This window comes from Sesamum indicum, linkage group LG4 (genome assembly GCF_026168435.1).
Source record: "Sesamum indicum cultivar Baizhima isolate 11 linkage group LG4, ASM2616843v1, whole genome shotgun sequence".
In the NCBI taxonomy this organism is placed as follows: Eukaryota; Viridiplantae; Streptophyta; class Magnoliopsida; order Lamiales; family Pedaliaceae; genus Sesamum; species Sesamum indicum.
Window position 1 is genome coordinate 2135622 of NC_142660.1, and position 72089 is coordinate 2207710.

The 72089-nt window shown below is 33.4% G+C and overlaps 2 protein-coding genes and 1 long non-coding RNA gene across 5 annotated transcripts in view; 1 reads left to right on the forward strand and 2 right to left on the reverse strand.

Moving 5' to 3' along the window:
* Nucleotides 1-1539, reverse strand: part of LOC105159945 (uncharacterized) — a 2441-nt gene extending 902 nt beyond the window's left edge. For 2 of the 3 annotated variants that reach the window (XR_016065116.1, XR_847648.3), the window contains exon 1: nucleotides 1336-1539. This is a non-coding gene — a long non-coding RNA (uncharacterized LOC105159945). The remainder of the gene's footprint in view (nucleotides 1-1335) is intronic. The other variant, XR_847647.3, reaches the window with a different exon arrangement.
* Nucleotides 1540-13090: 11551 nt separating this feature from the next.
* Nucleotides 13091-16131, reverse strand: LOC148788240 (uncharacterized). The gene is made up of 2 exons (XM_088879919.1): nucleotides 15652-16131; nucleotides 13091-15497 (listed from the first exon to the last, which is right to left on the reverse strand). Exon 2 carries the CDS (start codon nucleotides 14238-14240, stop codon nucleotides 13245-13247), a length of 996 nt encoding a protein of 331 aa, XP_088736045.1. The 5' UTR covers nucleotides 14241-15497; nucleotides 15652-16131; the 3' UTR covers nucleotides 13091-13244.
* Nucleotides 16132-33240: 17109 nt separating this feature from the next.
* LOC105159946 (F-box/kelch-repeat protein SKIP11) lies at nucleotides 33241-36323 on the forward strand. The gene is made up of 2 exons (XM_020693269.2): nucleotides 33241-33599; nucleotides 34363-36323. Exon 2 carries the CDS (start codon nucleotides 34450-34452, stop codon nucleotides 35779-35781), a length of 1332 nt encoding a protein of 443 aa, XP_020548928.2. The 5' UTR covers nucleotides 33241-33599; nucleotides 34363-34449; the 3' UTR covers nucleotides 35782-36323.
* The last annotated feature ends 35766 nt before the right edge of the window (nucleotides 36324-72089 follow it).

Consider the following 72089-nt stretch of genomic DNA (forward strand, 5'->3'; position numbering starts at 1 on the left):
CTTTAGGTGACAGCCATCCACTCCTATTAGTGGTCTAAAGCTAGCTAAAAACCCATCTTTCAAAACTTTAAAGCAAATGTACATTTTTTTCGAATTTTCTACCACCAGCCCCATCATCAACTGTGCCTACTAATATAGTTGATCCAGGATTTGACCTTCTTAATTCCTCAGCATAGTCCAATAATTTTGAATATTATTCATTTGCAGAACCATCAATCTTTTTCAATGCTTTCTTTTTTGCTCTATAGGCTTGTGTTTTAGACACTTGACATCTGATATCTCTCACATCATTTTTGAAACCTTTCACATTCCTTTTAGGATTACATCTAAAGTGTTCTTCATGTTTCTTTGGAAGTTGGGTGGTGTTAATATTTTTATTTTTCACATGATACTCTCTTATAACAAAAGAACACTCATTTCCCTTCTTTAAAGCATGTATTCTCCAGCCACAATCTTCAGCAACACATTTGGCAATGAAAACAGAGTTATGTTCTTTATCAGAGCTTTCTTGTTCATAATCAGAGCCTAAAACTGATTCCGAGTCATCCTCACTACCCAATAAGTCAATCTTCCCCCATATCACTCCCTCTCAATATCAACTCTTGTATCATTCTCAATTAAGTTAATATCCTCATCCTCAATCCCTGATACATGATTGTCAGACTCACAGCCTATGAATTCATCAAAATTTTCAAGTTATTGTCACCTATTCCTCAGAAACTACAACTGCCCCTTTCCCTTTCCCATCCACAGGTTCAACTTTACTACCACTCCCAGTCACCTGTACATATATATTGATTTCCTTGCTCAGTTCATCTTGAATACACATGCTAACCAACTCATCTACAGATTCTATTAATTTGAAACCATTATCATCCAACCTAAAATACTCTTTGTTTCGCAACAACTCTACTTCATGAATCAACTCATCTAAGCAACTGAGGCAAATGTAATTTATATTAATATAATCAAATATGGTCACATCTCCTCCAATATATTTTGGAGAAGGCACATTGCAGAATTCACCCTCATGGTGAAACTTAACAGTGACAATAAGGCACATTATATTTTGTTCATGAAAGGAAAAAAAAACTTAGCACTAATCTACAGTAAACAATTACCATATTCTAATTTGCTTACCATTGGGATTATTAAACATAAATAAAATAACAACAAGATGACAAAAAATCATTAACTAATCATGCACTCCATTCATAAAATAATGCAAAAAAGTACATAAACACACATTAATCAACATCTTTTATTCAAAAATTCAGAGGCTTTGCATTTTTTATCAAGGCTTTGCAAAAGAGATTTTTATTAAAAAATACTCACCGTATTCAGGTCTGGACCATGCGTTTTTATCTCTACTTCGCAATCTCAAGCTTTCTAATTTACTAAGTCTGGAATCTTTTTTGTGTTTTTGTTCGTAATGTTTGGGGGATTTGGGAAATTAGAGCGCGGTTTAGGGACAATGTAAGGGAGAAATTAGGGCAGGCTTTAATTGGGGGTTTGGGGGAAATGAATATCTGATTGTGTTTTCATTTTTTATTAAGTAACATGTGAAAACACGCGCAGTTCCTCCCGTTACATATCTCACTCGCCGACACAATAGGACTCAAAGTGTTACACTTCTTAAACATAATGACTAAATATGTTTTAGTAAAATACATACATGACTAAATTTATTTAATCAATATTTACAGGACTAAATGTATCAAAAATATCTAAATTACAGGATTAAATGTGAGTTTATTCAAAAGATAAAGGACGAATAGTGTAACACACCTATAGTCACTGGACTAAAAGTGAAATTTTGCTTAATTTAAACATCTTATTTTATTCAAACACTTTAAAAAATTATTTTTAAAATAAGATCCAACATCATATAAACTCCTCAAACCACAAATTAAACCAAAAATTGAATAAATAGGATGAAAACTTATGATTATTTGCAGTTATAGAATAATTAATGTTACATATATAAAGCCATAAACAATAAGGTAAAAACCCTACATCATCTCCAATAATTCTTACATCTATAGTAAAGAGCTGCCTAATCATCCATATTGCACGACACTGTGTTATAGTCCACTATTGCCCTAACATTTCAATTAAACTACCTTATTGTACTTGTATTAATTACGCATTAATTTGAAAAAAATATAAATAAATCATTTTCATCCATGACAAAATAGTAAGAAATTAAAATTTTCAAAATAACAGTGAATGCTCGCCTGACCGATAATTATTCGAACAGACACAAATAGCGAAGTGCATGCGCAAATAATTAATAAATTAATTAATTAATTTGTTCCATTATAATTAATGCTCCACTCTACTTTAAACTTCCCTTTTAGAGAAGGAGGACCATCATAAATTCAAGTACATAACTATCTAATACAAAAATTATGGAAAAATGATTTTAGTTAGTCCTTTAAGTTTTGCGTGCTATTAATTTTAATCTTTTACATTTATTCGTTTTAATTTTAGTTCGGTAACTTTTATAATTGCTTAATTTTAGTCTTTTAACCTAATTTAGAATAATTTTATCCCTATACAGCTTTTCAAGGGTAATTTTAGTCGGTATATCTATTCATTTTACATTTTGTAGCTAATGCTCGCCTAAAATAGTATACGAGTCTAGATTTATTTAAAAAATATTTGTTTATATTAAACCTATTATTTATTGCATGTCAAAGACATCTTTTAATGATCAAATTATCTTCATACGTCTTCACACGTTAATATATGTGAGGAGGTATATCTTCATCGTTATAAGGATAGTTGAGTTCGAAAAAAATTGTTTCACTTGCAATAAGTCAATCGAGGGTAAATATTAATTTTCATTTAATTGTTTTTTGTTAAATGTCAGCAAATTCAATGAATTTTGATCAATGAGGGGACTTATTTGTTAGACAAAAGCAAACCTTAGAGGTACGAGATATAATTTTCCAAACCATAAGGGATCTACGTGTAATTAAACCAAATATCAGGGGTGGGGAGTGTAATTATCCCTAATAATAATAATAATAATAATAATTATTATTATATTATTATTATTATTTTTATGATATTGATGTAGTCAGGCATCCCTCATTAGTTGCAGACGAGGAACATGAGTGGCTTATAAGTTCCAAGACCTTCCTCTGTTAGCGAGGCGCCTTTTCAAAACAAATTCGTGAGGCTCATATAAAACGAGAGCGGAGAATTCCTTAAACAATGGGACACCAATCGAATTACAAACCGTATAAGAAATTATTACTTCATTAATAATCCACCTCGAATTTTGGGTTCCTATAGATATTTATGTTTTTTTAGATTGGATTTATTACCGCTACATCATTTAATATATTTAAATTCAAATATTAATTCAATACATCGATATGTTTAAATTAAGTAATATATTCAAACTAAAGAAAAAAATAAAACACTCTTAGAAAAAAATTACGATTGCCTACATTTTAAATGCTATGGATTAAAACCTATAGTAAATAATTATTATCAGTCATGATTAAATAAAATCAATACAAAAATTTAGGTTATCCACAATCACAAAATGATTTAGCATGGCTTGCAAAAAATATGACCAACAATTATTATATGGCCATGATTAATTATTATTTTACTGTGATTATTTATTTTTAATTATGATAATTAATTATAATTAGATATTATATTTATTAAAATAATTATTAATAAAAGTAAGTTATATACTGACATTTATAGGTTTTCGAACCCACAATTTCAGTAATGCAAATTGCAATAAGAAGGGATGATTGGACTCTGATCTGTCATAGATCAAAAGTTGTATAGCATCTAGTTATAATGTGCCTACATGATATTTTAGTTCCATCATTTTCATTTTTACATCATAGTACTACTCTACCTAGGTTTTTATTGTTATCTCCTTTTTCTGTCTGCCCATATGGAATGCAAATAATTTGAACTCCAAAGAGTATAAGTGAGGTGTATTGACAATACAAATTCAAAAATTATTATTATTATTTTGGTCAAGTTGGGAACAGTTTGATTGATGAGATGTAAGAAGTGGATCGGTCTCCGGCGATTTACAGAATAACAAAATTACAAAAACTTTAAAATATTACAGGCCTTCCTATAACAAATTACAAGAATTCTAAGGAATAGAAAGATTCATACAAGGAATAATCCTGGAAATAATAATATAACAGAAACAGAAAACATAAACAACTGTGAAGGCTCAAGAGCCAAAAACCCAAGGCCTACTCAAGGCCAAAGGTCATGAACCTTTACTGGTTGCACAAATCAAATGCCACAAAGGCTTTAGAGGAAACCACAAAGGTTACGCCACAAAGGCTGTGACAGAGTTTCAGAGAGAAAGGTAGAAGAGAGAGAGTTCAGAGTCAGTTTATCCCCATGAGCCACAATGGACCAGCCATATAAAGAGGTTTTCCATTAATAGGAGAGGAAAGACTCAAAGAATCCCAAGGGTTATGGGGAGAACCCAAAGGGTCAGGGAGGAGAAGAGCAGTCGGGGAAGAGGAAGAGAGGGAAAAATGGATTAGGGTTAAACTGAAGTAGGGTATAAATATTTAGGGTAGACGGGTCAAATCTTAGTGGGTCGGGTCAAGTGGATAAGTGGCCCAGTGGGCCAAGTGTGATTTAGCTGTCCAAGTTAAAAGGCCCAACCTTTGGTTTGAGCCAAAAAATTCTAACAATTTCCACCTTGGTCCAAACCAAGATGGTGGGTTTTTAGGCCATCATCATTGCCTTAGAGGTGATACCTACAAAACAAAAATAGGTTAAAGAATAACAGTTCATAAGTTAAGAATATCAAGACAAGTTTTGAATTTTTCTAAAGATAAGCATTTTGTGCCCATATCTGCAGGGTTATCTGCAGATTTAATCTTTTCAAGATTTACTAAACCTTTGTTTATTACATCATGGATAAAATGATACCTCACATCTATATGCTTAGTTCTATAATGAAAAACTGGATTTTTGCATAGTTGAATGCTTTACTGACTATCAGAGAAAACAATAAGTTTTTCCTTTAAAAAACCAATTTCAGATAGTAAACCTTTTAACCAGATATCTTCTTTTATTGCCTCAGTGGTGGCAATATATTCTGCTTCAGTTGTTGAAAGTGCTACAATGCTTTGAATTTGAGACTTCCAACTTATGCATGCATCACATAGTGTAAAAATATAAGAAGTGGTAGATTTTCTACTATCCCTATCATTGGCATAGTTAGAATCCACATATCCAACAAGTTTTGCACCGTTAGGGCTTTTTGAAAAGGTTATGCCAAGTTTCTTAGTACCGTTTAAATATCTTAAAAGCCATTTCAGAGCTTCCCTATGGGAAGAACCAGGATTTGACATATATCTACTTAAGCAACTAACAGAATATGCTATATCAGGCCTAGTACTAACTATCAAATACATGACAGAACCAATAGCATTAGAATAAGGCACATTTTCCATTTTATCCTATTCTGTATCAGTTTTTGGACACTGATCTTTACACAGTTGAAAATGAGCAGCAAGGGGCACAGAAGATGGTTTTGAATTTGCCACTGAAAATTTTTCAAGGATACTTTGAATATAAGATGTTTGATTTAAGAAAATGGTTGAACTGGTCCTATTTCTTTCAATGTTCATTCTAAGTATCTTTTCAGCATTTCCAAGATCTTTCATTTCAAAAGTTTTGTACAGATTTTTTTGTAAACTTTCAATCATGCTAAGACTAGGACTAACAATTAACATGTCATCAACATATAAGACAAGGAATAAAGGCACATTATTTTCATACTTGAAATACAAACAAGGATCATATGCACTATTTTTGAATTCTAAAGAATGCATAAATTGATCAAATTTTTTGTTCCATTGTCTAGGAGATTGCTTAAGACCGTATAAAGATTTTTTAAGCAAACAAACAAGGTTAGGATTTTTCTTATCAACAAATCCATAAGGTTGAGACATATAAATTTGCTCATCAAGATTTCCATGCAGAAAAGCAGTTTTTACATCCATCTATTTAAGTTCCCAGTGAAACTGAGCAACTAAAGCAAGTAAAATTCTTAGAGTAGTAAACTTTACTACAGGAGAAAAGATTTCAGTATAGTCAATTCCTTCTTTTTGTGTAAAGCCTTTAGCTACTAATCTTGCTTAAATCTTTTGTTATTATTTTCTTCTTTAACTTTAAAAACCCATGTGCAGTCAATGACAGAAGCATTTTTAGGTTTAGGGACTAAGACCCAAGTTTTATTTTCTTTTAAGGCTTTGAGTTCATCATGCATTGCAGACAGCCATTCTTTTGAGTTTGAGCAATCTATAGCTTCTTCATAGGAATTTGGTTCAAAGCTTTCAATATTCAGAGCTAAATGATAATCTCTAAGTCTAGTAGGGATTCTACGTTCCCTAGGTTCCCTATCTCTTACTAGTTGATAAGTATTTTCAGAATTTTTATTTTCTATTTCCTCATTATTATCTACTTGATTCTCTTCTCTATCTTCTACTTCCACCTCTTGTTGGTTATCCGGGTTATTAGGTTCCACCTTATTAAAGGTATTTTCAATGTTATAGTTTTCAGTAGTGTTTAGACAAGACATTTCAGATTCATTAAAAATTACATCTCTACTAACTACTACTTTAAAACCAGGTTGGTTTCTTAACCATAATCTATAACCTTTTACACCTATTGGATAACCAATAAACACACATTTTTTAGACCTAGGATCAAGTTTATCACCATTGACAAGGCAAAAAGCAGAACGTCCAAAAATGCGAAGAGAAGAGAAATCAATATCAGAATTAGACCATAACTTTTCAGGAATATTACCAAACAAAGGCACAGAAGGTGATCTATTAATCAGATAAGCAGCAGTTAAAAGTGCTTCACCCCAGAATGTTTTTGGTAAACCAGAGTTAATTAAAAGGCACCTAACTTTGTTAAGCAAAGTTCTATTCATCCTTTCTGCTACACCATTTTGTTGAGGCGGTGTAGGAAGTGGCTTTATGTCTTTTAATTCCATACTTATCACAAAGTTCAGAAAATTGTTTATTGCAGAATTCTAAACTATTGTCAGTTCTTAAAGCTTTAAGCTTATAACCAATTTGATTTTCAACTAGGTTTTTCCAGCTTTGAAACTTTTCAAAAACATCAGATTTTTGTTTCATAAGAAAAACAAACACTTTTCTGGAATAATTATCTATTATTGAAAGGAAGTACTTATTACCACCATGTGTATCAACATTTGCAAGATCCCATACATCTGCATGTACATAATCTAATATGCATTTTGAAGAAGTGGGATTTGGGTATGAGGAAAAAGGAAAACTTATTTTATGTTGTTTTCCTAAAATGCAATCATCACAGAAATTTAAAGTAGCAGGTTTTTCATGTAAGAAACCATTTTTATGCAATAATTCAAGACCTTTTAAGCTAATGTGGCCTAATCTTTTGTGCCACAAATCAGATTTATTGTCTGTAGAAACATTTTCAGAAAACAAATCATATTGCACTTTACAGAGATACAAGTTCCTTTTCTTTTCTGCTTTAAAAATGGTTAAGGATCCTTTGGTGATTCTCATGACCCCCTTATCCCAACCCATCCTCTTCAAGGGCTGAACATGATAACAAATTATGAGCAATGTCAAGGACATATCTAACACCTTTAAGGGTAATTTTAGAACCATTTTCAAAGACAAGAAAGACATCTCCATAACCAAGAACATCACATAGTTTTTGATTTGCCATAGACACATAACCTAATTTTTCAGGTTTAAAGTTCATCAAAATTTCCTTAAAAGGAGTCATATGAAATGTACATCCAGAGTCGACAAGTCATTCAAACTTATTTGAATTATCAACAAAGTTAATATCAGAAATCATGTATATTTCATCAGAAGTTTCTTTAGAAACATTAGCAGAATCATTTTGAGAAATTTTCTTTGGTTTCTTACAGTCCTTTATAAAGTGTCCCCTACCTCCACAGTTATAACACTTAAGATCTTTCTAAGTGTTTTTATCATCATTTCTTTTATTGTTGTAGTCTTAGTCCTAGAAGGACTTCTGCCCCTACTTCTACCACGGGTTTTGCTATGTTTTCTGAACTTATAGTTGTTGTTATTATTGTTTCTTGAACTAGGCCTACCTCTTACAAAATTTACTTCATTATTGTTGGTACTAGGGGTATTTGTTTTTAAAATCCATTTCTTTGCTTTTTAAACTACTAATAACTGTTTCTAAGCTTACATTATCACGACCATATTTAATAGCTGCCTTAACATCACCATAAGATTCAGGTATAGCATTTAATAAAATTATAGGTGTATAATCATCAATATTTTTATCCCCAGTAAGCTTAATATCTTGTATTAATTTTATAAAATCATCAATGTTTTCTTCAATATTTTTAGAAAGATCAAGCTTATATCTAAAGAATTTTTCTAAAAGAAACAGTTTACTTGGAAGAGATGTTTTAATATAGAGTTCTTCCAGTTTATTCCATAATTCTTTAGCAGTATTTTGTTTTCCAACTTTTCTTATCACAGAATCAGACAAGTTCAAAATGATTGAAGAATAAGCATACTCATCATTTTCAAGACGTTTTTCTTTAGAAACAGTTTCTGAGTATCTACCATCTATTTGCTTAAAAACTTTTTGATGTATTAAAATACCTTTCATTTTTTGTTGCCAAATAGAGAAATCAGATTTTCCATCAAAAAGTTGCAAGTTATATCCAGACATTTTAACAGAAAACAGCAAGTCACACAATAAAAAATATGAACAAGTGACAGTAGATCAATATAAGGAAATAACCAAAAAATTCACAGATCCAAGTAAAAAACAGCAAGTAACAGAGAATAAACGCAAAAAATTATTCAACAATTAACGATTGCTGGGGCCTTAACTGCCCCTCCACCAGATACCCGACGGCTTCTGGAGCTAGGCCAAGGGAGGTCAACAGTAAGGGTTTGGGGATCTGGGACCAGAAAATAAAAGAGGTTTTAGGGTTGGAGCAATATTACCGTAGGTGGCTTTTTAAGCCAGAGACAAAAAACCCTGGTGCTCTGATACCACTGTAAGGAGTGGATCGGTCTCCGGCGATTTACAGAATAACAAAATTACAAAAACTTTAAAATATTACAGGTCTTCCTATAACAAATTATAAGAATTCTAAGGAATTGAAAGATTGATACAAGGAATAATCTTGGAAATTGATCCGGGTCGAAAATACGCGACCTCCTTGGTTCGGTCTCCCAAGCGGTTCGAGGTCGCTCCTCTCCCAAACTAGTGATTGGGCCCTGAGAAAAGAAGCAGATCGTTAGGCTTGCTAGGGTGGCCCCCAGCTAAGGCCCTCCGATGCTTAAGTCAGTGTTTGGTTGAGGTCGAAATATGGGGTCGCTGGCAAAAATAGCGAGCTGAAGGTAAAATGCGGTCGAGACGACGTACCTCTAATACACTGACTGGGAGGTATATATAGAGAACCAGGGGGTCTATCGACCCGCTACGCGCGTGCCACGTGCTCCAAGTCGTCAGGTCGGGTCGCGACCCGACCCGGTGAAAGTGGCGCGGGTCATGCTGGCAAACTTGCGATTTTGGGCCCCATCAAGGGTAAAGTTGTCTTTTTACGAGAAAATAGGATTTTACCCCCATCATTACTCCCCTACTTTTCTTAGTGTGAGTAGCACGCTAAGGAAAGTCGAATGGTCTATCGATCTCGTCCCTCAGATCATCATCGCCATCTCGATATCCGACTGTTGCCTTTCGACATCCGACCGTTGTCTTCGACACGGATCTCCATAAATTTACCCCTATAAATACAGGGAGGTTCGACTGCAGTTCTGCTTCATTCTCAATCTCAATCGTTCCTCGCGCGATCTGCCTCCTCCAGCTGCGACCTGCCTTCTAGCCAGGTACTTCCGAGCGACCTCCTTTTAATATTATGTCTTCCAAGCCTAGTAATTCTAGTAGCTCATCTGGTAGTTCATCTAGTAGCTCTGGTAGTTCATCGAGTACCTCTGGTAGTTCATCTGCTAGTTCTTCGGGTAGTCCTGGCAGCTCCTCTGCGACCTCACAAATACCCATGGCTCGTAGAAAACAGATAGGATCCCCTAGCGTAGGTAGAAGCGACCCGGAGATAGCGATCTCACTTATGACCCCAGAACATAGCGAGGGCGAACCAACTGATAAACCTTGGCTAACCATTGAGAGCACTTTATACTTCACAGCTGATGCGATTAGAGAGAGGTATTATATTCCTCTAGATTACGAAATTATTCTTCCTTCTCCCTCGGATCGCATGAATCGACCTCCACCCGGTAGTTGTCCGATTTCTATTGTACATTTAGCTGCGGGCTTGCGTTTTCCCCTTCCTCGTACCGTTGCTAGAATTTTATCTAGGTTGGAGATAGGTCCCATGCAACTAGCTCCCAATTCCATCTGCCATATTTTATCCTTTATTATCATAATGAAATACTTCGAGCTTGAACCCGACTTCGATAGCTTCTGGTCGCTTTACAAGTTTACGACCTCGAAGAGGTCAGGCGACCAGGGTTTCTTCTATCTTACTGCCAAACCTAACTGCTCCTTTGTTACCAAGCTGAAGTCCAATGTGGGCTCTTGGAAAGACAAATTTTTCTTCCTTCGACCTCCTCCTAACCAAGTCTGGCCATTCCCTTGTGATTGGCGAACTACTAAACCCGAACCCAAAATCCACGGCGTAGGGTTAGATGACGACCTGATCATTACTATCACCCAGTACCAATATCAAGCCAAATTGCTTTTGACGGAGCATACCCTGAAGCTCGCAGGTCTCAGTCCGGCACCTATTCAAACTCGGGGCTCTTTAGGTGATCAATCTCTTACCTTCCTCTGTTCGTAATTTTTGGTACTTAGTGGTGACTGGTTTGTATCTTTGCAGATTCTGTCGTGATGGATGCTCGCATTGCAAGAATGGTTCGTGCGAAAAGGGCTAAGCGAGCAGTTCCTCCTTCAGACTCCCAGCATACTCTATCTGCTCCTTCAGAAGATGCGTCGAGGTCGCACGGAGTTCGATCTCTGAGTCCATCGGGTGCGACTCCCGTCGAGGTCGCCAGTGGGGACAACGATCCCACTCCTGAGCATTTACCGAGGGACTCCGAAGAGCCAAGTGATCCCGAACCGCTCATCCGGAGGAAGTCCAAGGGGAAACAGGTCGCTTCGGAGTCGTCCAAGAGGAAGCGTAGTTCCCCGCGACCTAATCCCTCCTCCCAAAAGAAATCCAAGGCAGATTCTTCAGCGGAGAGCGAGAATCTGAAGGTAGTGGACGAACTGACTGCCTGGTGGAGAGAGACCCAGAAGGACCTCCAATCGCCTTCTTATAGTCCGGCTGCCATGGAGGGTGAGAGGCTGATACCGAACTGGGCCATTTCGGGCCAAAGTTCCGTGTTGAAGACCCACGTTGGCAAAGACTCCTGGGAGTTGTATAAATCCACCATCCTACCTCGCGATCAAGCTCTCCTTGCACCCATGTCGTATATTCGGGTCGAGCAGAACTTCGCTCATTCCTTCTCACAGGTAGTGTTTTACCAACTTCATAAACTTCTTTTGCTTTTGCCTTGACTAATCCTCTGCTGCTATATGTAGGTCTCAGCTTTTGGACACCATTTGTCCTTGAAATGCAGTTACTGGCGACATGAGAAGATGGTCGCTGACAAGCTACTCGAGGAAAAGAGCTCGAAGTTAGCGACCTGTGAGAAAGAGAAGGTCGAGCTCGAGTCTCAGAAGTCCGAACTAGAGGCTCAATTAAGAGAGCTCAGGCAGAAGGTCGCGTCTTCGGTGGAATCGGCTAAGGCTGAAGGCTTTTCTGCGGGTCGGGTAGCTGGTCGAGAGGAATATCTATTCTCAGAAGAGCATCAACACCAGCTCGAAGTTGCCCGGAGTCAAGGTCGCGACCAGTACCTGAGTTCTGATGACTATAAGAAGACCTTGGCGGACACTCGGTTACAGGGAGCTCGAGATTTCTTGAAGTCTACCGCCTTCACAACCGCTGTGGAAGCTAAGTCTGCTGACTACCTCATAGAAGGTTTTATTCGCTGCATTTCTCAAATAAAGAAGCTGAAGGGGTTCGCTGATGGGTTCGACACGAACTGGACCGACCCGTCCTTGGATGGTAATCTCGCGGCGTTCCCTGAAGAACCCCCTTTGCAACATAATGATGAATTTGCGGTCTTGGTGGAGGACCTTGAGGGTAGTGGTGAAGATGCAGTAGATAAGTAGGCTCTTGTATTTCAATTTGTAATCGTTTACGCCGATCATTGTACTTACCTCAGAGTTGAGGTAGAATCTGTAAATTATCCTCTTCAATGAACTTCCTTCTTTATGAGAGATTCCCCTTTCATCTTCGAATTCCCCTAATTCCCTTAAGATAATCATCCATCCGACCTCAAATATAGGGAGAATTGGAGGGATTTTCAAACACTTCTCCTGATCGCATTGATCGGTTTCGGACGATTTTGCACCTTATGTTGTCCTGCCAGGTTGTACCCTTTCCAGGCCTCGTAGTTGGTCCTTTATAGACGAGGGGTCGTGTGGTTGGTGGTCTTTCACAGACACAATGAGATCGCGCCTTGCGCAGGTCGCGTAGTTGGTGGTCTTTCACAGACACAATGAGATCGCGCCTTGTTCAGGTCGCGTAGTTGATGGTCTTTCACAGACACAATGAGATCGCGCCTTGGGCAGGTCGCGTGGTTGGTGGTCTTTCGCAGACACAATGAGATCGCGCCTTGTGCAGGTCGCGTGGTTGGTGGTCTTTCACAGACACAATGAGATCGCGCCTTGCGCAGGTCGCGTAGTTGGTGGTCTTTCACAGACACAATGAGATCGCGCCTTGGACAGGTCGCGTGGTTAGTGGTCTTTCGCAGACACAATGAGATCGCGCCTTGGGCAGGTCGCGTGGTTGGTGGTCTTTCGCAGACACAATGAGATCGCGCCTTGGGCAGGTCGCGTAGTTGATGGTCTTTCACAGACACAATGAGATCGCGCCTTGTGCAGGTCGCGTAGTTGATGGTTGCGTGATATTGCGTCGTGGAGTAGGATACTATTGGAGCTGGAGCTATTTATTTCATGTGAACATTCATACGTGCTAATTTAACCAAATATTGTGATTGCGTACATGATTTGTGATGTAAATACGAACATTTCAAAAAGATAATAATCATCCGTCATGCAAATAAAGATACAAACATACCCACTGTAGTGGATTGCTACCTTCACCTATTTCGACTTCGTTCTCGATCTCCTTCCCATTCTCTATCCTTGATTGTATTCATCTCCTCCTCGTTGATATATTTGTGGGCCAAAAGCGTCAATTGTTCTACATTTCCGGGGGGATCTCTAGCTAACGCTGATGCAAGCGGCCCCTTCTTTAAACCGTGTATTAATATACTCGTCATCATATCAATCCGCAGATCCTGCACCTCCAATGTCTCGTTATTGAATCTCCCCATAAAATCTTTAAGAGATTCCTCTCTTCCCTGTCGGATTGCGAATAAGTGGATCGCTGATCTCTTCGACTTTTGCTTGCTAGCGAAGTGGTATGCGAACCTGTGTAACAATTGCTCATATGATCCAACGGTCCCGTTAGGCAAGCCGGTGAACCATTCTTGTGCCTTCCCTGTCAAAGTAGTCACAAACAGCCTTGCGTTAATAGAATCTGTTTGCCTATATAAATTCATTACCATTCCGAATGTTGTGATGTGCTCGCGCGGGTCCTTCGTCCCATCGTATCTAGGTAGATCGGGTAGTCGAAAATTTGGACCAACAACTTCGGATAGCATTTCGTTGGTGAAGGGCGAGTTCGTATTTTGCCTAGCCAGGTCGCCTTGCTTCTTCAGGTCGCTTCGCTTCTTCAGGTCTTCTAACTGCTGCTTCAGTTTCTCTATCTGCCGCCTTATGCCTCCCACTTCAACTCTGGAGGTCGCTGTTTGTCTTACCTTACTGTTGCTGGATGTGGTAGCTGATCTCTCTCTCCCCCGACTGATTCTTGGCATTATTTCCTTACTCTTCCTCATGCGAACCGTTCCTTCTACTTGTCCAGCCAAGATCATTTTTCTCCGTTCTTCCGTCCGTCCTTTCCCCGATGGTTCTCTGACAGATGGGCAGTGCTCCTCCATGGCCTTCTTACTCGCTATCCCGATCATCCGCTGCTTTTCTTCATCGGTGAGATGCCACCTTCCCTCTTGTTCACGCATTGATGATTCTGACATGGCGAATTCTTCTTCAAACCAAATCTAAAGGAGCTTTCCTCAGATTCCCACAGACGGCACCAACTGATCCGGGTCGAAAATACGCGACCTCCTTGGTTCGGTCTCCCAAGCGGTTCGAGGTCGCTCCTCTCCCAGACTAGTAATTGGGCCCTGAGAAAAGAAGCAGATCGTTAGGCTTGCTGGGGTGGCCCCCAGCTAAGGCCCTCCGATGCTTAAGTCAGTGTTTGGTTGAGGTCGAAATATGGGGTCGCTGGGAAAAATAGCGAGCTGAAGGTAAAATGCGATCGAGACGACGTACCTCTAATACACTGACTGGGAGGTATATATAGAGAACCAGGGGGTCTATCGACCCGCTACGCGCGTGCCACGTGCTCCAAGTCGTCAGGTCGGGTCGCGACCCGACCCGGTGAAAGTGGCGCAGGTCATGCTGGCAAACTTGCGATTTTGGGCACCATCAAGGGCAAAGTTGTCTTTTTACGAGAAAATAAGGTTTTACCCCCATCAGAAATAATAATATAACAGAAACAAGAAACATAAACAATTGTTAAGGCTCAGGAGCCAAAAACCCAAGGCCTACTCAAGGTCAAAGGTCACGAACCTTTACTGTTTGCACAAATCACACAGGCCACAGAGGCTATTAGAACCACAAAGGTTTTATCACAAATCCACAAAGAAAAATGCCACAAAGGCTTTAGAGGAAACCACAAAGGTTACGCCACAAAGGCTGTTACAGAGTTTCAAAGAGAAAAGTAGAAGAGAGAGAGTTCAGAGTCAGCTTATCCCCACGAGCCACAATGGACCAGCCATATAAAGAGGTTGTCTATTAATGGCCAGTTAACGGCCATTGATGGGAGAGGAAAGACTCACAGAACCCCAAGGATTATGGGGAGAACCCAAAGGGTTATGGAGGAGAAGAGGAATCGGGGAAGGGGAAGAGAGGGAAAAATGGATTAGGGTTAAACTGAAGTAGGGTATAAATATTTAGGGTAGACGGGTCAAACCTTAATGGGCCGGGTCAAGTGGATAAGTGGCCAGTGGGCCATGTGTGATTTGGCCGTCCAAGTTAAAAGGCCCAGCTTATGATTTGGGCCAAAAAATTCTAACATGTGACAAATTAAAATTGATCCAAGCGAAAATAGTAGTTGCTTATAGAAAATAATTTAAACACTGATGCTTGCAATAATCGCGCGGGTCCAACTGAATGTGGACTTACGCTTGGAAATTGTGCTGAAACGTATGCGAACTCGGAAAAGGAACCTGTAAAAAAAATATTAACATTCCGATGCTCAAGTTAATATCCAATTCTGGTAAAATGATACTAAAAAGAGAAAATATGTACGAATTGAGATAAAGTACAATGAAAAGATTATAGCAGTAGAGAGATATGATTAGAATTCTCATGAGGGCTTACAAAAATGGTTCCTTGTCTAGGGGAACTGCGCCTATTTTTATCGAGGAGGTCACCCGACTTGAGTGGGTCTAGCATCAAGTGCACTGAGGAGGTAGTTGGCAGTGACAAATCCTTCCTATCGCCGTTATCCTACTAGTCAACAAGTCTTGTGGGAGTCCTTCTTGATGAGGGGCCTTAAGCGAGATGAGGAGTCTGCTCCCCTTGGCCTTCTCACAATGACCTGGTCCAATAGTAGTCCTCCAGCTCGACAGATGCCTAGTTGTTTGCCATGTCGGATCTTAGGCTTCTTGGATATACCTGCTCTCTAGGCCACAAGTCTTGTTGGGCTGTTGACGAAAAGAGGGGTCGAAAAGGGTCCTTTTGCGCCATTGTTCACATTGGGCCTTCTAGGCTAGCTTTTTGGGCTAAGAAGTGGGCTTGAATTTGGACCACCGGTATGAGGCCACATCAAACACATTTTGAATATCTCGGGAATGAACCTCTTCGTCGTTCATGTCACGAAGTATTTGTACATATATATGAGGTAATGCATTTATGCAGATTGGGTGGTCATGTGCAGATGTCGTTTCTTGATTCTGGCTAATTCTATAATTTAATAGAATAATCAAATCGTGTGACACTCCTTCAATTTTTTGTTAATAGTAAAAACTACCTAATGTTCCTTGCTAATTATTTTTATTTCCCCATCATCAACTTATCGAACTAAACCCGAAATTCAGAATGCAATTACAACTTACTAGATAAATAAAAAAAAAGATAAATTCCTCGAAACAAGAACATTAACATACTTGAAGATACACGTCATGTATCACTCAATAGATATTAATTCGACATGAATCATCGAATCACGCAAACTTAAATGCTTTATTTATTCTTGTCAACTTTTTTGGTGAATTATTAGGATTTTGTTTGAACAAGGTGAGTAGCATAGCATCAATGCCTGATTTAAGAGAAGCAAAAAGGTAAGAAGAGATGCTTAGTTACAGGGATTATTCCTCTTTTACATCATCTCAAAAACCTTGGATCTTGTCTCCGGACCGCTCATAGTTGTGTACATGTACACATATGACAGCTATGTCGATACCTTTTAATTAATTCCATTGGAATAACTAAAAGGTAAAAAGATTAAGTTGCATGCATGCATGCTACAGATCATTGAATGTACAACCATTTTACTGCAGTGAGTGCGTAACGTACAACCAATTAAAGCTGCAGCTTCAAATATCAGGAACATGAATATTAACTAATGCTGTACAAATAAGACATTACTTATGTTGTACAAATATTCTTAAAGAACCAGATTCTAGTATTTTGATGAACAGGGTTACTCTTTCCATTACCAACTTTGCTGGCAGAATCAACCCTTATGCATGCTTATATATACATTCCATGTCAGCACAATATATACATATAGGTATTATTCTCATTGCTCAGTGTTTTCATATCCGATTAATTTGTACAGAATAAAAAAAGGGTCTTATATAGGAATAGATCAGACCTAATCAGACACGTATAATTCTGACAAAAAAATATGTCCGTTGTTAAAAACGATATTTTAACACATATGTTATTTTATGAAAACTAATCGAATAGCCCAGATAATAAGAAAAAGATGTCCATTGATAGAAACGATATTCCAACACAAATATTATTTCACGAAAACTAATCAAATAGCACGTGTGGGGATTTTTAGACACAAATAGCGTCCACTTTCTTATACGAAACTATCGACCTAAATCCACATGTACTAATTAATTTTCTTTCCTCCACTTTCACGCATGTTGTGAATGCTAAAACTAGACATATTTTTCTTCACAAAAACCCACTAAAAATCTCTAGTCTTGAATAGGAAAAAGTCATGCAAAAATGTCGGGAAACAAACGTTGTAAGAATTTTCAACTTTCAGTTGCCCTTTCTCCACATCTTCAAATGTAAACCCTAAAACAGAAATTCATGTAGCCCTATTCCGGCAGTTGATGATGACACCCCCACCCCCACCCCCCAAAATATATATATTATTTTTGGGAAAAAAGATAGACGTAGAGAATTGAAGAACCTATAACGAATAGGATCCAATTATTTTAGAAAGACGAAAAAAGGGTAGCAAAAATAATTAATAATATATTCTATATGATATCCTTTCCCTTCCAATCAATAATAATTGACATGACTTGCAACTACTCATTCCCCAAAGAGAAATTCCAAAAGATGATCCAATTAGGTTTAAGCTTTAGATTCTCAGTATTTTGTTTAATCTGAGTTGGGGAAACCCTCTCATTTCCACTTTTCTAATTTGAATAAGCAGAGATTGAGATCTTGTCATAACCAAACACACCGTACTACTATTTTGGTAGGTAACTAATAAATGTTATATCAAAGTAAAAATAATAATATATAGCAATTATGCCGTCATATTGATATTAAATATTCTTTTTTTTTTCTAGTAGCTATTAAATTTTTAGTTAAGGTGATCGTTCAGTATGGTATCAGAACCAAACTGAAGAAGAGGTTTTGGGTTCAAATCTCATTGCCCCGACTATTTATAAAAGAAGTATTTCACGTACAGGTTCGGACGTAAGGGGGACTTTTTAAAATATTTAATATTAAATGATTCTCCTCTATGACAGATTGAACTTTTACATGAGGTGGTCGTTACCAAGTTCTCTTATCTATTTTTTATTATTTAAAATTATTCATATAGGTACTTACTCAGCTATTAATATTAAATGCGTCGGACGGTGTTATATCCTATCTAAAAAAGAAACTTAGCTTATAAAATGTAACTGTATTTTAGCTAAGTTTAATACTTATATGTGTATTTCAATACAAAAAAAATAGCTCAATGGTTACGAGAAAATTGGATGTTAAAATCAGTTTTGAGCTAATTAGAAAATAAAATTCTCATTGCTAATCAATCTACATTATTTAATATACATTGTGAACCATCAATCGCTAAATTCATTAGAAAATTATTTTTTATTGCTAAATTCTTTATCAAGTAAATTTTTTGTATTAAATAATATAAATTAACAACAAAAATTTTACTTATTAATTAGTCTGACACATTTTTTTTTTCATAGCTATTTAGCCATTTCTTGTAGTATTTAGGAAAAAAGAAAATCGCCCTTTAAAATTCTTGCCCCAAATTAATTATGTCCTCTAAGTATTTTCTAGTCAATTTTCTGACATTTTTCACGAAATTTACCACGTATTTTCCGAAATTTCCATTAAATAATTAGAAATTAAGGTGAAATTACTCGTTTATGATAGTCCATATCATGGGAGATATAAAAAGCATACATAATATATGATATATATATATATATATATATATAACAATTTTTGCTTTTCACAATAGTGCAAAATATCATGAACATGTAAATATTCCCCCAAGCACTCAAGTGATGATCGATCGATCAAGAACAATTAATGCATTTCATCATCAAAAAATAAAAAATAATTAGGTCGAATCTCAACTGCTTGACACGCCTATCATATTCCCCACTTTGTGATTTATCAACATATTAATGATTAGGGAAGGTTGATAACTCTCAAATTGGAACCCATATTAATTTAAAATTAATATTCGAAAAGTTCGACAAATCGAAGATTTTTCCAGAGTATTTGATTAATAAGGTTTTTCTGTATATGGATTGGAGTCGAAAAAAAACAATAATTTGAGTGACAAAGGTGTATTATAATCTATGCTAACTCATTTGTGCAATTTTATGATCATTATGATATTATAATCTACACTAATAGAAGGGGAAAAAGAATATCACTTTTCACTCATAAATCGGCATTTTATGATATCACTATATCAATTTTTTTGTCGTGATCATAATATTTTAAATTATTATTTTTTAATGTGGTGCATAAATTTATATATTTAATTCTTACTTTTAAATATTTTAAAACATAAAAAAATTATTTATTATATACACATAAAAAAATAACATGCCACGAATAATAGTAAATCCTTTTTCATGAATGTAGTGGTCTAAAACGACTTCGTAATTGGGTTTGGTAATAAAAGTTGCATTGGTTTGGCGAAATTCACGGATTTCTTGTTCCCCCTAAGCCCCCCCCCCCCCCTATTTTTTAATAGTAATTACAATATTATATTAATAATTTAAAAAAATAATCAATATATCAATATATTTCTCAATAAAAATCAAAATATATAAATAGTAAGGTAACAAATTATAGTAAACTTGTAAAATATTTTAAATACCCATACATTTAATAGAACTTGAACCCATAATTTCATAAATTGTCCGTGGAACTTCTGCTTTAAAGACTAATAAGACCTTGTTTGTCCCGTTCCATCTCTTTTAAACAGTGATTACATATCACATCAATATTAATAAACTGACAAATGTGTCGATTTGGCCTTGAAGGCGTACTAAGACCTCGTTTATTTTTAGAAAACAGTTCCATCAATATTAATAGCCTGACAAATACATCGAATCGATCAATAAAATAACATAAATGAAACAAATAGATTACGATAAATTGACACCAAATAAACACATATACGCCCGCACATTTAATAAAACTCAAACCTCCCTCCACTTTATTAAGTTGAGAAAGGTACATAAAAGGCATCCCATGGTGTTTCAATCGAGAATCCCTTGTTCTATTTCCTAACCTCGATGTGTTGTTTCGAACAAATTAATCAACGGCTACACACGTGAAATTAAAATCAGTTACATTTTCATTTACACATGTCCGAATTCAATAAAATTTCAAGAACTTTTGTGATCATAAGACTCTGTCAGCATCATCATAAGTGCTGGAAAGATGTGTACCACACCAAGTTAGAACTAAAGGGTATTGGAGATTTTGAGGGTGACATTTGCCTAACTATGGAAACTGAAATCTCAAAGACTTATAAGCATCAATTTTTAGGTTTTAAGTCCCACCAAACGTCTGGATATTTTGAATTATTTCTTAGGTTAGTATGTGATTAGTGAATTATTAATTTGCATTTTCATTATAGTTGGTGTTATTATCGTTTTTTTTTTTCTGGGGGAAAAAATTAAAATGATGTTTAAAATTTAGTAATTGAATATTATACAAAAAAATAATGAAGGAATTTGTTATTATTATTATGGATTATATAAACTTTCAACTCCTAATTAATTCTTAAATTCAAAGACATCCAAATTTCCATTTCTAGTGTGCAATTTTGTAACATCTTGATTAATTTATATACAAATTTAGGGGCAAAAAAGGGAATTGTCTTCCTTGTGGACTTCTTTTACCCTTTCTTTAAATAATAATAATAATAATAAAGGCCTTAAACTTAGTTAATTTGTTGAAATGGGCCCTGCCACAAAACTAAAATGACAAATATGTCAAGTAAAGAACAAAATGTTGTCATAGGGCAGTGAAAAAACCATATTAGTTTCTTTTCATCTCATTTATTTTTATACCATTTATATAAATATAATGATTTCAATATTATATTTTATGATATTATTATGTACAGTACGCGCAATTAATTCAACACTAACCAAATTCGTCGTATCCAATTTTTCTTTTATTGTACGCTGTAATAAAATACTTTTAAACAACACGGCAACCCTTTTAATTAAAATAATTATATTTCGACTATATGTAATACCACTCTTTTTTTTTCGATCTGAAAGCCCATTTTCATTTAAACGAAAGTTTTAATCTTTTTTTTTAAAAAAAAAGCACCATTTTATATAAAATAAATTAACTCCACATCCACTAGCTTTCAAATAGTACTTTTAAGAATATTAACATAAATCTTTTTTAATTTAAAATAAAATAAAATTGGAAGGAGGTAGTACAACAAGAAAACATGCGATTAGTACAGCAGCAGCATAAGGTTTTTGCGCAGGAACCAATAATGATTCAGATGAGTAAGAGTGTTTTGACACGTGGCAGGAGGCGATTGGACGGTATTGCCAAGTGTGTGTGTTGTGTTTAGTTTAGTGCACGCCGGAATCTTTATAATGCAGACTTGCTTCGTTTTCAAGTCTGATTTTCTTATTCTAATCCTACACACACACACACACTATTTTCTTTTTTCTTTTTTTATTTTTTTTAAATTAAAAAATAAATAAAATAATTTTGCTAATTATTCCATGTACCCTAAAGTTGATGTGTGCACGTGCCTATGTTTACCATATTTCTCCTTTTCTATTACTACCTTTTCATCAACAAAGTATTATCCCCAATTATTTATTTTCTACAAAACCCACCTTTCTTGATTTATGGGTCTTAAATTTGTAAACTACTCTCTTTTTAAAAAAAAAATTAAAAACAAAAAATTATGGGTTATTTAAGTATGTTTTCCTATGTGTCAATACATGGTACAATGCATTTTAGGGTAAATTACTGATTATAAAAATAAGGGTGAAGTTCATCGAGTTCTATTAAAATTTATTATAGTTATAAATATTTTTTCGTTGTTTGATAAGTTATGAATACACACTGTAATTAACTGTTGTTTAATAAATACTTCTGTACGATGGACTGTCACGAGGAGATATTTGTTAGATGATCATTAAATTTATGGGGTCTTTGTAATTTTTCAAACAACGAGTGGGTAATTATAATTATGATTAAGTTCAGGGGAACCTGCTATAATTTACCTTAAGATTATTAGTTATTAAAGAGAAAATTTTACGATTTGTGCAAATTATGCCAGCCCAGTTAGTAAGAATGAGTCACTTTTTATTATAAAGTTGTATGTTCAGCTCCTTCTATCGATGTCAGACTCAGTTTTTATAGAGTTGTGTACTCGATTGATCCCTTTATTAATGTGAAGTTCAGATGATGAGTAAGTATTTTTATAAGCAATCTTGCTTGATGGAATAATAAGCTCAACCAAAGGGTGATTCAAAAAGAAAGTCCGATCTTTTTTATAAGAAGCAACGAAAAATTATAACTGTACAATTTGAATTATATTACCACTTGAAAGTAAATTGTATTCATAAATTAGTTGTTGGTGAGGGGGTAAAATTGATTTTACATCCTCTGATATTTATTGCTAGCATAGTATAAATACCTCCTAATTTCAATGTAAATAAAATTTTTGAAAAAACAATTGAAGAGACTAAATTAATTTTTAACTTATGCAAAAGCTTGACGTGTTTAGATCTCAAATTTCATAATTTTCCCATCATTGCTAGAGCTTCAGCTGCGTACCCACAATTTTTTGTCCCAAATTTTTTTTTTTGCAATTTTGATGAATTTAAAATTTTTTATGAGTTTAATTAAGAGTGTTATAATTGGGAAATTACAAGAATTTTCTTTGAGATATGTCATAATTACGAATACTTTCTTTTCGTTTAAAAAATTACAAATATCCCCCTAAAATTAAATAAAATTATGTAATCCTTGATGGGATATGAAATTGTCAATTTTGGCCTTATTGTACTTTGAAAAAAAAACCAGATAGGGTGGATAAAAAAAATTTAAAAATTATAAAAAAAAATTATTTACTTAGTCCATAAAAAATTTAAAAAAAATTAAAAAATAAATAAAATTATAATTTTTAGTACACACGAAGACTAACACTGATTAGGCTGCCATTTAAATCAGGAGCGTATTGACAAATTTTCTAAACAAGAAAGAGTTATTCGTAATAATCCCAAACCTCTTGAAGGTTCATTGTAATTTACTCTTTTATAATTTCATTAAAAAATATTATCAGAAGCATAGTTTGTATATGAAAAAATCATTGTGAGGATAATATTATACATAGATACATATATCTTTGTATTTTAATAATTTGATAATTAAGTATTGGCATCGTGTAATTAACGAAATGTTGTTATGATATAAGTATGTTGTTAATGGGCAAAATCATGGGTTTAAACAAAGATTATCATGTTAAGAGGTAATTAACAAGTGTCACTCACATAATAATGCCATTATCACATGATGGTATTAGATAAAGCTAAAGTAGGATTAATTAACAATGAACCCAATTTTTAAATTAATCCCAAATGGGAATTAAAGCCGGCACCGGCGGATATTCTCACACCTGTAATCCGAATTAAATTAAATTAAATTTCGGTTTGTTTGGTAACGGGGAAAAAGTAAAATAGGGATTAAAAGAGACGGGCGGCAATTAATTAAATTATTAATCCCTGTATTAATTAATAAAATAAACCAAAAGGGTTAATGAGAGATTTGATTCTATACGAAATGTATAGGAAAGATCAGGTGCTTTTGGATGCACCCGCTTGTGATGAGAGGCCCGCACGTGCGCCGACACGTGGCTCGGTCTGCGAGGGATGTGGTTTTTCCTCATTGGTTGGATGGAAATCCCCACTGTGCACTCGGCGGTGAGATTAGATTGGGTCCGCAGATTTGAAAAGGCCGGGGAGATAGCCAATCACATGGGCTGCACGAGTCGGCTGGTTTGGTCGCTACACGACGCCGTCAAGTCGTACACGCAACGAATAAGTATTTATATTAATACCCCCTAAAATATGGAAATTGGGAAATCACCCCCCAGATATCTTAGTATAATTTTTTAAATATTTGGGAAATAAACTTAGTTTTTATCTATCTATATATTATTTTGTATAAAACAAATCTAATACTAAGTAGAATAATTAATTTATTGAATAATTGCAAGCCGTGAATTAGATAATAATCTGTCTAGTTTGATAAAAGAATTAACTTATTAAATATAACGCAGAGTTAATATATATTTTTTAATTTAATTGCAATATCTATCTAAATGTTTTATTGATTGACGTACAATTTTAATTAAGAAAAATTACAAACACGTGCATAATTAATAACACAAAATATTAAAATTCTACAATATGATTTGATCCTAAATAGACATGTAATACGAGTTACGCGATATATCACTATATATAATTCAGATTTTTGTATTTTGTTCCCAACGGAGATATTCTACTATAAAATGATATTGTATTTAATAATTTACTTATTATGTATATGGATAAAAACGGTATTAAATAAAATATGAGATACAGCAGTATTAATTTCGTAATAAAATGCTGGACTGGTTTGTACGATCAGTTGGAGATGAAAAATAAGATCAACTGAATATCAAATCAAATTTTTTTAACTTAATTATACTTTTTTACTTTAATTAATTCTGATTATTGGTTGAATATATTATTATTTACATAATTGTTTGAAAAGAGGAAAAGGGGACCAACTGAGGGAAAAAGGAAGGGGCAGAATGTGATGTGGAATGGGTACGTAAAATCACTTCAAAAACTCAGATGTCCCATATAAAAAGTATGAATTAGAGATAACATATAATATTTCATCACCAATCTATACACTATATATACATATATATTATACATTTTGGGGGACCAACTTTTCCTTTTGCTCTTTTAGTTTTGTTTTAAAATATTTCTTTTTTGGGTTTTTAGTAAATTTGGAAAAAATTGAAATAATTAAGAATACTTCCACAAGTTCGTAATTTTGGAAGTGTAAAGTGAGATTATTAGGTTGTTATTGCTTATAACTTCGTCTCGTTCCATTTCAATGGAAAAAATGAGACAGAGTGAGTTTAAAATCGACTCATAGAAACTCTTTAAGTTTAGTTCATTACACTTTTTCTCATTTGATTGGTTTGAAAATGGTTATTTAGCCAATAAGGCATAGCTCAGTTTGCGAAGTTGAGGCCCACATGATCTTAGAAGTCATGAGTTCGAACATTGCCTTATGTACTGGGGTGGTGTTATTATAGTGAATAGTAAATTAGGTGTGCTGTTTCTACCTAATAGTAGGTGTTGATTAGATTTAGTGATTTGATATTATTGGTTAGAGTATGGTTGTTGTAATGGTTTTTGTTGATATCCAATAAGAATGGTTGTAATTAATTAACTTTTTAAAAAAAAAACTGCCGTTTCAACTCAAGTTCATAAGCAGAAAATTTCAGATAAACAAAAATATTAAATTATTCGTGTAAATCTGTTAGATCGAGTTCCTTCGAACTCGTATTGAACATGATTAAAAACTCATCAAATTATGAACTATTTAACGATTAAATAACGGATTTTTACTAATTTTTTTATTTTAAAACTCTAATAATCCAAATCTTCTCTAAGTAAAATTTCAACCATATATGTTTGAGGGATTATTATTATGCCTAAGGACACATATCAAATGGCAAGACCAAAATTAGACAACAAGGCTTGGAACTACATCCACAAACCATACGAACCCTTCCAATTGTTTTTAGGTAATCAAAAAATAATATCAGATTAAAAAAATATCTTAGGATAATTGTCACCTTCATAATCCGATTAAACACAACATACATAAACCCAATTATTATGAAATTAAAAGGGCACCTAAAAAAAAATATCAAAGATAATAAATTTAATTATATGATGATTGTGTCATTTACTATAATCACTCAACATCGCACGAGTCTTGAAATTCTTAATCACACATTTATCAATTTTTTTTAAGAAATGACGGTACCGACCATACTCTTAATATTCAACATTTGAATAATTTATATGTAAACTTTGATATTTAAATTTGTTCTTTTTTTGGGTGGGGGTAGGGGGGGGGGGGGCGCCTAATATTCCAAAATATCGTAATCACATCAAGGGTCATTAATCATAGTTATCCAATGTGACCCTTTTTTTTATTGACTGAATTATGGTCACTCGTTGCTAGCAATGTACTGAGTTGCAAATTCTAACATAACGTGTTTACATAATACAGATAAACACGGAAGATTGTATGCAGATTTGAGGCGCATGAGTTTATTTTTAATTTAAATTTGATTTTGTATATGTAAATGGAAAAATGCAAAATATTGTTTGAGATATTGAAAATGAGTAAATTATCCTTTTATAAAAACAAAAATAACAAGAGTAAATTACAGTTTACCTTATGAAGTAAAATAGTTTTTACATTGGCATCTACACTTTTTTTTTGTGTGTCAACTTACCATCGCAACTTGCGAAACTTTGCACTTTGTCATTTATAATTATTTTTCGTGCAAGCTTTTTATCGAAAAAACATCACATGCAGTGCACATGTGATATTTAAGAGTTATATGATGCGATTTGTTTTTTCATGTATGCACGGTATGTGATATTTCTCCGACAGAAAAATCAATAAAAATATTATCGTATATGGCAAAGTGCAAATTTTGTAAAGTTGAAATGGTAAGTTGATGTAGAAAAAAGTTTAGATGGCAAAGCGTAAAAAGGACCTAGTTCGGATAGTAAAATATAATTTACTCACAATTTACCTCCTTGTGATTTTAAAGACCATGGGTTTGAATCCCGTCTTATGCGTGGGATATTGTGTCTACTGAATAGTAGGTATCGATTAGAATAAGTTTATTTTATATTATTGATTATAGTATGATTTTTGTTAGATATTGATATTCGGTATGAATGATTATAATCAATTTAATTTCAATTAATACTCTTACTTAAAAAATGTAGCAACTTGCCCCTTGTGTTTTTCAAAATGAAGTAATTTATAAGGAGGTAAATTGCTTCATTTTGAAAATAGTAATTTAATCATTTAAAATATCACAAGAAAATAAATTGCATTAAACTTATATATAAATTGATATGAGTTTGACCAACATTATGTTTATTTCCGTGGTAAAATTTTGAAAGAAAATCTGTAGATATACATATATATATATATGTAAGTAAGTGTGTGTATTTGTGTGTAGTTACACACATTTGAAATGATTGTTTTGGAGTCCAATGCATGGAATGGATTTATGTGTTTAAATTTGACTAAACAACTTTCCAAATCCCCCATCTAATTTTCGGCGCCTTACTCATTTTGTAACCCTACTTTCCCTTATCCACATTCACAATGTGAAACCTAATCCCACGTAACTTTGATTTTTTTTTTTTTTCTATAACGACACGATCACATCAACGTCTTGATAAATTAAGCAATGACTCAACTCATAAATATAACAAAGAACAATAAAATAAATTACAATAAACTCACATAAAGTGAGGTGAATACCGCTCATCCGATGGGATCCGAATCTATGACATCAAACTAATTATTCATAAAACCTAAGCCGACCAGTAGATCAGGATGTTGCTGGTCGACATAATTATTTTTCAATGAGTTTAGAATAATTAATAATATCTTTAATTATGTTTTGGTATTAATGTGCTTAATTTATCAGATAATTAATTTTATTTATTTATTTAAAAAGAAAAAAAGAAAGAGAGAGAGAGAGAGAGAGAGAGAGAGAGAGAGAGAGAGAGAGAGAGAGAGAGAGAGAGAGAGAGAGAGAGAGAGTCTAAAATAATAAGGCTACATCCAATCTACAACTTATTATGTTTGGAGTTTCAATTGTCAAAGAATAAAAGTGGGTTCAACGCACATTTCATAATTGAGTGTTAGCCACTTTTGACATTGACTTAATAATCTACCAATACACAATTTGTGACCTTATAATTATAATATCAAGAATGGTCAAATTTGTATGCTTATTCTTTTCCACAATGCTTAAATTAAAGCCCCTTTTCATGCTGAATTTTTTGGTTGTTATTTATTTATTTATTTTTATATGTGTATTATTAATTAATTAAATATAGAAACAATTCGATAATCATATATACATATATATTATTACTTTTAAAATAATGATAATTTGAGATTTGTGAGTATTGTTATTAATGGTATTTTTTATTTAATATTTTGTTTATGATGTTGTCGATTTTGTTGTAGTCAATATGAACGTAATAGTGAAACATATTCGAACTTTTATATATAATAAGAGTTTAAGTAATCCGTGAAACTAAGATTTTATGGCTTTAAGGTCTTGAATTCAAATCCCACCATCGTATGAAGATATTGTTCTGCTTTAATAGTAGGTGTTGATTAGATATAGTTATCTGGTATTGATGATTAGTGTATGATTGTTATAGTTGCCGATCGTTGTTAGATATGAATATTTGATATTGATGATTGTAATCGCTTTATTCAATAAATAATAGCTCGTCACTTTCACTTAAAAAATAAATAAAAGGTGCAAGTAATTTCATCACAATAATTTATTTTGTAATATAATTATGTAAGGAGTGAATATTTGAATTTAATAAATGATAGTGATAAATATACTTTGCACCCCTGAACTATATATTTTGTCTAATTTATACCCCTAAAGTATGAAAAGTAATAAAAATACCTAATAAGACAAAAATGCCCTTCTCTCTTACCCCTATATCTTTTTACTGTACTTTCTAAAATATATTTTATTAGATTATCTCCCCATACTATTTTTAGTGATTTAAATTTTTATTCATATTTTATTTTATTATAATTTATAATTCTTTATAAATTATGAAACACAAAAAGTATTTATAAGCTCAATATATGCAAATACATTTTACAAAGTAAATAAATTATGTTAAAAAGTATATGTAAATATGTGTCAATACATAATGCATATAATATTATAGAAAAATGCTATGTAACTTATAAATTTTTATTCAATTATATGTCCACATAATAAAAATATATCATATCATTACTTAAAAAAATATAAAATATTATATATTAATTATATTAAGGTTTGCATATTTTAAAGCACATATATGTACAATGTAATATTTTAAATTTGTATTGATAATTTATTTTTTAAAAAAAGTTTAATATATATAAGAACACAGACAAAAATTATGTAAATTTTTTACCAATTATATAAAAAATATAATAATTACAAAATTTTTGGAGTTTATATAAATTCTATACTCAGTACAGAATTATAAATTTTGTGTAGTGTTTTTTTAAATAAAAAAATTTAAAATAATTCAGATTATAATAGAAATATTTTAATTGTGTAAAAAAAAAATAATGTACATCATGAGGGCTTATTTTTTGTTTCATTTTATAATTCAGAGTTTAAATGCACTTTATGCATAGTTTAGAGGTGCAAAATATATTTAAACGTAAACGATATAAATTGATGTTCTTATTACGTTGTTGACTAATTTAATGTATAAGTAGAATCATATGGATTATCTATGCCTATTTATTTAATATTTATTTTTAGTTATTAAAGAAAATTTGATTTGATCATCTTTATATCCATTTCACTATCTGGTAGATTTATTTTGAATTAATTGTCCCAAAAATCAAATATAAATTATGAAAAAGATTAATAGCTAAATAATAATTTTTTTCCTCATTCCAAATTAATTATAGATCAAAATATTATCTTATGGTAAATAATTATACCAAAATCATTTTATTTCATATTCATTACTTAATTATATATACTTTTATAATTATTATAATCCCAAAAACAAAAATCCAAAACTATATTATATCTTAACTTATTCTTGAAATGCTTCACATATACGTTTCTTATATTGGAATGTCTTGACATAATTTTTCGAATGCCTGAGAGACTGTTGGGCTAAGCTTATAAGCTCATCAAAATATTTTATAAGATGTTTGAAATCTTATAAGCTAAAAAAAAGTGTTTGATTATATTTTTTTTTAAAGAGCTTATAATATCTTAAAATAAGATGTTTTGGATCTTATAAACTCTCTCTCTCTCACACACACACACACACACTCTAGGATTTATTTTTTTTTTTGTTATTTAATTTTTCTAAAATTCGAAAAAGAGAAAATTGTTTATTATTTAATAATAAATTATTATAGTTAAATAAAATTGATATTATATTTACTAAAACTATAAAATTCAAAATATTATAAATCATACAATTAAGAATAATCATTGCATAAACAAAAATCAATTATATATTTATATTAATATTCCTCTAGCATGAATGTACATATGTATTTTATTTATTCAGAGTTTAGGTAATAATTCGTTAATTTTTTATTATAAAAAGATTATCTATTAAATTTTTGTTTGAAATTAAACTAATATGTACTATTTATAAAAGCATTTTAAAAATATTTAAAATAAAATATGTCTAGAAATAACAACTTATTTGATTTTAATACATGTCCGTTTTAGTCATTTTAGTCATCTTATAAGTTTTAATATTTTATTTTATCCAAACACTTTAGCAGCTTATTTTTAAAATAAGATCCAACGTCTTATAAGATATGTTAGTGAAGCTTAGCCAAACACACCCTCTGAATTAATATCTCAACAAATTAAATAATACGTCATTTTGATAAACACACTATTGTAATAAAGAAAAATTAAATAATTTATAATAAACTCACACAAAAAATTAAATAAATATAACTACATGTGTATTCGAACCAATAACCGCAAATTTGTTCATAAAAACCCAGATAATATTGACAACAATTTTATAAGTCAAATAGTTTTAATTTGCTTAAATATGGTCTTTATATTAAAGTAGTTAGACAAAAATTCTAAACAAATTAATGCAATTAAATATGCAATAAAACATGTGTAAGTCATAAATATGGGACAAGTAATTATATTGAGTTGATTATATATATTTTTTTAATATTTAAAATTTTAAAAAGTATGTTGCAATTTAAATAATATGATTTAGCTAACAATTTTGGACTTTTATTTTTGTTCGTTTATTTGTTATTTTTCTGAATAATTGAATTTAATATTAATAGATTTTTTTATTGATTGTACCTTTTATTTATTTCTCAAGTATTGTTATTCTTTTGAAAAAATATTCTGTGTATCAAAATGTTATAAAAATTTAAGGTAGATTTTTAATTATGCAATCAATATATAATAGCTGACACAAATGGATAATTTTTCTAGCAATTCCAATTGCCCAAAAAAAATAAAAGTCAATATAGTTAATATCTTAATATTTAAAAAGTTAATCCTCAAATAAAATTAAATAATTAATATTAAATATTATATAGTTTTAATTAAATCATTATATGACTGTGAACCGTATGGGGTCATAACTAGTTACATGATTATATTAATATTTCAATAAATTGAGCAATAAATCGATTCTATCAATATGACAAGTAACAAAAAATAATTAAATAAATTACAATAAAATCACATAAAATAGAATAAATATATATATCGAAACGTTTTATAAGACTCGAACTAATAACCTGAGTTTGTTCATGGAGCCTCGGAGAATATCATCAACCATAATATAAGTCAAATAATTTTAATTTTCTTAAATATGGTCCTTATATTAAAATAGTTAGACAATTATTCAAAATAAATTAATGCAATTAAATATACAGGAAAACAGGTGTAAGTCATAATTATGGGACAATTTATAACTAGCAACCTATGCATAGTAAAATGAAAAAAAAAATAGAGTAAATACAAAAAAACTTAATAAAATTTGGAGACACATCGTTTTAATAATAATAAAAAATAATACATAGTATTGACTTATTCAAATTTGACTTTGAATGGTGACCTTTCCATTCCATTTTTAAATTTTGGTTATTTTCGTTTTCCTCCCCGCAACTTTTCAAATTTGTAAAAGTAGTACCAATACTTTGAGCCTGAAACGTGGAGAAATGAGGAGACCACTTGTCCAAGCCACACATCGTGATTCAGACCCAAACACACGTGTCACCACCGACTGCCGCCGGTGCGCGGTGGCCCCTCCGCCACCAGAGAAGAACCGGACAGCCGAACATAAGCTGTAAATGGGTCCCACACTACCTTCTCAACTCTCACCAAAAACATTGAAAATAAAAAGACAAGACAGAAAAAGAAAAGTATAATAAATATAAACATATCTATATATGTATGTATATATATATATATATAGAGAGAGAGAAAGAAGGGTATGCATGCACATATCACACTCTTCTAATAAATATACTAAAAAAGAAAAAAAAGAATCTAAAAAAATAAATTATTATTGCACAGTAGCAAAAATGACAATGTGTTGTTACCAATCCAATGATGGAAAACAAACACTAATATAGAAATTATGATGTGCAAATTCAACAAAAGAGTAAAATATAATTATAAGCTTTAATTCTTTTATAATTTGGAAAATGCTCAAGAAAATATAGACATTTTTGTTAATTAATAATATGCCATGAATTTGAATCTTTTTCTTTTATTTTTTATTGGTGGATACTTTTCGACCACATTAATATCGTGAAAATAAAATTTTATGATTTATTATTGTCATTTTTATTGATTTTGGTAGGAAATAAAAATAGTAAATGCAGTAAAAAACATATAGTAAGCAGAGTGTTATAATATATATATATATATTTACAAAAATAACATGTAAAAATATATGAAAATGACAAACGATAAAAATTTAAATATCGATTGAAGCTATTCCTTAAAATTTATATCGATGATGATGAATAAAATAACATTAATGAATCATTTTTCTCTTCATATTTGTCATAAAAACTAAAAGTAATTATTACTTAAAATAAAGAGATAAATTCAAATTTGTAGTGCATTAAGACAAGTCAAGAGAGGGTAAAAGTAGAAAGCATTTTCTATTTATAATAAACTAAGATAAGAGTAAATATATATATATATATACACATATATTGGGGAGTTTTAATGCAAAAAATTAATTAGAGTTTACTTCTCTTCCCAAATATTCTTACTAGAAATAAAATAAAAATTAAAAAATATAAATAGAGGGGGGAGAGAGAGAGAGAGAGAGAGAGAGAGAGATAAAGGGGTCCTCCAAAGATTATGCCCCAAAGCCAAAGCCGAAGCCAAAGCCAAACTTGGCTTTGATTTTGAGAGAGAATCCAAAGGATTTCTCACTACAAGAACGCCAAGAACTGAAACTGAAGTTCTTTCTCTCCTACACACTTCACAAATATAAACACACATAGGAAAAGGGGAAAAAAAGATAGAAAAATAGAAGAACACACACCAAAAAAAAAAAAAGAAAAAAAAGTTCTCAGTTTTTTGATATACATGCATAGATACCTGTAAAGGGGGCAGAGAGAGAAAGGATTGTTGTATTCTGATAGTTTCAATCAAGCCCTCCTTCTCTTTCTTCTTATCCCATACATATGTAAGTTCTCCTCTATCTTTGTAATTTTATCGTAGTGAATTTCAATCTTTCTTTCGAACTAATTCTGTCCAAATCTTGTTTAATTTGATATGCCTGCTTTTGCTGTTGCTTCAGTTTGTGATTTTTGAGGGTCGTAATTTTTTTTTAAGTTTGTGTTCACAGATCTAATCTGAGTAATTAATTGGTGCTGTAGCAGAACCAATGCAAGATTGGAGCTTTGGTTTTGATGTATTGGTTTTTGTGGAGATTTGGGCAGCTGGGTGTTGTTTGATCTGAATTTTAGAGATCTAATAATAGTGTTTCTTGAATCTGTCTGCATGTTTCACTTTGATCGAAAGTATTGATTTTTATGGTGTTTTGAGGTGTTTCTGAATCTGGGCTTTTCTTGTTTTTGATTATTTCTCATTCCGGAAACGCTTTTGCTGTATTTTTTCCTCCAAAGATCGGATGTTCGTATTCTTAACCATTCACCTGAATCGAAATCGTTATTGGATTTGGATCAGTGACGGTTGGTGATATAAAGTTTGCTTCTTTTCTTTTTGTGTGTGTGTTTTGGCCCCCTCGTGCGACCTGGATTTTGGGCTTTGCTTTTTTCTTGAAAATTCACTTTGAAAACGTGCAGTGATTGAGTTGTACAGAGACCTTGATAAGTTTTCTCTGGTTTTATCTTCTGGGATTTTTGCATGTGGATGGTTTGTCTCTGTTTACTTAGAGTATGTTGTATGAGTTTCTGATTTTGAGTTTATGCTGCCTATTTTTGCAGTGGACTGTGGTCTGCTGAGGAAGAACAGCAATTTGGTTGATTTTTAACAGGGAGACCTAGTTCTCTTCGGGTTGGGATCCAGAAGACATGTTGAAGGACAGGCCTTGTTTGGTTTCAAGGGATTATCCTAGGACCTGCGAACGAGAAGGCAATTGGCGTATGACTTACCGACCAGAAATAGTTGAGGTTCAGCAGAGCAAGCGACCTTTGGAGACGAATGGAGAGGAAGAAGATGTTGTCCGGAAGGTGCCTAAGCATTCAGCAGATCAGATAGATACTGCTTTGTCAATTGGCGGGATTTTAATGTCAGTTCCTGACCAATCAGGTAGTCAGCAGAATGATGGTGATAATTCTGATTCGAGTTCATTAATTGCTGCCATTGGCCGCGACAACTCGGTTAGTTGTCTTATCCGGTGCTCCAGGGCCGATTATGGTGCGATTGCATCCTTGAACCGGAGTTTCAGGTCACTTATTAGGAGTGGCGAGCTTTACAAATTGAGGCGGCAAAATGGCGTGGTAGAGCATTGGGTTTATTTTTCCTGCCAGCTGCTGGAGTGGGAGGCCTTTGACCCTAGTCGCCGCCATTGGATGCATTTACCAAGTATGAATCCTAATGATTGCTTTATGTTTGCGGATAAGGAATCTTTAGCTGTGGGGACTGAGCTTCTTGTTTTTGGGAGGGCTCTCGACTCCCACGTGATTTATCGTTACAGTTTGTTGACGAACACGTGGACTACCGGAATGCGTATGAATGAGCCAAGATGTTTGTTTGGGTCTGCAAGCCTCGGGGAGATCGCAATATTGGCTGGTGGTTCTGACTCACATGGTAACATCCTCAGTTCCGCAGAGTTATACAATTCCGAGACAGGAAAGTGGAAGCCACTCCCGAGCATGAAGAAACCGAGGAAAATGTGTTCTGGGGTTTTCATGGATGGAAAGTTTTATGTGATTGGAGGGATTGGAGGAGCTGATTCCAAGCTTCTCACTTGCGGAGAGGAATATGATTTGGAAACTGAAACTTGGACAGAAATCCCTAACATGTCCCCGGTGCGGACTGGTGCAGCAAGGGATAACGAGCCACCTGCTACATCTGAAGCACCACCTTTGATTGCTGTTGTAAATAATGAATTATATGCTGCTGATTATGCTGAGATGGAGGTGAGAAAATATAACAAGGCTAACAGGGCGTGGATTACTGTAGGAAGACTGCCAGAACGTGCCGACTCTATGTACGGATGGGGTTTAGCATTTAGGGCATGCGGTGATCGTCTTATTGTGATTGGGGGGCCACGGAATGCCGGTGAGGGTTTCATTGAAGTGAACTCATGGGTTCCAAGTGATGGTCCGCCGCAGTGGGATTTGCTTGGCCGAAAACGATCAGGCAGTTTTGTTTATAATTGTGCTGTGATGGGATGCTGAAACGTTCGCGTATTGCCGGCACCAGAAACATTTGGTGGCGTAAAATCCTCGTTGAAAATCGGTTCCCGGATGCACCGGATTCTCGCTAATGGGTAATTTTTCCGAACTTTCCGATTTTGTTATTTTCTTTTGAGTGGGAGGAGGATAGGAAGGACTATCAAAGTTTACTCAAGATACAAGTGATATGTTTTCTTTCATGTAGTCTTGAGTAGAATTTTTCTTTTCTAAACTTGATCAGTATTTTCTATTCTTTTGAGTTGTCTTCTCCCAGTCAAGTAACATCAGGAGGTCTTCAAGTTGGCGTCACATAGCAAAGAAATAGGTTTAATAACTTGGAAGGAGAGTTAGGTGTCTGTTAGTGTTTGCTTAAGGTTGTCATAAACAAAACATAGAATTGGTATTTCGGGCTTTTATGGTCCGTGATTTCTTGGCATCATCTTGATGGGAGAAATAAAGTCCGAACATGTTACTGGAAACATGGCCTTTGTAATGATCTGAATTGTTGTTGCAGTCTATGGGCTATAAAACAATCCTTCTCTTCATCTCAACTTTCTCGTGCTTTCTTTTCAATTGTTATTACAATGACCTTATTTCCCATAACTTCTTTGTTGCAGTACTTTCAATTCAACACTAACGTGACTTATTGCTCGTTTTTTTATCTGGATAAGTATTATATTGCTGCATTATTATGATCCGATTTAAGTCAAATGCTAACGTTAATCTGTCCTCATTCATTGCTTTTCGTTTCTTCTGATACATCTTTGGCCTCTCTCATTCTACAACAAGGGCATGGTTGCATATGTATAGGGATACATATGCAACGTATGTAGATTGAAACTCACTTTTTACACGAATACATTTTTCATCCCATTGCTGTAAATGCGTTCTTGCGACTTTCGTCATTATGTAGCCGTATTCTACGTTGTAGCATGGAGAAAATTCCGTAGTTGCCAATTCCGACTTGGCTTGCATGCATTACAGATGTTGCATAGCATTTATCAAGAGCCGTCTTGTTGTGCATCACGATCAACGTTTGTGCTGTGTGATACAGACAAGAGTGTGTAAACTCCTCACCTTCCAGTTAGGTGGAATGACTCATCTGCAGCATCTTTTTTCTGGATGCTGGCAAAAGATTTCACCTGAAAAATAGATGCTCTTATCTCCACATTCAATGCACAATTTGCATGTATCATCCTAATATTATTACCATTCTTTTGATTATTACATCTTAGGTTCTGGTCTCCAATGCATTGGTTCCAAAACCAACTGGACTGGATATCTGGTACTAATGTACTAGGAAAGTTGGCATGTATAGGGCATGGACTTCATTAACGAGACACGGGTGTCGTGTTCTTGGTCGGTTCATTAGAGACTTGTATCATCATTTTGCATCGTGTTCGACTATGTTGGTCGATTGGCATTACTACATCGTTATCTTGGTCGGTTCATTAGAGACTTGTATCATCATTTTGCATCGTGTTCGACTATGTTGGTCGATTGGCATTACTACATCGTTATCGTAATCTTTTTTTGCAGTATGTTCGACTATGTTACTTGATCCGCATAAGTATAAAGTCTTAAGTAATGAAAGCCGAAGAAAATATTTGATCCCAATAGTTGTGGTAGGGATGTTCTACATTTTGGGCTCTATGATATGTAGCACAAATAGCACAAATGTTCCTAATTCTTTGAGATATGGTGGATTTCAATGTTGAATGGTAGGACAAAACTAAATGGGCCGTAAATCTCTAGTAGTCATTATTTGGGCCGGGCCCATCACTTACTGGCTAATCCTTTGGGCCTTCGTATGTATATTTTGGGTTGGGCTGTTGGGTAGCCCAGTTAGGATATGAAAATTTTAAGGTGTCTTTTTTTGGTAAAACTCTAGAAATAAGTAAGAAGACTTTAGTTCCTTTTAGAGAGATTATAAAATTTAAGTATCTTAATTTAGGAGCTTGTAAGCTCATTTTTTCTGAAAATTTGAATAGACATTATAAATAAATCCTCCTATAACTATTAAATGTTTTGAGAAATTTATATGTTGATGCAAACATTAATGTTCCTCTCAATAGGATTGTGATGACTGTCCTGTAATCTATAGTGTAATTATGATTCAAATTGAATATTTTACGCGAACGAGGAATTTCTATGAACTTGTCCAAACAGGCCGTAATCGCTCCTCCACTTTGTTTTTCAATTATAATTAAAAGGGATGATTACGTTATTTTTTTATTGAGGTTGGGTGTAATTATATGTAGATCTGTGTAGTTTGAAAAACTAAATTTAGAACTTCTGATGTTTGTTTCCATCTTAATAAATAGATCCCTTTGTTAGTCAAAATTTACCGAATTTGCTGATATTAGTAAAAGATTAAATGAAAATTCGTATTTACCACTCACTTTTGGTAAGTTAACCAAATATTTTCTAACCAAATTACCCTTATAAGAGTGAAGATGTGCCTCATCATATGTATTATTGTATGAAAATGTATAAGGTTAATGTAGTCAGAAAAAAATTATTTGATCTGCAATAGGTCATTAATAAGTCAATTGGGAGTAAATCTAATTTACATTCAACTTTTTTTTTACTAATTTCAACAAATTCAGTGAATTTTGACTAACCGAATAGATATATTTTTTAGATAAAAATAAACATCAGAGATATTAGATACAATTTTCAAACTACAAAAAATTTATATATAACTACACTAAATTTCAAAAAATGACTATGTAGTTCTCCCTAATTAAAAAGACATTAGTGTTCATCACGATGCATCATTGAAAAAAAAAAAAAAAAGAGATAAAGTTTCACCTTTTGATCCTTTATATTATCAACTAGTTATTAATGATGACTTGCTTAATGCAAACACCAGTCGTTAGGCATACGAAAGAAAAAAAAAAAACAAAAAAAGTGGAAGTTAAAGTTGAAAAGTTACTTCAGAAAACATTAATTATTTCTTGCACCAATTGTCCATTTTCATGCCATTTGATATCTGATTAGATTTTCTTCATAGCATTTGGTATTATATGTATTTTATATATATATATATATATGATACGTGTATAAAAATTACGCTATTTATTTTATTTAATTTTCTTTTGTATAAATGATGTATATTTTTTATTAAATGAAAGTCAAAATGTAAACATTATTCAAAATAAAAAATTCAATTCGACTGAGATCCTCACATAATCTCCATCAACCAATTGACCTCCACGCAATTCCTGTAGTTGAATTCTCCATTTTATTCTCAAGGAAAACGAATAATGATTATGATCCACACTAGCTAGGGTTTACAAACAACTTCTTGACCTTTAAGAAATTCATTTTCATGACTTTATTATTATTATTATTATTTTTTTGAGGGGTGTGGGGGTGTGGATGAGTTTTGAGTGCAAAAGTTGTGCATAAGCATACCTAATTACGTGATGATGGCAATGAAATAATTTCTTGCTAAGAAAAGAATCCTCCCACTTCCTAAGGCTATGTTTGGAGCTTTTTTATTGGCTTGAAAATTATCTTGATTTTATTATCTAAAGTGTATTTTAAAGAACATTTAATAAAATAATATGTGAAATAAAATAAGGGAGTCTTCGACTCAATTTATTTGAAACATCTTATAAGATCATACATATTGCAAGATTTTCTTAAAGCCTATAAGATATGATCTCTTGTTTTAAGCTCTTAACAGTGCATGCCTCGATAAAGCAAGATTGCGGAGCTTATAAAATATTAGTAATAATAATTTTACAATTAGTATGATCAAAATTGAAGAAATTTGTTAAAAGAAAGTCGGGAATTCTTTATTTTTTTTTAGGAGAGCATATGTAAGTTGCGAACATTTTATTTTTCGATCTTAGAAACCAATTATTTTTATAATAATTTACGAGATGTTTTTGGACAGTTCATAACATGTTTTTAAAGATTTATAAACCCAACCAAACGCCCCCTGAATTGACAGTATGGAAAGGTGAAGATCTGTAGAGAGGATATGCCCTTTGAATTTGAACCCCCCATATTGGGAACTACATAATCTTTCTACTTAATCAATCTTAACTAATATACCAATATCCATTTCTGAAGCTGCAACCAAAGATGGGGTGTAAAGATGAATGAGTTGATGTTTTTACACGTACTCAAAGCATATAAACAGCTTTTTCTAGGCTAATCTTGTGAGTAGTGGATGGGCATGTTTATTTTCGATGTCCCAGGATAGAATAAAGAACAATTGCTTTCTTAGGTCGATTAGATTCTCAAGATTATAATTTAATCAACACCATTAAAATAGTTGATCTGTGTGTAGAAATTTTGTCTCTCATGGCTTCCCTTAATTTATAGGCTAGCGGATGGAGCATACTTGATCGATATACGTAATTAAAAGTTTTATGTGTTTGTTTAATCAAATGAAAATGAAACGAATAACTTATCAAAACTATTAAAATATTTTAACTTTAATGTCTTGTTTATTTTGAGGGATGGAATTAAGTTGGGATAGATTGATAATGGATAAAATGTGGATTAAATTGTCATACTGTGTATCTTAATTTATTTATATTGATAAAATTTTGAATAAAACTAAATTTGGGAAACAAGTTAAGGAAAAAATCAAGTAAATTTTTTGTAGATGTTTGAAAATTGGGGTTATTTTGGACCAGATATTTTTATATTCAGGTACAAATATGAACAATCACATGCAATCCCCCTCAAGTGGTCTGGTGGGATTTATAATGGGATTTAAATAAGCTTTTTATCATTACCTAACAGGCTTGAGTCATATCACCCTAGCAAGCCTAAATGCAAGTAAACAAAGGATTGAGTTAATATCTTCGAATCAGCTCGAAGCTAACATCTTGAGGAGTGAAGAGCGGCTGAAGACCCGGCTGCAAGCCTGTCTGTAAGCCAAGACCAAGCCGAGTCGAGCATTCCGAAGTCCGACAAGGAATGCAGTAAGGCTCGTACTGATCTATTACCATTTGACTATCTGAACTAGCAGCTATGAGCTTATGGGTTATGAGCTAGTAGTTCCTTCTGAGCTATAGAGCTATTGAGCTTCTGATGTTTCCTCTTTATCTATCCTATCAGAGTCTTCTCAGTTGTTTCATAGAGCTCTAAAGAGTAATCAGCCTCTCTTAGGACTCCATTAGCTCCCCTTAGCTGCAGGACCACTAACACAATCGCATTGGGGCGAGGGTCAGAATTGCTTTAATTCACCTCTGGGATGCTTTTTTCTTAAGTTTTTGAGCTGAAAAGAGAGAGGGACGAAGGACCGAACGCCTTAGTAAGTGTTCGGACAAGTGACTGACTGCCTAGTGGGCAGGCAGGAACGCTATAGCATAGGGGGGAAACCACTCCTAATAACGGAATCCTCAGAACATTAATAAGATAGGGTAGCATATAGGCCTCACTCTGGTTACTAAAGAATGCTTACCGCACTAATTCTGTTGTCTATTTCAACAGATGGTTCATTTCCCCGTATTTTCTTATCTGTTTTCCTTACCTTAATGAACTGGAAATCGTGATCAATTGGAGAGATATCAGATATCCAACTCAATCCTGACAAGTAAATAAGGCCTTAATGTTTAATCAGGTAATTAAAAGAGGTGATTTTTTAATATATAATTGATATAAAAAAATAATTTAGTCAACCACAGTGAAAGCCAACCTTAAATGAAGAGCCTAATCTTTGAAAATTCAAAGATCAATTCAAGGAATAGGAGCACATCAAAGGGATTGATTCATTGAAGGAGAGCCCGCAAAAAGACCACTTCGCTCCAACATGAAGTTTCCATTTATATTCGCTTTCGAAGAGATGAGGGGCAAAAGAGTAAACTCCTCAGCTACCTTATTTAATTGCTTAGTATAACTTGGAGCTCCCATTCTTTGATGGAAAATCATGTGATCATTTGGCAAGAAATCTGTTGTTCTAGGAAATATTCCTCTTTATTGGGAACTCTAGATTACAACAATCGTTTGTTATGTATCATTAATTGTGCCCCAATTTTTCAATCGAATAAAATAAATAATTCTCATATACTCTCGTTAATTCTTACATAAATTAATAGTTGAGCAATATCAACTTGGGGAGATCTGTGGGTAACCACAATCACGATATTGAGAATGCAAACCTGATCCAAGGCTAGAGATCTAGAGACTAATGAATAGCTACGAAAAGAAGAGCATCAACATAATGGAAGAGAACACCCACCTTAGAAAATATGAAATTAAATCCACCTTCTAAATAAAGAAGAGAGCAAGAAGAGGGGAAGAGATGTGAGGGTGGCTTACCACCTCTAGTTCCTCAGCCACCCCTAGTCCATCTAACACCATAACACTCTAGAAAATGACTGAAGATGCTTCAGCCTGTGCAGCTGAAAGAGCAATTTTTCATTTCATGGCAAATCGCCAAAGGGAACTTTCTCCCCTCTGTTCTGCTCGCCGAGGCCTAGGCATGCCTTCCATCCTGGAGGATAATGAGTCGAGGGAAGATGACCCCCACGATATGTCATTGGAAGAGGAGAGAAGTAGTGAAACCTCGTTGCCACCCAGCCTCTTTCGAGGAAGAAGAGGAGCTGGAGAGAGAGAGGATACAAATTAAAAGAAGAGAAGCAGGTGCTACTAGCAACCAAAGGGAGAATAATTCCCTCGTCCAGAATGTCTCCCGACATCAAGATGCCACCCATGATCCGTTGCTGGCAGAAGCTCTGTTGCACGGAATGTGAATACCAAATCTTTGCAAAATACAATGGGACAGCTGACGAGGGGGATCGCTTAGATAAATTCCTAGCTAAAGCAAATTTACTAGATAAGAGTGATGCAGGATACTAGAAGATTTTCCACACCACATTAGCCAGAAAAGCTATGGCATGGTTCAATCAGTTGCAAACCCACACCATCGAGAATTTCGAACAGTTGTCCCAAGATTTTCTGCATCATTTTTCTATCAACAAGAGATATCACAGCTTCGTATCTTTCAACCATAGTACAACAGGAACAAGAAAGTTTAAGTTATTTTGTGCAGAGGTTCTCAGAGATCGTACTTGAAGTCCCACACTTGAACCATGAACTACTGGCAAGCATACTCCAACAGGGGTTGCAAAGAGAGAGATTTAGGAAATCTACCGCCGGCAAGCTCCCTGCAAAGTTGGATTATTCGCTCAAGTGAGCGGCTAAATACACACGCATTGCAAAATCCATGAAACCAAAAGCAGAGATAGGCAACAAAAAAAAAAACCCGAGAAGGAGAAAGGAAGGACCTTCGAATAGAGGACAAGTAGAAGGGCAGAGACACATGTCTCCAAGCAACTTTGCGAGATACACCCCCTCAAAGAACCAAGAGCTGAGATTTTAATCGTCACAGAGCAGCAAGGAATAATACAGTGGCTGATGAAGATGAAAGATAATCCAAAATGATTGAGATCAGACAAGTATTGCAGGTTTCATAAAGATCGAGAACATAGCACCAAAGACTGTTACCACTTAAAAAATAAAATTGAAAGTTAATTTAGAGGGGATGCCTGAAAGAATATCAAGAGCCTACCCCCACCCCTCAAAGACTTACCATGAGGTTCAAACAAGCAGGAGAGTTTCCGGAGAAAGGGAAAAGAAAAAGAGAAACTTTCCACCGCAGGAGTAATAAGAACTGTAATGGGAGAACTAGCCAGAAGAGACTCGATTCGAGCACGAAAAGCATTGATTTGGGTAATATCATCCTCCCAAGTATGACTTCAAAGAAGTAACCCTCATTGGAGTACTAGAAAAACGTGGAGAGAGGAATACCCCCACACATTGATGCCCTGATGATCTCGGCCGCTGTATCCAAATTTTGGATAAAAAAAAGTGTTAGTCGATAGTTGGAGCGCGATTGGCATCTTATTCTTAAGAGCATTCTCCCAAATGGGAATAGGGGTTAACATGTTAACAAAAGTTAACACCCCTCCAGTAGGATCTAATGGAAGTATGGTAAAACCTCTCAGTGAAATAGCCTTACCCATCTCGATAGGAACCGTCCTCGGCGAGCCACAAGAATGTTGAAGTTTTTTGTGGTGGACTCTCCTTCATCTCACAACATTATAATGGGGCGCCCAAGCTTAAACTCTTTCAGAGCAGTATCATCAACGTATTACATGAAATTGAAGTTCTCTATTTACAAAGGGATAGGAGAGGAGAAAGAAAATTTCCGCCTCGCAAGAAAATATCATGCAAACATCCTCAATAAAAAGTATAATCTTCCAACATAAATAGAAAATCAGGTTTCTATGAAGGAAAATAGTATCAGAAAGACGGTCTTTGAATATTCTCCACCACCACCCATGCTTGTGTATCCCAAACAATACCAAAAGTAGAGGAGGATAGAAAAAGAAAAGCTCATAGCAACAAAAGAATTAAAAGACGTGCAAGTAGTCGAAGGTAAATCAACAAAAATCACCTCGATTCAGACAACCATGGAACCACAATTGGAAGAAAAATTGGTATAATTTCTTAGAACCAACTCGGACGCTTTTGCGTGGACCATACATGATTTAGCCGGGATAGACCCTAAAGTCATGATTCATCGATTGAATGTCAATCCAATATGTCGACCTGTGAAACAAAAGAAACGGAGCTTCAGGCTAGAGAAGAATGAAATAATCAAAGAAGAAGTAGATAAATTGTTACCAGCTGGATATGTCCACCCAGTACATTACCCAAAATGGCCAGCTAATGTGGTTTTGGTTCCTAAGCCAAACAAGAAGGGAAAATGTGGATTGATTTCAAGATCTGAACCGAGCATGCCCCAAAGATTCATATCCTCTCCCGAGGATTGATACACTGGTAGACTCGACAACAGGATGTGAAATGATGAGCTTTCTATACATCTTCCAAGGATACAACCAGATTGCCCTCGAATTTGAAGATCGAAAAAGGACAAGCTTCATTACAGAACAAGGCATCTTTTGCTACCGCGTAATGCCCTTTGGATTAAAAATGTGAGCACAACCTATAAAATATTGGTAAACAAAGCCTTCAAGAAAATGATTATGGGAAACATGAAAGTCTACATTGACGCTATGCTGGTAAAAAGCCTCATAGAGAAAGCTATGTACAGGACTTGTAGGAATGCTTCAAAATAATAAGGCGTTTGGGGATGAAGCTCAACCCCTCCAAATGCACATTCAGTGTGCAAGGAGAAAATTTCGGGGCACTTGGTCTCACACTGGGGATAGAAGCAAACCCATAAAAGATAGAAGTAATACAAGAGTTGAACTCTCCAACATCAACGAAAGAGGTTAAAAGGTTGATAGGAAGAATGACCCCACTAAATAATTTCTCTCCCGAGGACCAAAAAGAGGACTACCTTTCTTCAAAATCTTAAAGAAAGTAGAAGATTTTTCATGGAGCCACGAATGCCAAGATAATCTGAAGAAATATCTATCTACACCACCATTGCTAACCAAACCACAACCAGAAGAAAAACTGTATATATACCTTTCGGCTTTGGAAGAAATAGTAAGTGTTGTACTAATAAGGGCAGAAAGAAGAGAGCATCAACCGTCTATTACATTAGCAAAGTCTACAAGGAGTACAGCCAAAATAACCCCCCTCCCCCCAATACAGAAACTAACACTGGCATTGGTGGTGGCATGAAGGAAAGTATGTCCATACTTTCAATCCCACCAGGTGATCATGTTAACAAATCAACCTTTGAAGCAACCCAAATGCTTCTAGGAGAATGGTCAAATGAGGAGTGGAGTTGAGCCAACACAATATCCAATCGAGACCTGCCATAAAGGCGCAAGTCCTGGCAGGTTTCATTTTTAAAGATTGCAGGGAGAGAAGACAATGTAAAACATGAAGCATGGGAAATGTTCATAGATGAATCATCTACTTCAACAGGGAATAGAGTTGGGATAGTAATTAAAAGCCCAAAAGTGGACAATATGGAATATGGCATTACCCTCGAATTCCTCGCTTCGAATAATGAAGCTGAATACGAGGCCATTTTGATAGGCAATAAACTAATTCATGCTATATGAGCTAGAATAGTACACGTGTTTAGTGACTCCTAATTAGTAGTCAGTTAAGCTGAAGGACAATATGAAGGCAAGAGAAAATGGTGAAATATTTGGCAAAACTACGAGAAGAAATGGAGACATTTGAAGAATTGAAACTCAAACAAATTCCTAGAGAAGAAAACTTGATAGCTGATCAATTGGATAAACTAGCAAGCTCAACCCACTTTGTCAACGGAAGAAGCATAACCCTACTATTGGCAGCCAAACCAACAATAGACTTGCAAGAAAAAAATGGAGAAAAAAAACAAAGAAGTACTTTTGGGAGAGAACCTCATCCTACCATAGAAAACCTCCACATCCGATTCCTTAAGGATGGGACTCTTCAATAGGATCAGAAGGAAGCAAGAAAAATTAAGATAAGATCGACCAGTTCATTTTGATAGATAATGATACTCGTTCCCATTGCTAAAATGCTTGAACCCTGATCAAACAAAATATGTCTTGCAAGAAGTTCATGAGGGCAATTGCAGCAACCATCGGGAGCTTGTGCCTCGCTAAAAGGTTTTGAGGCAAGGATATTGGTCAACTATGTTGAAAGATGCCTCAACCTCGGTGCGGAAATTTCTCCCTGCCAAAAACATACGAATCATTTGTAGAATCCTGTTGCCTTCATGAAAACTTTAGAAAGCTCCTGCCTATTTGACATGTGGGGGATCCATAGTGGGAAAATTTACCTTACGCAATTGGGCAAAAGAAATACCTAATTGTAGCCGTTGGCTATTTCACCTAGTGGGTCGAAGTAGAACCACTTGAAAAAATCAGAGAGAAAAAAGTGATTAAGTTCATCTGGAAAAAAATCATCAGCCAATTTGGCATCCCTAAAGCTTTAATCAGTGACAATAGAACACAGTTTCAAGGTGGCAAGTTGAAAAGTTAGTTAGAAGAACTAAAAGTCATGCAATTTTTCACCTTAGTCAACAACCCTCAAGCAAATAGGCAAGAAAAAGTAACTAACTGAGGTAATCCTTCAACAGCTAAAAACACGATTATGGGACGCTAAAGGAAATTGGATACACAAGTTTCCTGGGGTTTTGTGGGCGTATCGCACCACCCCCAAGTAATCCACGCAAGAAAGCCCTTTCAGCTTAGTATACAAGAGGGATGTTGTGCTCCCAACAGAAATAGGTGAGGAAACGTGGTGCATAAAATCTTATGATGGCAAGATAAATTCTGAAGTTAGAAGGGAAGATTTGGATCTAGTCGAGAAAATGAGAGATATGACCGAAAGGAGAGTCAAAGCTATAAATTCAAGATTTGGAAAATCGGATGCTAAAGGGGATGGCTCTTACATAGTGACAGAAGCAATAGGACCAAGAACCTATAGATTAAAGAGATGAGATGGAAAGCCACTCCCCCACACTTGGAACGTAAAAAATGTGAAAAAAAAAATTATGTGTAATTCCTCTTTACTATGAATAAAGTCTCTACTTTTCACTTGATATTACCTTCTCAAATAGTTGTGATGATTCCAAATACTTACGCGATCTTCCTATGCACACAGAAGTTCCAAAAGGTTGACAACAACACGTTAAGCTAGAAATAAAGGCAAAATACTACCTTGAGGGGAGGTAACCCCCACCCCCCGGGATAAGAGGCAAAAAACTTAGTCCATGAATGAGAATTCCATGCTACGGGAATTTCAGACAGAGACTCTCAAAAAAACAAAAAAAAGGAAGAGGGTGTAACAAGAAAAGAATAACATAAGTAAACCAATGTATGTATGAATAAACGCCAACATATTGTTCATAACAAAAGCATAATACAACTTAAATGTATGAATTCCTATAATTTAAATGCCAAAATTGGTAGGCTCATTCTCCAATACAACAACAGCAACAACTTCTTCGCTTGGAGAATTAACACCTTCATTTCTTGGACCCCCGAGGTCCGCCACTAAAGGATCAAGAAACAAGAAGTCTTCTCCGGGAAAATGACCTGAAAAAATGGAGGGGGGAACAAAAATCTCAAATAGTTTGGTCATACAAATCCTCAGGCTTGGCAAGGGTGGCCAACTCGAATTCCCTGAATTTTTCAAACTCCTATTTGAAGTCAGCTCGAACACACTCCAAGTAGATCTTGTTCTCTTTGGACTTAAGATATTTGGATCATGAGGCAACCTCCCGATGAAGCGAATCTCTAAGCTCATTCCCTTAAGCAATGGAATCAATAAGCTCCATCTCCAAATGCTCTTTGAATTTGTTAGCCTCAGCCAGAGCTAAAGATAAACGATTAATTTCCCCTCGATACTTCTCAAAACCCTTGGAAGCCACCTCTGCTAAAGTATTCACCTTCCAAAAGTAATAGAACCAAGTTAAAACAACACCCATAAGATGAATAAGAATTACGTACAAAAAGGAAGGAAACACATATCCTCACAGACTCCCCCACACAACATGCTCACAAAACCTCATCCTAAAAGGAGGGAAACTTTGACACATTATACTCACTTATCGCCAGGCGAAGTTTCCCTTGCCACTTGAACATTTGCGAAATCCCAATAAGAAGTCATGCCCTCATGATGATTAGTCCCACAGGTAAAATGGCTTTTTCCAACATCATGAGAGACTGGATCAGAAGAAGCATCCTGCGGACACTTTGAATGGCTCCCCCAGAGGCGAGAGGGGGGAATGCTGACCATTAAAAGTATCCCTCGTCCACTGAGGGTTGGATCCTTGTCGCTCACTAGAATTGTTTCCATGAGAAGGAGGTGGAAGATGGAGAGTGCTAGAGGAATTTCATGGAGGAGTTTCCCGAGAAGCTTTGAACCGACGCACTTCCTCCAAAGAAATTTTCTTGTCTATGAGAGACAACAATCATATTAGAAACTGTAAGTCCCAATCACAAAAAATAATGGAACAATATAAGAAAAGAATAATACCATCAGATAAGAAACCGGCCAAGTAAAAAACTTGCTCGAATAACCCGACCTTGATGAAAGATATCTTGAGATCATGGTTAGGGGAGGAAGGAAGAGGAGAATCAACCCACGAAACACAAAGATCCCAATCAGACATGAAATAAAAAAATCACTCCTTGCACGGGCCGTGAGAGGAGGTGCAACCCTCCAAGAATTTAAAATTGTTGCGGGGGTAAAACTAGAAGAAAGAGTCACTCACAACCTTCTCAACAAATAAGAGAGTATAGAAGGCTTCTAGCTTCTAAAGAAGACTCAGATCTAATTCTCTAAAATGATGAAGGAACCCCAAGAAAAGTGCGAAGCATTAGAACTGAATTGATTGATACTAAAACCCATGCTCCTAACAATTTCAACCAACAAAGGGCGATGAAGAAGGGTAAAACCCGGGGAGAAGTACATAGAGGAAACCGTGACAAAACCCGAAGAATGATGCTTTATTCATCTCCGAGGAAAGGAAGGGGGAACTTAACCGAAGTAGAGGAATTATAGTTCCCCTTCTAAAATCAGAATTCGTCATAACTCAAGATGCTGTCGCATGAACCAATATCTATGACACGACACCGAACTCTAGGTGCAGAAGAACACTCTCTCCCAACCTCATCAGAAATGGAGTTGGAAACTTTCTTACCCATGGCCTTAGGAGAAAAAGAGGAAGACTCGAAAGAGGCATATAATGAATCAGTGTGACAATCCGAAAGATTACGTATAGACTCAATAATTTCTAAAGTAAGACTATCATCTAAAACAACTAAGTTGGGAGCACGAGAAAAATTTGATGGAGGATGACCCGATGAACCCTTGCCCGAAGGATCAAAAGAGAGGTGAGGAGGGGCCCTAATATGAACAGAATAGAAAAAAAATAGAAGCGGGATCGAAAGAGTAATTTAAAAAATTAAAGAATACCTTTTTGGTTAGACATTCCGAGAATGATTGAAGAATGAACTAAAATGAAACAAGGATGACATACTAGGAGAAGAGACACGTGGAGAAAATCAAACAACAAAAACTTCAAATAACCTCAAATAACTCGTATATATGCAAAAGTGGAGGTAAACTTTCCAAATCAATGGAGATATAACTTACTAAGTTCCAATTATTTCCTTCCCAAATATTTGGAACTTAGGGAGGCAACTGATATGGAAAAATAATTTAGTCAACCACATTGAAAACCATCCTTAAATGAGGAGCCTAATCTTTGAAAATTCAAAAATTAATTCAAGGAACGGAAGCATGATATATGGGATGATGGCCCATTGAAGAAGAGCCCGCTAAAAACAACTTTGTCCCAACACAAAGTTTCCATCTATATCCGCTTTCAAAGAGATGAGGGGCAAAAGAGTAAAGACTTGTCACCTACCTTATTTAATTGCATAGTATAAATACGGGCTCCCGTTTTTTTATGGAAAATCATGTGATCATTTGGTAAGAAATATCTTGTTCCAGGAAATATGCTCTTTATTGAGAGCTCTAAATTACATGGATCGTTTGTTATCTATCAATTATTGTACTTTAATTTTTAATCAAATAAAATAAATAATTCTCATATATTCTCATTGATTCTTACATAAATTGATAGTTGACCAATATCAATAATAATGTTTTATCTTACATAGAAAAATTAATTGAATTTTTTAACACTTGACAAAATAGTAGTTAATTACTTCAAGTAGTCAAACTAAAATTTGGAGGGAGCCATTGAGAAATTGTTTTATATATATACATAAATATATTTATGAATTATTTCAGTAGGTAGATGCTCTTTTTTTGCCGATATCTAATTAGAAAAGATACTTTAGTAAGGTGACTGTACATTTTTCTTAATCCACGAACAAGATTAAAAACCTTAATCGATAAAGAATTGGGAGAAAAAGAAAGAAGAAGAAGAATTAGATTGAAAATCCAAAATAGGTATAATTATTACAAAATGTATATTAATTTTGGAAAAAATGTTACGAATATATTAACACTCCAAGTGCCAAATAAAGTATTTAAATTTTTTATTGGTACTTTTATTTGCATTTCAATTGAAGTTTTATGGTTAAATGTAATTGTAGACATGTTCAGTAGCAGGGACCTTCTAGCAAAAGAATCGTATACAGAGTTTGACATTTTTTTTAGTAGCTAGTGCGTTTTTATTTAAATGTGTATTGTTAGTTTTTGAAAGCGTTTTTCCTTTTAGAAAGTGTTGGTACGCTTTAGTAGGTTGGTACTTTTAGGTCATTAGTTAAGCCTCTAATTAGTTAGTGGTTAATTAGTTTTAACTGTTAGTTTACTTCTTGTTTAGAACTGTCATTTTCCGACTTATTTAAGCTTGTAAACTTTGAGTTCCTCCATATATGAAATTTCCCTTTTCTTCTGCAATGCTCGACTGTTCTTCCTTATTCAAGAAAATTTCACTCGTGGCGAAGCTTAATCCATTCATATCTTTACATGGTATCAAAGTCATTTTTTGATGGTCTCCGATACTTTCCCTCATTTGCACTTTTCTTCTCCAAGTGATTGCTCCATTTTTTTTTCTTTAGCACACAAAAATGACATGGTATTCACACATAGGTCACTGGCACTCTAATTGGAGATGTATTTACTACTTGAACTGGAATGGAAAAAAATGTCCCACCCTAGAGAAAAAGAATACCTAAATTAAGCCCTATGAAATCAAATAAGAAAGAAAAGAAAGAAACCACTGATTAAAGGTACAGTCCTCAGACAACCTAGGTGCAAGCTTGGTGTCAAATCTGCTGGATGGAACAAATTTTCTATCTTGGAACAGATCGGTCAAGACAGCGCTGGGGGCCAAGATGAAATTGGGATTCAACAACGGGAAAAACCCCAGGCCCTCTGAAAATGCAAAAGAATTCTAGTTGTGGACTAGAGTTGATTGCTTGGTCCTTTCCTGGTTACTGAATTCAATGTCCAAAGACATTGTTTAGTCTTTTCTTTATAGCAACACCAGGAGAGAACTTTGGTTTGAGCTAGAAGCAAAATATATAGTTAGTAATGGACCTATGATATACCAGCCACAAAGAGATATTGCTTTAGCAACAAAAGGGACGGTTATAGTGTTTGCTTATTTGAATAAGCTTTAGAAATTATGGGACAAGTTGGCTTGTCTAGTTTCTCGTCGCAATGCTACTGATATGTCGAAATAGTGGTGGTCACCTCACATATGCGCAATGCTACTGATATGTTTCTTGTAAGAATTAAGCTAAACGTAATACCTACATCCATTTGGCTAATGGTACCAAACAATTGTGGGTAATATCCAGATGCCAAACCATGTGCTTCTAATAATGTTTTACAGTACCTACTTTGAAGTTCAACTTGTTGTCCTTCAGTATACTTTGTGATACTAATAATTTTATCTTGCTTACTGTGTATTCCAGGACCACAGAGCTGAAAATATTGTTGATATTCTTATTGCAGGAGCTTCAGAGTAGTCTATTTTGGAAGTTAAAACCTACTCAGTATCTCTCTTCACTATAAAAGATTTAGGAGTAGCAAAATATTTTCTTGGGCTGGGGATTGCGAGGTCTCCTCAAGGAATTGTGTCACACAGTCCAAGTATATTAAAGATATGCTTGCAGATGCAGGAATGTCTAGAACTAAGCCTGCTACCACACTACTGCTAGCTGGGATCAAATTTACCTCAGAAGCTAGAAGTGCATTGTGATCCAGAGCCTTTTAGAAGATTAGTTGGGAGACTATTGTATTTAGGCTTTACCTGGCCAGATATCTTCCATGATTCACAACAACTCAGTCAATTTCCGTAACAACCTTGCAAGCAACATTGGGATGCAACTCTTCGCTTGCTAAGATATTTGAAAGGATCCTCAGCTAAAGGTTTGTTTTTTTAAGAAACAATTTCCACAGACTTGGTGGCTTACTGTGATGCAGGTTGGGGATCATGCAGGAAGTAACTTAACGGTTACTACATACTCCTAGGATCAATCCTAATTTCATGAAAAACCAAGAAACAAAACTTTGTTTCTAGGTCCACTTCAGAAGCAAAATATCATAGCATGGGATCCACTACTTGTGAGCTTACTTAGGTTTATAACCTGTTGCTTGATTTTCAGCTTCAAGTCACCACCCTCATTCCTTTCTTATGTGATAACCAAGAGCCTTACACATGTAGCCAACCCAGTTGAGATGAGTTTATTTAATCATAGTTTTAGTGGTATTTTGCCATTTTTTGCGGCCTAAATGCTCATAATTAAGTGTCATATTGCAGCATTAGCTCATAATGGATTGATGTAATGAAAAAAGGAGAAAGAATCCAAAAAATCATCAATTGACAGTTTAGAAGAAAGAGTTAGGTATGCCCATGCCTAAACCTGCGAGAATGTGATTGAGAAAGGAAAGTTCGAGACGCAAAATTATCTTGGTAGAAAGAATCCCTTTAGGACAATAGTTTTACTTCCTTAGAACTTTTAGTTTTATTAGGAATCTAGCTTTCTTAGTTCTAATAGAATTAGGTAACTAATATAACAACTTTTGATCTTTGGATCTTTTGTTCTCTATTTTTGTTATAAATTTCTCTCTTTAAGCATGCTACTCTAGTTCTTTAATTTCGGTTAAAGACTCGATGAATGCTTAATTCTAATGCGTTGTGATATGTAATTTATGCTTTATACTTTTATTCATATTGGTATTTGTGTTGTTCTCTGTACTTTTACTACAAATAATCTGATTTATGAATGATAGATATCATTATTCATTGTCAAAAATGTTTGTCTAGCCAATTAAACTTGAAAATCTGTAATTGTTTATTTAGTTCAGTAACTAGTGGTAATGCAGCATAATTGATTATGTCGTAGTTTTCGATTATGTTGTAGGGAATTCACAACCTAACTTAATTAAATCCTCGTAGGATTTTATTGGTTAAAATTGGGCCTTTCTAGTTCTTAATGCCATCGATAAATTAAATCTTGAGAACGTTCCCAATGTTGTTTACTGATTTGGGATTTAGTCAACGGACGTTCTTTGATTATCGACAAGGTAAAGAAAGGTGAGGTTATTTGGTCATACCAATTACCATAACCATTTTATCTATCATGAATGATTGTCATCCTTATATCTATAATCAACCGTGGAATGGAGCATGATCCTGTTTTTAAGTGGAATGTTTCTGTCATATTTACTCCTCTTTTAAATACTCTTTTATTAGAGTTAATTTTAGATTTAGATTTTAATCAAACCCCTCTCCCCCCCCCCCTTTTAACTTTCACTTCTACTCTTAAAAGTAATTAATTTAAAACCAATCTCTATAGATCGACCCTACTCACTACTTTCACAAGTTTGTAGTAGGAAAATATTTTTGGTGGATTCGATACCCATAAAATTTTAGCTCTGTTGTCGAGGATTGGTGTCTTTAAATTAATTTCCTTTCATTACTTGTTCTTGTTACTTGATTTTTAATGCCACGATCTTTTCGTACAAGTGAACTTGAATTTGAACCCAAGATCGAGAATACTGCATGAAAACTCCTAAAAGAAACCCGAGCAACATAAGGGAGAGGCCTCTACCTCTTTCAAAACGGAAGCAAATTTTGCACTAGATGTGTCCACGTCTAGCGACTCTGAAAAAGAAGTCATGGCCCAAAATCCGGAATGGACGATCAATGAGGTGACTTCTCTTAACTTAAATCAACAACCTCTTTGCATTGAATATCCAACTTTAGATGTTGATTTTGAACTTAAGTCGGGCCTTAGTTACTTACTTCCTACTTTTTGTGGCCTTGCATGTGAAGACCCACACAAACATCTCAAGAAATTTCATATGGTATGTTCCGGCATGATATCTCAAGGGGTCACAGAAGAGCAAATCAAACTGCGAACTTTTCCATTCTCTTTGGGTGATAGAGCAAAGGATTGGCTCTATTATCTACCTTCGGGGTCCATCATTAGTTGGATCGAGCTCAAAAAGTAATTCCTTGAAAACTACTTTCCCGCCTCACGGACTATAACTATCTGGAAGGAAATAAGCTGAATATGTCAATGTTTCGAAGAAAATTTTCATGAGTGTTGGGGAAGATTCAAGCAGTTAGTGCAGAGTTGTCTCATCACCAAATTTCGGACCACCTCTTAATTCAATATTTCTATGAAGGATTGTCTAAGACAAATAGAAGCTTGGTAGATGCGGCTAGTGGAGGTGCTCTATATGATAAAGTCTACCTAAGCATGCAAACTAATCACAACCGCAGTATCTAACACTCAACAATTCGGCAGTAGAAATGACAACTCACCACAAAAAGTAAACAAGGTAAGTATTTCTATTGATGAACGTTTGGATAAACTTATCTATCTTATGAAAAAAATTATAGTGGGAGACAATCAACAAATCCAAGCTTGTGGCATATGCACACCTTCGGGTCACTTTACCGATGCTTGTCCTACACTCTAAGAAGAATCCACCATGCATACCAATGTTGTAGGAGGATTCTTTGGACCATCACAAAGAGGACATGATCCCTTTTCCAAGACATATAACCCCGGATGGAAAGACCATCCAAATTTAAGATATGACAATCAACCTCAAAATTTCCAAAGACCTCCATACCAACAACCACCACCACTTACTCAAACCAACCCCAATTCTGGTATGCCCCTAAAGGATATCATGAAAACACTCACCTTGAGTACTCAACAATTCCAACAAGAGACTCACAAATTCCAAAAAGAAACTCGTGCGAGTATCCAGAATTTGAGGCTCAAATGAGTTAATTGGCATCATTGGTCAGTCGCTTGGAATCTCAAGGTATGTTGCCCTAACAAACTATCATTAATCCTAAATAAAACGTTAGTGCTATTACCTTGTGCAGTGCAAAAGAACTACAACCCGAGAATAGCACTACGGGTGGGCACACAACAGGGCAAAACATAGGAGGAACTTGAATTTCCTCCAAAACAAGTCGAGAAGCCTAACCTAACCAAAGAAGATCACCCCAAGGTGTTTATACCCAAACCTCCCTTTTCGAAGAGATTTGCCAAGTCCAAAAAAGAGAAAGAGGAGTAAGATTTACGCAAAGTTTAGGTAAATATTCCCTTGATGCAATTAAACAAATACCTCGCTATACAAATTTTCTCAAAGAGTTGTGCAAATTGAAATATAATGAAAGGGTAAGTATGGGAGAAAATGTATCCACCATTCTTCAAAAAAAAAAACTACCCCTAGATGCAAAGATCCTTTGACCCTTTGGTACGAAGAAATGCTAAATTCGATGGTGGGGGTACATTCAAGATGACAATCAATAAAAGCCTCACCTCGAGTCCAATAACTTACAAGAACAAAGTCTTTCATGAAAAAATAAGTTCGAGGAAGAAGTCATCCATGGACCGCCAAGTTTTTCTAAATCCACACCATCACTGGGTGCATTACATAGAAGAAGTGAATTCGGAACCTCCAAACTTATTTGACTGGCACAACGTCTAGCTAAAGACGTTAAAGAAATGAGCTTCTTGGGAGGCAATCTATGCAATATATTTTTCTTCTCATTTTTTCTCCATCTTGTTTCTCCTGAGTGTTGTGGTATCATTAATATTCATTTTGCAAGTTAAGATAAACACAAAACAACCTGGCATGCCTACGCTTAACTCAACAACCTAATCTGTTATGAGGCAATTTTATCATCTTCAGTTAGGCATGCCCAACCAGCCTTCTAATTTGTCCGCAAGGGAAGTATATCACCTTGAGTTAGGCGTGCCCACACCTAACTTACTCACCTAATCTATCAATACATCACACATCCAGACACACTCACACTTTTTTTTCTTTTTCTTTATTATTATTATTTATATTGTTTTATTACTATATATATAAATAGAAAAAGTACAATAAAAAATTCAAAAAGATTGACAAAACCCTAAATTGACACTCACCTCAACTTTTTTCCCTTCTCTCTAGCTACCAAAAATGCAAAAAACCCCACCAACAGCCATCTGCCACCTCCCGTCGCACCGCCATCACTCCACCCCACAACAAGCCACGCCAATAACCTCAGAGCTCCTCCTCGCTGTCTGCCAGGCACGGTGAGTCCTCACCACTGCACCCAATTCTACCCCTCGTCGTTCGACCCAGGTCCGTTGCTTCACGATGTCGAATCAGCTCTGCCCTCATCGTGTTGCTCTATCTACTCTCAGCCTGCCCTTGTCCTATCCACCACTTGCCACCTCACTCCACCGCGCACCACCACCTTTGATTTCTGTCTCTTCTTCCCACGTCTCTATTTTCTCTCATTATTTTTATTTTATTTGTTTTCCTCTCTCTATTTATTACCTATATTTTTTCTCTCGTATTTCACTTCTCTCTTTGACTAAAATGAATAGCACAAAAAGGACTAAATTTGTTGGGTCTTCCTTCTAGTCCCGATCTCGAAGCTCTCGAGCCCCGCAGTTCAACTACATTCCCACGGTCACTCAGGGATGTTCTCTTTCCCTTTTTATTTTATTTTATCGTCCTAGAAATACGTGCTAGCCACATTAGGGACAATGTGGATTTAAGTGGCGGGAGGGAGTCGTGATGCTTTGCTTTGAAATTTTATTCTTTGTGGATTGATGGTTGGAGTATTGCCTTCTTGAATATCGATTTTCTATTGATTGGTGGTTGCTTGTCCCTTCTATGTTTGTTGAATGACTAGGTGAGAACCCATTTTTTTGGAAATTGTCCTCGCGCTAGCTTTATGATCAAAGGCTTAGGATGTTCAAGTAATAATTTGTGATGTGTGATAAGAGTGTGCATCTAATGATTTTAGACAACTTAAGATTAAAAACTTGTTTTGGCAAAATGATGATTTGACTTGAAAATTGAATGTGGAAAATTAGTGGACATAACGTACCTTGAGAGAAATTTTGAGCCCATACACTCATGAAATTCTACGATTTTTCTTCTCTCGAGAGATAATGCTTCATGATTTTGTTTTTCTAGAACTTACTTTGAACCATGTCAAGGCCACATCTCTATGCATACACTTGAAAATAATAAATACACTACGATAAAAATCCGATTCGCTTGAAAATACCACCTATATGCATTCCCATTTAGTAAGCCCATTTGAGCCTTATAAATCTTAGTTCCTTGTCATGCAACCTCAATTATGAAACAAACTCTATTGTCTTTTTATTTTCCTCTGACCCTTCCAAGAATTAGTAGAGCATCAAGGAAACAAGAATGTATCCTAAGCATGGGTTTTGACATAAAGTGTGGGATATCTCATCTATTGTGATTATATTTTGTGCCAAAAAAGTTTATGAGCTAATATGTCATATGATGATCTTGTTTTGTGCCTTATTGCAAGATAGACAAAGAAAAACATGACAAAAAGAAAAGAAAAAAACCTTTGAAAAGAAAGAAAAAAAATGAGGCAAATATCAAGGAAGGCAAGAAAAGAAAAAAAAAACATTCTATCTCCAAAAGAAAGACATAGTTGAAGTCATGAAAAGCAAGATATGAAATTAGAGTATTAGATGAATCAATTTTGAGGAGCTTGAATTCTTACATCTATTACTTGGTGCTCTAATCTAGTTACTTAGATTTTTACCTCATTTTTCCTAACACATCCTACCCCTAAACCAAAGTCCCATTACAACCCAAATTTAAGATCTCTTGATTCAAGTATGTGTAAATCTATAAGTGGTGGAGATTTTGGTGTATAGTCAAGCCTATGATAAAGCATTTTCATATAAACCATTTGATCGAAACACTTTGTCAAAACACTTGAGAGATTGGGAGGTATAAAAGAATAATCCACTGATTTTTCATGCTTAGTTTTTAATAAAAATAATCTTGTGAAAATTTATTTGAAGCTTGTTGAGATGTCTTTTATCATGAGATATATCATTCTTTGAACACCTAATTGAATTTTGCTTGGGTTCTTTCGTCTACAATCTCATGAAGCATGGAACGAAATTCATGAACCTTCTTGATCTTTATTTTCTTTGCATCAAGGACGAGCAAAGGGTTAAGTGTGGGGATATTTGATATGAGTGCATTTCATCATAATTTTAAGTGGTAGTTTGCTATCATTTGCGGCTTAGATGCTCCTGATTAAGTGTCATATTACAGATAATTAGCTCATAATAGATTGATGGAATGAGAAAAGGAGAAAGAAACCAAAAATCAACATTTGATAGACTAGAATGAAGAGTTAGGCATGCCCATGCCTAAACTTGCGAGAATGTGATTGAAAAAGAAAAGTTCGAGATGCGAAATTTGGTAAGACTTGAGGCGAAATGGGACTCTTTTGGCTGATTGGAAACTATCTTGGTTGAAAGGATCCCTTTAGGACAATAGTTTTATTTCTTTAGGACTTTTAGTTTTTGTTAGGAATCTACGTTTCTTAGTTCTAATAGAATTAGATAGATAATAGTATATATATGTGATGTAATTCACCATTAGAATAACTTTGGATCTTTTGTTTCTATATTTTTTATAGAATTCTCTCTTTAAGCATGGTAAGCTAGTTCTTTAGTTCCAGTTAAAGAGTCGGTGGATGCTTAATTCTAATAGTTGTGAGATCTAATATTTGTATTATTCTCTTTGTTTTTATTATAAACAATCTGATGTATGAATGATAGGTACCCTTATTCATTGTCAAGAATATTTGCCTAGCTAATTGAACTTGCAAATCCGTTATTGTTTGTTTAGTTCAATAACTAATGGTAATGCAGCATAATTGATTATATAGTAGGTTTCAATTATGTTGTGAGGTATGCACAATCTAACTTAAATAAATTCTCGTAGGAATTTATTAGTTAGAATTGGGCATTTCTAGTCCTTAATGATGTCAGTAATTAAATCTCGAGAAAGTTCCCAAGGTTGTTTACTGATTAGGGATTTAGTCAACGGGCGTTCCTTGACTATCTACAAAGTAAGAAATGATGAGGTTGTTAGGACGTACCAATGACCAATTTATCTATCATAAATGATTGTCATCTTTGCATCTATGATCAATCGTGGAATTGAGCATGACCTTGCCTTTAACTAGAATGTTTATCTCATATTTTCTCCTCTTTTAAATATTCTTTTATTCTAGTTAATTTTAGATTTAGATTTAATCAACTCCTCCCCACCCCCACCCCTTTTAATTTTCATTTCTACTCTTAAAAGGAATTAATTTAAAATCAATCTCTATGGATTCCATCCTATTAATTATTTTCACAAGTTTGTAGTAGGAAAATATGTGTGATGGATTCAACAACCATCGCTGGTGTTTCATGAACGTACTAAACATCTAAAAATTGATTGTCACTTAGTTCGGGACAAATACAGAGCAGGTTTTCTATTGCCTAAGCATGTTCCTTCAAAATTGCAGCTGGTTGATATTTTTACCAAAGCTCTTACAACTCCAACTTTCTTGAAAACCCTTCCCAAGTTAGGTTTGGTAGACTTGCTACCAAATCCTACTTGAGGGGGGAATATAGACATGTTCATCAGCAGGGGACCCTCCAGCAAAAGAAATCGTGTTCAGAGTGACATTTTTCTCGTAGCTAGTGTGTTTTTATTTAAATGTGTATTGTTAGTTTCTGAAAGCGTTTCTCCTTTTAGAAAGTGCTGGTACGTTGTAGTAGGTCAGTTCTTTTAGTTAATTAGTTAAACCTCTAATTAATTTTAACAGTTAGTTTACTTGCTGTTTAAAACTGTCATTTCCCAGCTTATTTAAGGTTTGTAAACTCTGAGTTCCTCAATATATGAAAACTTCCCTTTTCTTGTGCAATTCTTGACTGTTCCTCTTTCTTCAAGAAAACCAGAGCTTCATAGTAATCCAACACAGTAACCTTATGCAGTCGAGAAATGTCGAAATCAGAACTATAGTGCAACATATGTTGTCATGTTTGAGGCAAAAAATCCCATGTTGTTCATATATATTGTGTGTTGGAGAGAGTAAGTGCAAAATTAGGTGCACTTACCACGTGCATCACACTTTTTGTATCATCTACACCACATGCCCCTCTAATCATCATCATAACCACATGCACTTACTCCTGCAACTCCTTTTTCTTTTGGCTAAATTACAATTATCTCCCATACATTAGCTATAATTATAAATATTTTTTCTACTTTATTATTTAAATAATTCTCTCAAATAAAAATTAATTACGTAATCCTTAGATGGTGAGATGAAAAATATTATTTTCTCATTGCTGATTTTTTTTCTTAAAGAACGATTAAAAAATGTAAAATGAATATGCGGGTGAGTAAAGTAAATAATTTAGTGAGCATATTAGTTCACAGCAAAAATTTTAAATTTTTGAAATATATATAATTAAAATTTATAATTCGAAAAAACAGTTTAGTCATTTCACTATAAAAATTAGATGAAAACCTAACGGATTGTTCTCATTGTTAGATGGGCATTAAAAATTAAGAGAGTATTTTCAATTTTCAGCCAACGAAAAAGCTAGCTAAAATTCAAATTAACCTATGATTTGGAGATTTTGATACATAAAATAAAAATTAGAATAACTAATTAATAATGGTACCAAAAAATTTTAAAATCCATCACAACTCAAAATTATAATTGAAATTGTTGTCAATTCAAAGTAATTGTGAAGTAGCCAAACATTCTCAAATCATATCCACAAGTGGGACTAAAACAATTTCAATTTAGACGCACTATACGAATGAGTACCTTTCAATCTTGTCGTGAATTATTATGTTATGTATGATTGTATGTCATTGTTTCATTTTGTAACATTATTGTATATTTCTAGTAACATATCCACAATTCATTTTAACAATTATAGAATGTAATTAATTTTTTTTTTTTGATAAAATTGATATAGACAAGCGTCCCATATCGAATGTAGACGATGAGTTTGAACGGCTTACAAACGCAAATCCTTTTCTTCTCAACAAGGTACCTTGTCATAACAAAACCATGAGGCTCATATGAAATCAGAGCATACAACACTTTGTGTAATGGAGCAACACTCGAAGGGTATGAGGCCATATGCCTCTCGTCTGGGAGTTGATGATGGAGGCAAGAAGTTTGAAAGATCTATAAGCCCTAAGTTCTCTTCTTCTTAATGAGATACCTTTTCAAAGTAAAATCATAAAGTTCATACAAAGACAAAGCGTATAAAACCTCGCTCAATGGGGCATAAACCAAGTCGTAAGCCTCTTTAAAAATATATTCATGTATTTTTTTTTCTTTTTTCTATAGAAATGTATAAGTTCCCAAATGTCTAAACGCAAAACAATTCAACTATGATGTTTCGATTATAAATATGAAGTGGGCTTAATACAATTTGCTCTCTATGATATTGTAAATGAGCAAATTATTTCTATATAATTAAAAAAATAGTAATTTATCTTCTTTCGTTTTTAAAATGAAGCAATTTACCTCCCTATCGAATGAGGTAAATTGCTACATTTAAAAAAAAAAATCACAGGGAATAAATTACTGCATTTTAAAAAACACAAGGAGATAGGCAATAAAACCTAGCTTAGTTGACGAAGCTGGAGCCCCATGACCTTAGATGGGTTTGTACCCGCTATATGCGTAAAATATCATTCCCACTGCATAGTAAGTATTGGAGATAAATTACTATTTTGTTTTTATAAAAGAATAATTTGCTCATTTACACCGTCACAAAGAGTTATTTGCATTTCTTCCAAATTAAAATTGACTATATATATTTCTTCTTTTTAAATTAGGTTACGCCATCAACACATTAAATTTAAATTGGGATTTTAAATAAGATAAAAAATAAAGATAGAAAGAACCTTCTTCTACATTTCGATCTTGTCAACATTAAAAAATAAAAAATAAAAAATGATTTGTGACTTTGAGTAAGTAATTAATAGTATTATTAAAAAATTATATAATGATTGATATTAAGAAATGGAAGCACATGAGATGGACCAACACGGACTAGACAAACTGACAAACCTCACCTAAGCAACTCATTTTCTTTGCATCTTCTGATGCAAGATACCTCTAATTATTTAATTATATATAATTAATTAATTAATGCATGAAAATATTTGAAATTAATTAAAAGAATTAAGTAAAAATAGACTATATAAGGAGCCGTGCAATTAAAGATTGTGACACATGTACAGGATGTGCAAACACGCATACTGAATTTCGTTGAACATGTCTGGAAATTGATTGATCAAAAATTATGGTGCGACGAACACATCCACTAATATTTTATTAAAAAATAAAGCCTATGGTTTCTTGATTTTCGTTATTAATGTTCTTACATTAATTGGATAAATTACAACCACTTCATCTGAGATTTGGCATAATGACGATTACCCTCTTGTTATTTGAAAAATTACAAATACTCCCCTGATTTTAACGACCGTCTAATAATTAGCTCAATCCATCAGGTTTTCATCCATTTTTTATGGTGAATTGATCAAAATACACTTGTGAAAAATTATAATGTTATTTATTTGTTTATGGACAAAGTGCATAATTTTTTTATAATTTTTAAAAAAATTTCATCCATCTCGTTCGATTTTTTTATGGATAATTTATTTGTTTGCGATATCAGTAGGGGGTTGTTTACATTTTTCTTCTTATTTTTATAATTCCTAATACAATATTAGATAAACTTCATAAAGTCAAATATTAAGATGATTATATGTAATTTAATAATTTATATTTAAATCAGACTATTATTTAATTACAAAGATAGTATTTAAAATTTGGATCTCTTTGAGTTGCATCGATCTAGATCCGTCCCGTAGGTTATTTTGGTTGGTAGATGCATCCGAAGAAACCAATTATTTTAAATTAATATTTCTAGAAAATATTGTGTATATAGGTTAAATATTTTAATAACAACAAACAAGAAAATAATTTTAATACATTATGATTAATTAAGTAATTGCTTGTTTTGTGTTTTTCTTTGGTTTATATTGTCGCCATTGCAAACTTCTTCGACGCAATAAAATCATCAGAAGAAATATTATTTTTTGTAATAGTTAATTACTATGATTAAAAGTAAAAAGTTATAATAATAAATACTAAATTAACTACATTGTGCAACGGCTATAAGCCGTTGCTTCTAAAGGGCGATGCCAAAATATGCCTTAATCATCGTTAAAAATTATAACAAATATTTTGATTATAATTAAAATCATGAAAATATTCATTAATTAACCGTAATCAAAATTTAAGTCGTCGTCGTTTAATTATGGTGAATAATATTAATTTACAATGAGTTTTATGTCATGATTGTTACAATGTAGGACGTAATTACTATTATTATTATTTATTTTTTTGACGGTGAATGAGATTTAAATATTTATTAATTTTTATGTATGCTTCATTGATGACCATTTTCTTTTAACTGAAAAATTGAATAATATATCCCTAATCTATGTCATTTTATAATGTTTGCTACTCTTCTTTTGATCTATTGCCTGTAAATTTACTAGAACGATGTGAGAAGCTTCCAACACTTTACGTATGGTTAACTATTAATTGCTTTCATTTTCTTTATATTAATATTTTTAAATTTTTTTTAAATAATACCGATAATCGTGGAAAAGAGAAAGGTAGAATGATGATGGGGTTATACATCAAATATGATTTAAAAATAAAAAAAAATAAGGAATTAAAATAACCTCAGAAAATAAAAATTAACAAAATACGATGATTCAAATCGAAGTCGTGGATGATATAAGCTGGAGATGAAAATGATCCTTTACTCTAACACTAAGACCTCATTTACTTGGTGTAATGGGATTTAAGTGGTATAAATAACTTTAGTATTATAATCGAGCCATAATGAGCTGCAGTAGCGACCTTTAGCTACTAATACTGGATCGATTCAAAACAAAGTAAATGAAAGATTAAGAATGATTAAGTGGGATATCCCAACTAATGATTCAAAGTAAAAGTAGTCTAAAGTAAATAAAAAAATCAAGACGGTAGGTCTATTGAGGTACCACCGAGTAAGAATTTCCGATATTTAAGTTAGCATAAGTTATAATAGGAGGTGAAGTCGAGAAGGTAGAGCTCTGGGTACTAATTGAAAACATGTCAAATGATCTTTTGGGGTATTTCATGAAGTTCATGTGTTGGAAAGTATATGACCGTTGGATATTCTTGGCACCAATGATTATGATTACAGGTACCCAAAAAAAATAACACGAATTCTTGGCATGGTTTGTGATTTCTGTATGTTAGAGGAGCTAATGGTCTTTTCGGATGTTCTTCTTATCATACTAGCCGTTATCGTACATCGTCTTTACGTGCATATAATAAATAATATTTTATGTTTTAAAATATGTTATAAATAAAAAAAAAGTTACATAAATCAATACATCATATTTTTTTTAAAAAAAAAGTAAAAAAAAATCAACTTGGACGTATTATTGGTATAACTAATTAGTGTTGCGGTATCAGAACCATTATTTGTGAAATCAAAATGTCTTTCTTTTTATATATTTTACTGTAATTATTGTTGGACTCAAATCACAGTAGTACTGTTCCACCCACTCTTATTTTGTTTTCTCTTATATCAGTTACATTTTCTGATGAAAGAAAAGATTAATAAAGAAGAAAAAAACACGAAACAGTCCGAAAACTTGACACCCAAACACGTTTCCTGGAAAATCAAAACCTCAAGTCGTATAAAATAATAAGGATAACTTGTATTTTGTCTTTTGAATTATGTCTATTTTTATATGTTTTTATCGATTTTTTTTTGTCGATTTATCATCTTAACTTTGTGAAATTTATATTTTATTATATATAATCATTTTTTTATGAAAAAACATAACATTTTGTATATATGTAAAAAATATCACATCGCATCGCATGGCACTTAAATATTACATGCGTACTGCACGTGATATTTTTTCAACAAAAAAATTAATTGAAAAGTAATTATAAATAATAAAGTGCATAATTTTATTAAAAGAAAAAAGATGTGAAAGCGTAAAAATAGTCATAATTCGATAACAACGACATGTAATTAATCTAAATAATAATTAACTAAAATAGTCGCATATTATTTAGGTTCAATTTTCTTCTTTTTCTCCTTAAGAAAAAGAAAAATTCAAGACAAAGAAAAGTCATAAATAGAAAAGCATCAAAAGAAGAACGAAATTCTGCCGACTGCGGAAATCTCACTCCTACTCCGGTTAGCTCATGCATGATTGGGCCGTAGCAATCTACCGTCAACATCGGTTATCTTAACATTTTTTAATTTCAATAAATTACAAAGAATTTCTCTAAAATTTATCTTAATTATAATACTTTCTCGTTATTTGAAAAATTATAAATATCTCTAAAATTATTAATATTTTAACAAATATTTCTTATAATGAGCTGTCACATAGGGTATTTGTTAGGTCATTTGTAATTTCAGCAAAGTGTTTATAATTTTTCAAATAATGAATTATTTATAATTATGACAAATTTCAAAAAATCCTATTGTAGTTTATCTTTTTAATTTTTATACACAATAAATACATCACGAGACCGCATTACGATCTACTCGAGTGGTATGATTGGGACTTTATAATTAAAATATTGTGAATTTCGAGTTTTATAAATGTCGTTATATAATATTCTTCTATCGCATTTTTATTTTTTTCGCTTTCTTTAACTCATTCATTTAAAAATATCGATAAATTAAATTAATTTTTAAATTTGAATATATTGAATGATGTGAGAAATCAAATATTATTATAAAAAAAATACATTATGATATGCAGTAACAAGAAATTTTGCTGGCAACACTAAAGTAATGACATAAAACGTAATCATGTGGGGGAAAAGAGAAATAATGTAAATTTACAGGGGGAAATTGTAATTTTAAAAAAATAAGGATGGGAAGGTGGGAGAGGGTTAGGGCTTGGGCGGACTGCCGAATACATATTTTAAATTTTAAAAATAAGGTGGGTTAAGTTGGTTTATTATTAATTTTTTTATTGTCATATTTATACTGTACTAGCAATATATGATACACTCAATATACGAATGGAGCTTAGATAGGGGTAGTGGTAGGTTGGGCGAGCTGCGACATACATGTTTTAAATTTTAAAAATAAGGTGGGTTAAGTTGGTTTATTATTAATTTTTTTATTGTCATATTTATACTGTACTAGCAATATATGATACACTCAATATACGAATGGAGCTTAGATAGGGGTAGTGGTAGGTTGGGCGAGCTGCGACATACATGTTTTAAATTTTAAAATATGGTGGGTTCAATTGGTTTTATGATTGCTTTCTTTATTGTCATATTTATATTATACTAGCCATATATGATATATCGGATATTTGTATAGGACTTGGGTAGGGTTATCGATGGGAGTAGGGTAGGGGTAGGGGTAAGGGTAGGGCTTGGACGGCCCTCGACGTACTGTTTTAAGTTTTAAAAATGTGGTGAGTTAAGTTGGTGTACGATTGATTTCTTTATTATCATATTTATATTGGTTTAGCGACATATGATACATTCGATATACGTATAGGGCTTGGGTAGGGGTAGAGCTTGGGCGGGCCACGGGATATATGTTTGAAGTTTTAAAAATATGGTGGATTAAGTTGGTTTACGTTGATTTCTTTATTGTCATGTTTATTATACTGGTGATATATGATACATTCGATATATGTATATAAAAATTTTAAAAAATATAAAATACTTAAATGTTATTTATTAAAAAATAATAATATAAAAACTGAGATACAAATAATTTTAATAATGATATTTAAAGTAGGAGAAGGAAAAAAATATTAATTAAAAATAAATAACTATTTTTAAAAAATACTTTTTACCAATTGTAGATAGTAAGGAAACTATGAAAATCAGTGGAGCAAAGGGGGAAAAAAAATGAAAAAAAGCAGAGCGTATACAAAAGAAAAGAGATACCAAAAGATGTGAGTCTTAATAAATAGAATAGATAGAATTTAAGGTCACAAGTACAAAAAAGAGGAAGTTGGGGGGGTTGAGTGCAAATTGTACAGTAAAGTCTGTCATAGGATTCTTCTTTTCTTCTTACACTAAAAAAAAATAAATAAATAAATAAATAAAAGGGCCGTCACTTTCCCATTTCCCCATATGAATCTCTCAAGAATCAAGAAGGCTTCACATCTATGATAAATACAGTTGATCGCAACCACACACTCAACCACCAATCAAACCCATCCTCACCGTCAATCCACTAATTAATTCCTAGTACTATTCATGTATTCAATCAATATGGGACCCGCTTTTTGCAGTATTCAGAATTCATACGGCTCATGCCTTCCCACTTATTTCAGATATACTATTCAAGTAAAATCATAATTATTTCATTAACATATATTTTTTAGAAATAATAACCCTGTCATTTCCTAAAATTTTATATAATTATATATAAACCCCTTATAATTTAAAAAATTACATCTGACACCCTTGATATTTGCTTTCGTTTGACAAATAAATCCCTCAATTAGTCAAAATTCATCAAATTTGTTGATATTAACAAGAAAACTGATCGAAAATAACTTATTGCAGGTCAAGTAATTTTTTTCTGAGTAAACTACCTGTATACAGTGAAGATATGTATACCTCCTCATTAACGCGTGAAGACATATCAGGATAATTTGGTCACAAAAATATTTTTGACCTATAATAAATTAACAATAAGTTACTCAAAGGTAAATATAGATACTTTTTTTTAAAAATTTTTTTGTTAATACCAATAAATTCTGTGAATTTTCAGTAATAAAAAAAATTTATTTGTTAGACGAAAGCAAATTTTGTGGGTGCTAGATTTAATTTTTCAAACCACAGGGTATTTACAGATAATTACACCAAACTTTAGCAGAAAAAAAATATAATTATCCCATTATTTTTATAATAATATTACAATAACTTGTTATTTTAGAAAGTGTATATTTTTTTTTTCTATTATTGATAGCCTAAATACGTTAGAAACTAAATATAATTTTTATTAAATTAATCTTATAATAGACTATCATTTATTTGTTTTTCTATTATTGATAACCTAAATACGTTAGAAACTAAATATAATTTTTATTAAATTAATCTTATAATAGACTATCATTAATCTATAAAGATATTGTGGTCACCGGTCAGTTTATTAGAAAAGAGGGTTCAAATCATGCTGCATTCCATATTTTATAAATTAAATAATCAAATATACTAATTATTAATATGTACAGACTACTATAGCTCATAAATTTCATTATAAATTAAAAGTGCACATAAAATCATACAATTAAATTGGATACGGACATTTCTTCAGTTAGGTAAAAATTTTACTACTGATACTTTTTCATTTTTTTTCTATGAGAACACTTCCCGTCACTAACTTAAATGTAAGAGAGCCTTAGCTGGGAATCCCACTGCTTCGCCTTAACACTTTATCTTTTTTGCAGTTGTTGCACTGTTATCTGTAGAGTACTTCGATTTTAGAGTAGCAAATACACAAATCCATCACTGAAACATCTTAAAAATATATTATTTGTTTTGGAACCACAATAGATATTTGTTAATTATCTAATTGTTCGGTATATTCTATAGTGAGTCTAACATTTATAATGAGTATTTGTAATGACTTTTATTTTTATGGTGCAAATAAGTTAAGCAATAATAAAAGTTGGAAGAATTAAAAAAATAAAAATAAAAGCGGAAAAAAGTTCGAGTTTGAGCATTTTAGAAACCAACTAAATATTTATAATTTTATTAATAAAGTGCAGAAATCGGTATAAAATTATTTATAATTTTTTAACTTAAATCAACTTAATTTAAATAAATTATAAATTGTGATGTTAGGATATTTATGATGATACATTAGAGACATTTCAAGAGTAACAAAGACCGTCGTCAGAATGGCATCATCGTAGAAGAGTCCTTCTGGAATCATATACTGAAGGTTTGCCTAAAGGCTCTTCACCTATCAATATCTATTTACCTGGGGTATTATTCGCGAGATTTTTGTACTTAGTGAAAAGGACATGCATTCTTATTTGACATACTCACTATCTTGTCTGTTGAGACCACTGCTCTGTTACTTTTTTATTTATGCATGTGTAGACCAGTTCATACTGTAGATTACATTTTAGATCAAGGGTACACGTGAAATCGTACAACTAAATCGATTTTTATAAATATTGACTCTCCATGCTCAAGTACAATTTTGACTATCTCAATTATTCAATCTTTCTATCAGAGATTTTAAACTCGATACTAACTTGAATATGAAAGAATCATAGTCAGAACTCGTTCGACTACCCTAACTCAGGCTTGTTTTGGAGGATATATGCGCTATGTTTGTTTTCATTTCCAACTTATTTTCGGAACAAGTCAAAACATACCCAATATTTGCCATCATTCAAAAACACCTTATTTATGTGTTTTAAACTGTTTTAGCACAAATAGATACATATATACATGCACATACATATATATAAATATATATAAAAAATGCATAATTTGACAATAAATAGTAATTTTTATCTCCCAAAACACAACATTAAACATACAATACTTATTTTAAATTATCTTCAAAAACAAATCCAAACATACATACTATCTCTAACACACACTTATTTATTTTTGTTTTTCTCTCTCTATCTTCATAAAACACAAGAAAACACTTAAAAACGAATCCAAACATTATGGTGACGTTTTTTTGGAAATTTTCAAAGTATTTGGAATCACAAAAAATCTAAGGCTTTGTTTGGTTTTGTATTTTCGCATTTCCCGAGACAAGATAAAACACACTCAATATTTGTTTTTGTGTTTTTACACCTTATCTGCGTGTTTTTATGTTTTTCAACTTTCTATATATAATATATATATATTTATATATATACATAATATAAAACAGACATGATTTGACAATAAACAGTAATTTTTGTCTCCCAAAAGTACAACATTAAAGATAAAATATTTATATATATACATATTTATATATAAAAATATATGATTTGACAATGAACAGTAATTTTTGTCTCTCAAATCCCAACATCAAACCTACACCACTTATTATAAAATATTTTAAATTTTTCCAAAACACAAATCCAAACATATCATCTATTTTCAACACACACTCATTTATCTCTATTTTTCTCTCTCTATTTCCAAAACACAAAACAAAACAACTAAAACACAAATCCAAACATAATGTAAGGCTTTGTTTGGATTTGTTACTCCGCAATTCCCGAGACAAGATAAAACACACTCAATGTTTGTTTTTGTGTTTTTACACCTTATCTGCGTGTTTTTCTGTTTTTCAACTTTCTATATATAATGTATATATACATTTATATATATACATAATATAAAACATAAAACATAAAACATAAAACATACATGATTTAACAATAAACAATATTTTTTGTTTCCCAAAAGTACAACATTAAACATAAAATATTTATATATATACATATTTATATATAAAATTATATATAAAAATATATGATTTGACAATGAACAGTAATTTTTGTCTCCCAAATCCCAACATCAAACCTACACCATTTATTTTAAAATATTTTAAATTTTTCCAAAACACAAATCCAAACATATCATCTATTTTCAACACACACTCACTTATCTCTATTTTTTTCAAAACACAGAACAAAACAACTAAAACACAAATCCAAATATAATGTAAACATTCACCCAAAATACCTTAAATACATGTGGTTGTTTTTGAAACGATTAATTATAATTTAAAAAAAAACACTTTTAACATAATTTTGTAAATAAATTGATCAATCGTTTAAAATAAACGCATCGGAAAATACAAGTGTGTATTTTCCTAGAAAATGTGTAATGAATATTTAGTACAACCCATGTCCGGTTTGCAGTCCTCTCGTCTCCTCTGCTGGCTGAGTCAGTCGACACCTGCGTGCAAAGCTGTATTTAAGACAGGCTCTCCTTTCTTTAAGTCTTTTGTTCTTTTCCCTGTCTTGGTACTCTCACATCACATCCACCCCTTTATTTAAATTTCTAACTTTTCTTCATTTTATTTAAGAAATAATTACAATCCTCTCCCTCCTAGTTTAATATAATTATTCAAAGACTCCCTATAATTTAGAAAAATTATCTTCTCATTAGTTAAAATTCACTAAATTTGTTGATATTAACAAAAAAAAACTGAATGAGAATTTATATTTACAATCGATCGACTGATTTTACTGACTTATTACAGGTTAAATAATTTTTTTCGAACTAAACTACCCTTATAACGGTGAAGATATACCTTTTCACATGCGTTAAAGCGTGAAGAAGTACGAGGGTAATTTGGTTATTACAATATTTATTTGACCTGTAATAAATTAATAATAAGTCAACTGTCGTTTAACATAATTCTTTTTCTGATTTTGTTGTTAATGTCAGGAAATTTGGTGAATTTTGACTA

Bases quoted from the DNA above. Each gene is read 5' to 3' on its own strand.
- LOC148788240 (XM_088879919.1), bottom strand. From the start codon at position 14,240: ATGTCAGAATCATCAATGCGTGAACAAGAGGGAAGGTGGCATCTCACC.
- LOC105159946 (XM_020693269.2), top strand. From the start codon at position 34,450: ATGTTGAAGGACAGGCCTTGTTTGGTTTCAAGGGATTATCCTAGGACC.